At 28.4% G+C, this 60,948-nt stretch overlaps 3 protein-coding genes, 3 long non-coding RNA genes and 1 pseudogene across 6 annotated transcripts; 3 read left to right on the top strand and 4 right to left on the bottom strand.

The window, feature by feature from the left end:
- The first annotated feature begins 3,534 nt into the window (after positions 1–3,534).
- LOC137000876 (uncharacterized) lies at positions 3,535–6,570 on the top strand (annotated as a pseudogene).
- A 9,179-nt stretch (positions 6,571–15,749) lies between these two features.
- LOC137000877 (uncharacterized) lies at positions 15,750–22,575 on the bottom strand. Its single transcript, XR_010891050.1, has 2 exons — positions 21,680–22,575; positions 15,750–15,888 (listed from the first exon to the last, which is right to left on the bottom strand). It is a non-coding gene; the product is annotated as an uncharacterized lncRNA (long non-coding RNA).
- Positions 22,576–25,956: 3,381 nt separating this feature from the next.
- On the bottom strand, positions 25,957–35,568 carry LOC137000878 (uncharacterized). The gene is made up of 2 exons (XR_010891051.1): positions 27,889–35,568; positions 25,957–27,664 (listed from the first exon to the last, which is right to left on the bottom strand). It is a non-coding gene; the product is annotated as an uncharacterized lncRNA (long non-coding RNA).
- Positions 35,569–40,628: 5,060 nt separating this feature from the next.
- Positions 40,629–45,106, bottom strand: LOC137000730 (uncharacterized). Its single transcript, XM_067358080.1, has 4 exons — positions 44,969–45,106; positions 43,897–44,463; positions 41,164–43,726; positions 40,629–41,101 (listed from the first exon to the last, which is right to left on the bottom strand). Exons 1-3 carry the CDS (start codon positions 45,104–45,106, stop codon positions 43,712–43,714), a joined length of 720 nt encoding a protein of 239 aa, XP_067214181.1. The 3' UTR covers positions 40,629–41,101; positions 41,164–43,711.
- Positions 45,107–45,117: 11 nt separating this feature from the next.
- On the bottom strand, positions 45,118–45,726 carry LOC137000731 (uncharacterized). The gene has a single exon (XM_067358081.1). It carries the CDS (start codon positions 45,724–45,726, stop codon positions 45,118–45,120), a length of 609 nt encoding a protein of 202 aa, XP_067214182.1.
- Positions 45,727–49,483: 3,757 nt separating this feature from the next.
- On the top strand, positions 49,484–52,322 carry LOC137000732 (uncharacterized). Its single transcript, XM_067358082.1, has 6 exons — positions 49,484–49,772; positions 49,881–50,050; positions 50,411–50,900; positions 51,336–51,677; positions 51,840–52,165; positions 52,302–52,322. Exons 1-6 carry the CDS (start codon positions 49,484–49,486, stop codon positions 52,320–52,322), a joined length of 1,638 nt encoding a protein of 545 aa, XP_067214183.1.
- A 931-nt stretch (positions 52,323–53,253) lies between these two features.
- On the top strand, positions 53,254–55,239 carry LOC137000879 (uncharacterized). The gene is made up of 2 exons (XR_010891052.1): positions 53,254–54,436; positions 55,192–55,239. It is a non-coding gene; the product is annotated as an uncharacterized lncRNA (long non-coding RNA).
- The last annotated feature ends 5,709 nt before the right edge of the window (positions 55,240–60,948 follow it).

Genomic DNA, 60,948 nt, shown 5'->3' on the forward strand with positions numbered 1-60,948 from the left:
GTTTCCGAAACAATATAATAAAGTTATTTTTCATTAAGTACTTTTCGAGTTATGAGGCTTGAAAGTTACAGCATTTTGACATAAAATATAAAATATCTTGTAAAACATTCAATTTTCGGGAATCTTACCTTAATACTTTTATGCATAAAATAATAAGACAAATCAATTGATATAAAGAAAACACATTGTTGCTTTTAAGAAAAAATATGTAATTTGCAACATGCAGCTGCATATTTTTTTTTTTAAGGCAACTGTGTTTTCTTTATATCAATTGATTTGTTTTATTATTTTATGCATAAAAGTATTAAGGTAAGATTCCCGAAAATTGAATGTTTTACAAGATATTTTGTATTTTATGTCAAAATGCTGTAACTTTCAAGTCTCATAACTCGAAAAGTACTTAATGAAAAATAACTTTATTATATTGTTTCGGAAACGTCCTGACACTAGCTTTAAGAATATGTAATAGAAAATAAAAGTTTCCATTTAAGATTTCAAAGTTGACCTTCGCGGTGTCCTTCAAGGTCACATGAAGGTTATTTCAATATAACCATATAATAGACCACTTGATATACTGAAACTTTTGTATTGAACATTTTCTTCCATAATCATTATTTTCCAAGATATTTGACCGTTACGGAACTTTCTCCCATCACTGTATATACTGGCTTCTCGATCCAAGAACTCGATGACCAAGTTCTAGTATCGTCATATAATAGAAATAAATATTTTCTCTATATATACTTGTACTTGGATCTTAACAAATAGACGGATTAAAATTATATTTGTATGTTATATGTGTGTCTACGCATGCACACAAAATTAAATTTGTTCTCTGTTCAAATTAAGCAAAAAAAATGTCTTACTAAAAAATATTTATGTAAGAAATCTTTTGCTAAATTTGAAAAAAACAGCAATTTTAATGTACGTATATTTTTTGTACTAGAAATATATTCAGGAAAACCTACGAATAACTATTTATTATCGATCTGTATCGTTTGGATCATTTTGATCAAAATGGGATGTCCTGCGGAGATCGTTGATAAGATATCCACAGGACATGCTACACGGGATATCCTCAGGTAATCCTACGGATAACGTTTTACTCTGGATCAAACTGGGATCATTTCGATCAAATTGGGATATCCTGGGGAGATCTTTGCTATGTGGGTATACTTGCGGCTATATACTTATAACGTTGCGTCTTGTTATATGCGATGAAATTCCGTTAGAATAAGTTAAATATTAACATTCTATAAACAATAATTAATTTAAGACACGGAAAACAGAACTTTTCCGAGATCAAACTTATACACCGTTGTAGATCTGAAAACGAGCAATGTTAATATCCGAACAAAACAATGTGAATAATTATTTGTAAGCGAGGAAATACGTTATAAAATAATGAATCGGAACATGAAATAGATTGACGAATGCATCGACAAACACAAATGTGATGACTCACCAACACCTGCAAGATCAAGCATCCGAGATGAGACGAAGGAAATTTCCACTCTGAGCTGAAGGTCTAGCGATGTTCTATGAAATCACGTATATGGCTCAACACAGAAAAGAGCCAACTGATGCAACTCGCCGACAAAGGAAAATCATCGCCGATCACGTATCGAACTGCGAAAAACAAAGAAGAACCTTGACACGCGCCACATCATCTTTAGCCCCGCCTATTTCGCCTATAAAAAGGGCACCGGACAGCTCCAAAGCGCAGTGCGTCAAATTAAATTCAGCAAGAAGCAGTGCGCCAAATCAAATTCAGGAAGAACAACGTCCAGTGTCGGGGTAAGTCAAGAAGCCATATTTGCCAAATAAGAACATAGAAAATTTCGCGAGCAATGCGAAATAAGAACGGTTTGAGAACATAGAAAAATAACGCAGCAATGCGTCAAGGAAAATTCAACAGGAAGTCAGCAGTACGTGAAATAAAAATTCGAGAAGAAATACAACATCAAGCGTCGCAGCGCGAGAAATCAAGAAGCCACATTCAAACTGAATTTTAAATTTGATTTAACCTCATCTTGCCACAACGAACTATACCAACCGATCGCTACCTCAGAAATTAATACGAAATTTACGGAAATCTGAATTCCCTATGCCTACGTTGAGAGATTGGCAGAAAAGAATATCACATTGCATCAGTCAACAATTCACGAGACCGTCACGGAAATTTGAAGACACAACGCAACTTGAAGGAAACACGTCAGAGCGGGAACCTCTCCTTTCAACCAACGGCTCATCATCGGAAGCAATGAGTCAACCGACGACCGATCAACGAGAACATCGCACTCCAGAAAAGCGAGCGAATCCAACGGAAATAAACCGAAAATCTGTAAGTCCGAAATTTATTATTGTAAATCAGAACATTAATGAATAAATGCAAATTAATTGAAACATAACTGAGAAAAATGGTTTTATTATATTAACAAAATTCTTCTGGTTGACCATATTTTAGTCAAACGAAACAGAATTTCTGGTTATCGTCACAAAATTTTACACCTTATATCAACACCGTTTGGTTAACTTTACTATAAGGATTTGAATAAGTGTTTTCTTGTTGGATCTACAAAACTTCTTGTTATATTTACATAAATCGCAGCGCTCTGCAACAGTTTCGTCATCACTCACTAAACGGTTGATCAACTGTTCGCCGCATTCATTTGTTACACTGCTACTGCGCCCTCGCTACTCGCGGCGTGAATCGCGCGCATTAGATCTTTCGCGAAGCAATGGCGCTAAGCAGTCGGAACAGTCTCAACTGAGCTCGCTAAAGTTTTACGTCGCGTCGTGGAATCCATTACGGAATATTAGTTAGGCCGATGGCAGAGAACGAGAAGTAAGCACTTATGTCTGTCGTAGACGTCTGTCATGGACGTATGATAAGGCAGAGAAAACAGGGCTGATCAACTCCCGTGTATTTTGTATTAACCGTGTTTGCAGCGTCGCCTATCTTACCACAGAACCTACAAGGAACTAAAAATTAATATGGCGCCCAACCCGTCCGATTCAAAATTCACATACAGGCATATGTACACCGTCTGTCCGGAAAGTTCCGGGACTATCGTTTAAAAAAATAGAAAAAATAGAGTTTTTATTTTTTATTACTTTAAATGTTCTACATAATTTCCTCCAATATCAATACAACGTTTAGAACGTTCGTACAACCATTGGAAACTGTTCGAAAATGCTTTTTTTGAAATTTTCCTCAATTTACGCGTCGCATTGGCCTGAATATCCTCAATATTATCATAGCATTTTCCTTTCATGTGCAACTTGAGTTGTGGAAAGAGGAAAAAGTCGCACGGAGCTAGATCAGGTGAATATGGAGGATGCTGGAGTACGGGAACTTGTTTTTGTGTCAAAAACTGAGTTACAATTCCAGCCGTGTAGGCGGGCGCGTTGTCGTGCAGCAGGAAAAAATTTTTGTCGGTCTATCGTTCTGATCGAACTCGTCGGATCCTATTGCAAAGCCGTTCCAGTACACCCAAGTAGAAACGGGAAGTCACAGTGATGCCCGGGGAAACAAATTCCTTGTGAATAATGCCTTGAGCGTCGAAAAATATGATGAGCATGATTTTTGTCTTCGATTTTGTCATTCGCACTTTCGTCGATCTCGACTCACCAACGCTCAACCATTCAGCACTTTGCCGTTTCGTAGTAGGCTCATATTGAAAGCACCATGACTAGTCACCTGTGATTATTTTTTGGAGAAAAGAATTGTCTTCATCTGTCATTTCAATCAAGTTGCGATCACACGCTATTCTTTTTGTTCAGGAGTCAAACTGTGCGGAACGAATTTTGCGCACACCTTTCTCTTTATTAAGAGGATACTCTACTCTAAAAATTTCAAAAAATCGAAAAAAAAATTTTTTTTTTCTCAAAGTATATGTTATGAAAAATATGTCTGTAAAGGGATTTGCTTAAATTCATAAAATTGACGAAGTTGTAGCGGTTTAAAGGGAGCGGCTTACAGCGCGCAGTGCCGAGCGCAGCGGGAGACGAGCAATAGCTTTCTCGACAGGTCTCGTAGGATTTTAGTTTGAAAGAGGGGCCTGACGGTTTCTTCCTGATCTTTCTGAGAAAACATCTGCTCTCTCGGATCAATATTCAGAGAGTTTAGTATAGCTTTGATCGTTGAGTAGAGCGGACACAAGGACGCAACAAAAATATTTAGTGTGAGGTTAGAATTATTTGTTACTATTCTCTAACTCTTTACAATATAGTTGTCGTTAAAAATTACAGAATAGGCCTATTAATGCGAAAATGGATAAAAAAGGAAGCAGAATAAAACGTGTTCATGCGGAGCGTCACACAAAACGACAGTTTAAAGGAAATAGATACACCGTTGAGCAGGATACGAGTTTTACTTCTACGTCGGCTGAGAAACTTTAAAATAGAAGAGATATGGACGTTGCTATTTCGAAAGAATTTGGCTACTGCATTTTGAATTTCTTCTCAGTTTTCTCTGCAATTGCTTCCAGTGTAATTTGCAAAATTTGCAAAAAAGATATAAAGTTTTATCAGACCGCTAATCGTGGCTTAGGATTCAAAATTGTAATGCAGTGCAAGTGCGGTGAACAATTAATTAATTCGTGTCCACTTATTGACAAGGCATTCGAAATCAATCGTCGAATTGTATTTATTATGCGACTCTTGGGAATTGGCAGAGAAGGAATAAATTTATTTTGTGGTTTGATGGACTTTAGTCAGGGGCTGGCTCTCAAAACGTACTATGCCTGTCTTGAAAATATACATCTTGCGGTTTCGTCAGTTTACGATTCTATAATAAAAAGTGCAGTTGAAGAGGAAAAAACAAAAAATGCCAAAGCCGGAAATCCTGAAAACAATTTAACCGTTTCAGGAGATGGAACGTGGAAGAAAAGAGGATTTTCTTCTTTGTTCGGTGTCATTACGCTTATAGGAAAATATAGCAAGAAAGTGCTTGATACTGTTGTAAAATCTAGTTTTTGCCAAGCTTGTAATATGTGGAAGAACAAAAAGAATGATGCAATTCATGAATTTGATAAATGGTACAAAAGTCATGAAGAAAACTGCACCATAAATCACATCGGTAGTGCAGGTAAAATGGAGATCGACGCTGTTACGGAAATGTTTTTAAGGTCTACGGAGAAGCACGGTGTTAAATATGCCACGTATATTGGAGAAGGGGATAGTAAAACCTTCAAAGGTATTTTAGATGTTAATCCATATGGTGAAGAACTTATCGTCAGAAAAAAAGAGTGCGTCGGTCATGTTGAAAAAAGGATGGGCACAAGACTTCGGAACATAAAAAAAGCGAACAAAGGTATTGGCGGAAAGGGCGCTGGAAAATTAACTGACAAAGTTATCGGCGAGCTTACGAAATACTATGGTTTAGCCATTCGTAGACACCCTCACTCTGTTGCTGAAATGAAGAAGGCAATATAGGCTACATATTATCATAAAAGCTCGACGGATGAAAAGCCGCAACATATGTACTGTCCTTCTGGTTCAGACAGTTGGTGTAAGTGGCGTAAAGCCGAAGCCAATAACACACTTCAAAACTTCAGTCATGATCAAGCATCTCTTAATGATACAGTTTTAAAAGTAATTAAACCTATTTACGAAACTTTATCATCTGATGATTTATTAGAAAGATGTTTAGGAGCAGCAACACAAAACAGTAATGAATCACTAAATTCATTGATTTGGACTTTTGCTCCAAAACACATCCACTCAGGACCAAAAACCGTCGAAATCGCCACTTTTTTAGCAGTCATCATTTTTAACGAAGGATTTCTTTCTATTTTGAAAACTCTGTCTGTAATGGGAGTGACTGTTGGGCAACAGGCACAGATATACGCAAATTCCCGAGATGAAAGCCGAATTGACCGTTCGGAGAAACGATCGACAGATGCTGCAAAGAAAGCCAGAATTGCTACTAGGGAGGAGAAATCAGCTGAGCAGGACTTCTTTGAGCATGAGGAAGGTCCCCTGTATGGTCCTGGATTGGCAGATTAATCTTCGTAAGTAAAGATCCTTCATAAACGGCGCAAAACTTTAAACGCGTTTTTCTCAAAACCATGTTTTTTGAACTGGTGCCCAAGATATCTCAAGATCTATTTGACCGATTAAGTCCGGCTTTTGTGTACATCCTCAGCAGATGTGCCGCTATAGCCGGAACTAGAATTAAGTAAAAAAAAAATTTTTTACGATTTTGACAACCTTCGAAAGATAAGAAAATTTATACTAAATTTTCAAAGTGCTGCCATTTTTTTAATTTTCTATTTTTTTATTCCATTCTAGTTCCTGCTATAGCCAAATTTATACTAATTAAGAATTTTTTTGAATTTTTTGTTTCAGATAACCAGAATGGACGCAATCATGGGCACCGTTTTTTTTTTACCATGTATTTGATAGGGTTTAATTAATATTTATATTCATTAATTTAGCTTTAAAAAATATTTTTTATGTTCTCTAAACATAATAAAATATATACATAAAAAGCTGATATTAACAATTTTTACTAGTTTCTTGTAAAAAAATCCCGAAAAAAGCGTGTTTTAGAGTGGAGTACCCCCTTAAAACATTCCGGATAATTTCATGAACAATTGTTTTGGCCATGTTGACCTCTTCTGAGATCATTCTGTACGTGAGATGACGGTCAGTGAGCAGGAGATCACGAATCTTTGCAATGTTTGCGTCTGTCGAACTCGTGGTGGGGCGCCCCGTCCTCGCATCATCCTTAAGCGACTCTCGGCCTTCTTTAAATCGTTTGTACCATTCAAATACTTTTGAACGTGATAAACAGTCATCACCGTAAGCGATTTTCATAGACTCGTACGTTTCCATAGCCGTTTTACCGAATTTAAAATTAAATTTGATGACTGCTCTCTGCTCCATCACGATTTTTTTGACAGGCCAAAAAAACGAAATTAATTCATAAGCTTTTAGTATTAAGCAGAGTAATTGAAACCGTTTAACCAAACGTATGTTTATGGTTAATTGTTGCTACTAAAAGGTTCTTTAGTTGTCCAACGAGAGGCGCTACTTATTGGCCGGGAAAAAAATCAGTCCCAGAACTTTCCGGACAGACGGTGTATATATATATATATAAGACAATTATCCTCTCTTAGGTCGTTCACGGATAATAATCGACACAATATGTTTCTCTGTAAACAAAGTTTAAAATTTATTCACTATTCACAACTATTTACAATGTTCACACTCTTACCTGTAAACAAAGAAACGACAATTAAAGCCTATTATTATCCTTTTATTTACACTAACTTGGTCTCTAGTCTTTCACAATATCTTTTAACTACTTTATCTTTCTCTCCTAATTCTTCCTTGCATACGTGTGCTCGTTTCTCTTTGTCTATCTTTTCCTCTCGTCTCTGTCTCCCTGTCTGTCGATAATCAGTCGATGTATTTCTCGTATTGCTCGTTCCATCTAGCGGGGTCAGTTTGCATGGTGCGCCGAGTCCGAGGAGCGCGGCTCGTTTAAATTGAAGAAAATACTTTTTCTTTACATCTCCCCCCCTAGGATGAGAATCGTCGCAGCGCATTCTCACCTTAGGTTTTCCGGTTTAATCCTCTTCATCTGTGTCCTCATCCATTCCCGATATTGGGATCAGTTTTGTTATGTGGAACAAGCTTGTCTCTGATTTTTTTCTATTAGTCTTAATTTTGTATATCGAGTTCGATATTTTTTTTGTTTTTTTAAATGGTCCAATTCTCAAATCGTCTAGCTTTTTCCTGTTTAATCTATTACCATTTTCTATATATACCATGTCACCTGTATTAAACTCGTGATGTTTCCTATTTTTATTAAATAATTTTTTATTATAATCATGTGACTTAATGGTTCTTTCTAGGGCTAATTTCTTATCTTTCATCCAGTCCTCCTGGTGTTGTCCTCTTCTTAATTCTTTAGGTAAAATACTTGTGTCCGTGCCATCCAGCAGATACTTTGGTGCAAAACCAGTGACCGTATGTTCTGTCTCATTGTATCTTTCTACACATTCCCTAGCAACCGTTGTCCAAGCTTTTTCCTTTTTACCTTCTTTTATTTTACATCTTATTTTATTGACTAGCGTCTGGTTTAATCTTTCGTTTAAGCCATTTGAAAATGGTGCATTTACAGCAGTGAAAATCAGTCTAACATCGTTTTCTTCTAGGTATTCTTTAAATTCCCTCGAATTGATGCCTGGGTATTGGTCTGTGAGTATTGTTTCAATCTTGTCTGTTTCTAGTACGTTTTTTACTAGCTTGATAAAATCAGTAGCATTTTGTGTCTTCGAAGTTGTAATAACTGCGTATCTGGTAAAATGATCAACCAATAGGTGAAGGTATTTTTTTGTCGATCTTAGTCCTCCAAAGCCTCCAATAGTGTCTATTGACATTATTTCAAACGGTTTGGTTGCTGGTCCTAACTGTGACATCAGACCATATTTTTCTTGGCCTCTAGACTTATTTTTGGTACATATTTCACATGTCTTGCATATTTTTTTTATATTTTCTGTTAGAATTCTGGCTGTATAATATGGACATATCTTATTTATTGTTTGTCTAATCCCTATGTGGCACCATTCATAATGTATTTCTTTTATTATCTCTATACTTGATTCTTCGGATAAAATTATCTTCTCTTTATTTCTGATTTTTCTATAGAATATTCCATCTTTTTAAATTAATTTTGCTTCCCTTTTCTTTATCCATTTATTTTCATTTTGGTCTATCTTTATTTCCTCTATCTTCATTAAATTTACTAATTTCAGTACTTCTTCCGTATTCTCGCTTGGTTCTAATACTGGATTTCGGCTTAGGCAATCCGCTTCGGCGTTATCTTTTCCTGGGACATATTTTATTTGAAAGTCGTATTGTGATAAATAATGATTTATGTCACCTAGTTCTTCATCCGTTCTAGCTTTGATGTTCATGTTCTCTAGCGGTTTATGGTCTGAATACACTTCAAATCTTCTACCGATCAACCAGTGTTGCCAATATTTTACCGCTTCTTTGACAGCCAGGCTTTCCAAATATATCGCTTTTTTTCTTTTTTGGGATTCGTTTAATTTCTTTGAGAAGTACGCTACTGGCTTCTCTATTTCGTTGTGCTGTACCTGTTTTAATACTGCGCCTATACCTTCAAGTGATGCGTCTGTGTAAATCCGTATAGGCAAATCTTTGTCGAATATCTCTAGCACTGGTTGAGAGCATAGCAATTTTTTTATTTCTGTAAAAGACCTTTCACAATCTTCTGCCCATATAAATTTTTCATTTTTCCTCAATAATCTATGTAGTGGGTCTAACAATATCGAGCTTTTCGGTATGTACTCATGATAAAAATTGACTTTTCCTAAGAATTGTCTGATATTTTTTTGTGTTTTAGGGGTTGGAAAATTTTGAATTAAAATTAAATTATCTTTCACTGGTCTCACTGTATTGTTTTCTATTATGTGTCCGAGATATTTCACTGATTTTGCTGCAAATGTACATTTTTTTAGTTTTACTAGAACATCATAAGCGCGCGCTTCGCGCGCGCCATTGAGCTTTTCATTATAATACCTGGTCTACAATAGAATCGTAATTAAGTTGCAAGTTATAAGAAATTGACCAATAATTTAAATTAATTGTAATATATTAATCAATTAATTAATATGTATTAATAACACGAATAATATGCAAAGAACAATGACGTGGTTCGAGGACTCTCTTAAGGATGATGCAATTGTTGTTATGTTGCTCGGGTAACAAAAACAAGACACATCATCGCAGTCAACTAAAATCCGCTACAGACGACGCATTGAAGATTGAGAATTTAGTCAATCAATAAGAAGCAATATTTGTTTGCTTCTTTCTGATTGGTCAAATACTCAATCTTTAATCTAATAGCTGGTGTCAAGAACTTTCCAAATTACTATAATAAAATATTTTTTCATTGAGTATTTTTCAAGTTATCATGAAGATAATACATGGTTACTTTTTTAACAAAAAGTACATTATAAATTACACATTTTGTGTTAAAGACAACTAAGCATTTGCTTTACATCAATTAATTCGTTTTATTATTCTGTGCATAAAAGTATTAGGGTAAGATTATCGAAAAATAAATATTTTACGAGATATTTTATATTTTATATCAAAATATGTTAAATAAGGGATAATGATAACTTGAAAAATACTCCATGAAAAAATGTTTTATTATAGTGTTTCGGAAAGCTCTTGACACCAGTTATTAGATTCTGGAATCAAAAATAGAGTGTTTCATTTAAAATTTTAGAGTTAACTTAATAGAAGTTTTCAAGATCACTGAAAGATCAAATGAATATCAGCATTATCTGTCTCCCTTCAAACCCTATAACTGTTGTTTAAAACATTTTTTCGTATCTTGCATATTTTTCGAGATATTTTGCCTGCGACAATTAAAATGGGATATTCTGTATAATCTTTTTTTAAAAATTTACAGGAAAAGAGAGATCAAACACATATATTTCTTTATATACATAATTTTTAACTTGTTTATTTTCGCGTTGATTACCAAGATTAACTTTCAATGCTTGCCAAGAACGTACTCGTGAAAAGGCAACATAAAGTTGCCCATGATTAAAAACATCTTTGCGAAGATCTATTCCTACTTTGTCAAATGTCTGTCCCTGTGATTTGTTAATTGTCATAGCAAAAGCTAATTTTATTGGAAACTGTCTTCTTTTAAAAGTAAAAGGATATATATTTTCGCAATATAGCGTTATACGATTCAAAAAAACAATATCTCCTACTTTATCGCCTGTTAAAATTTTACATTTCAATAAATGATCAGCAAGTTCTATAATCATTAATCTAGTGCCATTGCAAAGACCTTCATTAATACTAAGATTTCTAATCAACATAATGATACAATTTGGTTTTAAACGCAATTCATAAGGAGGAAGACATGACGGAGATAAAGTATTTAAATATTCTGGTAATAAAATTTCACTAAAATCGCCATTATCACAATTTTCAGTACTATCTATACTTGTATAAATTCGTTCTTCAAACGTATCTAATAATTCAACAACTCTTTTATTAATTTCATCAACATCGACATTTCTTGCAGAAAGTATTGCACATTTCGTCATTTTATTAAATTCTTTATTGCGTATTAAATCACCATATATATCTTCTACAATATCGGCATTAATGTTTGTAACACAACAATCTGGAAGTTGTATATTATCATTAGAATCATTTAATATACCATCTCCCATATTTAATAAAAATTGTGCAAATTCAGTTTCTTCTGGAAGAACTCGCATATTTTCTATTAAAGAGAAACTTGTAAAATGTTTCCAAGTAGAACTAAACTTGATCGAAAGATTCACGATTTCACTTCGAGTACCATGTATTTTAATAGGGAGAAGTTGTCTAAAATCACCACCTAACACAATAATTTTTCCACCAAAAGGTAAATTATTATTCATGATGTCACGTAATGTTCGATCCATAATCTCTAAAGCATATCGTGGTGCCATTGGCGCTTCATCCCAAATAAAAACATCTGTTTTTTTTAAATATTGAGCTTCCTTTGATTGGATTTTAATGCTAGATGATGAATCAGCGAATAATGGTATTGGCAATCCAAATGTTTTATGAACCGTTTTTTCTAACGGCAATAATGTTGCTGCAATGCCTGTAAATGCCATTGTACATACTCGTTTATTATGAATTTTAGCTAAATAATAAATAGTTGTATATGTGAAAGTTTTACCTGAACCACCTGGACCATCGATATAAAAACAATTATTATCGTTATTATTATCTAATCTATTTAATACAAGATCTACTATTTCTTTCTGCTTGTTATTTAATTGTTGATATTGTTTGGTACCAACTTCCATAGCTTCTTCCAGTGTTACATAATCTTCTAGTTCATAATTTTCTATTAATTGTTCCATTTGTGGAAAATCAGCAAAACTTTTACCTTCACCAGAAAGCATAACGCCAATTTGTGTATAAGCTTTTTTTGTCCTTCTATTATACCAAAATGTTGAACATAATCTTCAGACATTGCTACTTTGAAATTTTCCCAAAGTTCTTCAGGATGCAATGGTTGACAATGTAATAATATACGTACAAATAATTTTCGAAGTTGTCGGGGCATCATCCATTCAACAGCTTCAGTCATAGCTCGTTTCCATTCATCATCATCTTCAATCAAACCTAAAGCTAAACATGCTGTTGAAAATGATTGACATACTTCTCCATTTACAGTTCTTATATCATCAAAACTCGTAGCTCCTTTTACGGTAAGTAATAATAGACGTAAATGAAATAATTCTGTTTGTGTTGGACTAACAGAATACATTCGTCCTATACAATTATAATGACTTTTGCGTTTGACCCAACGCGATATATTTCTTCCATTAATTTTTTCTTTTTTAAAGGTATAGTAACGTGGAATTTCTATATATAAATATTGTCTTGCTTTTTCGTCGTGAGAATTTAAAGAAAAATAATCAATTAACATTGTAACTTGATTTAAAACATTAGTCATTGCTCCTTCAATATCTTCATTTTCAATTATAATATTTTGTTCATTAGGAAGATGGACTGGTAAACGTACTATTGTATGACTTTTATCTTGTAATTTTTTTTCAAGAATACGCCAACTGGCTTCTACAGGTCCAACATATCGAGTTTCTATAAAATTGTGTATCTCATCATGATCAATAATTATATTTTCTGTTATTGGCTCAATTGTTATAGCAGCAACATCATGTCCCTTATAAATATATTTATATAAATATTTAACCGATTTAATACTTGAAACTACTTCTACATTTATGTGACTATTAAAAATAATTGATAAAATAGGACAATATGGAACTACATAACGATTATCAACTATATATCCTCCAGGTCGTTCAAAACTCCTGCCATTATCTCGTCGACGATAATAAGGATAAGCATCGTTATCCATTCTAGTCTCCTCAATATATGGTTTAGGATAATTTTTTGAGCATTTTTTATTTACCAAACACCAATCACCACAAGGTCCATGAATCATATGTCTCATAATTATGTCATGTAAAGTACGATTTTCACATGGATCAGGAATTTCAGCAGAAATATATTTATCAACAATTTGTGGAGTTGTTATTTTGCAATTATATTTTAACGTAACTAATAAGTGGACATGTGGTAAACCGCGTTTTTGAAATTCAATGACATATACAAAAGCTACTACTTCTCCAAAAAATTTTTGTTTTACAATCAAATCAATTAAATAATCCTTTTTAATATTAAAAACACGAGCACAGATATCAGGTCTATCAGAAGCTTGTTGACCAGGTAAAAGATTTTCCTCAATTTCACGCCATTTTGGATTGCAAGTCATTGTTATAAAAAGATCTGGTTTCCCGAATTTGCCAACAATTGCCATTGAATCTTGATAATTTTGTAACATATTACGCGGTGATCCGATAAAAGTAGATGGAAGTATAACCATCTTTCCAATACGCCCATTTAAATTATTTGCCATAGTTTGTAAATAATCTCTTAAACCTTGATATGTTTCAGTGCGTAATTCTTTTTGATGATTTTTGCAATAATTTATTCTGTCTTTTTCAATTTTTACATAATTGTCTACAAGCCACTGTTGAAATAGACGACGACCCAATAAAAAACAGTTACATTCCTCACGAATAGCCATACGATATTTAATATATTGACCTCTTGTTATTCGTTTATTACTATTTAATTTTGTTAAATTACAATGCCATCCTTGAGTTCCATATGGATAGAATAATGGATATATCCATGGTTCAACATTTTGATCCATAGAACTAACCTTTTGCAATGTTTTAGTACTTCTGTTACGTATTATTACGTGTGATTCTGGAATTTCTCCATCAGCTGTTGTACGAAAAACAGCAGCAACTTCATTAGTTCTTTGAGCATTATATCGACGTCGGTCCATTCCTGGTTTTAAAGTGAATAATAATTGTAATTCTGGTAATATTTCTCCAGATTCCATTTCTAAACGTTGTTGATTTTCTAATTCTTCACCCATCATTTGATAAGATTGAGCAAATATATTAGATTCTCGCATTATATGTTCAAGATTGTGTACAATTTCTAAATCTAAATTTGAATTTTCATTTAAACGATAATTTATTGCTTCATTAGGATCTATAATAAAAAGCTGACCATAAGATGGATTTTCATTTTGAGTAGCATATAATGCTGTATTTATTTGGTAATAAATTTGTCCTTGTATCTTGAAACAATATGGACCTGGTCGTCTATTTTGAAAATTAATTAAATTGGCGTTAAATGACGCGAATGAAAATGAACTATTATAACTACGAATATGTTGTAAAAAATTATTAGATTTTATATGACTACCGTCAAATAAATTACAAAGAAATTGTGGAGGTTGAGGTAATGATTCCAAAGATACCGCACCATGATTACAACAATCATGAAATGAGGTTCCTTTATTAGATACTTTTTCTGCTACAAAATGCTTTGCATTACAATGGATACAAACTATATCCATAGAACCAATATAGTATTCAACTATTTCATTAATTGGCGTTGTACTGCTAACATTTAAACAAGAGTGTCGTATTCTTCGAGATCTAAAATGGAGTTGATATTCTATACACCGTTGATTAAGTAATATATTATTTGCAGAATTTTCTCCAACAATGTCATTATTTAATTCTATTGTACTATTATTATATATTGTGCCAGTCATGCAAACAGTAGTTTGATTAGTTGCTGTTTGTGCAATTTCATGACGACAACGTTGATTTTCTCTTTTTCTTTCAAGACGTTGTTGTTGAAATTGTTCTTCTTCTTCTAAAGTGCGATTTATTTTACGTCTTGGCATTTTGTTAATTTAATATAAAAATGTTTTACTTATAAAATAATATATATATGTATTTATTTATTTTATTATACGAATCTTATTTTTATTTCTTAATTAATATTTATTATATTAATTTTTTACGTTTAGGTATTAAAATAATTAATAAATAATCAATTAGTAATCAATAATCACTAATTAGGATAATTTATCAAAAATAATTAATAATCAATAACCAATAATTAATAATAACAGTAATAAATACCCAATCAATAATAAATCAGTAATCAATCACTAATTAACAATCAATCAATAATCAATCAATAGTCTATTATCAATCAATTATTAACCAATAATAATCAAATTAATATCCAATTAATAACCAATAATCAATCAATGACCAGTAATTAATTAATAACCAATAATCAATCAGTAACAAATAATTAATCAATAATAACTAATATTATCATCATTATTATCATTATCATCATTATCATTGTCATCATCATCATTATCATCATCATTATTGCAGTTATCGTTCTCATAATCATCACTTTTATTATTATTATTATTTTGATAAAAATCAATCAATAATCAATCAAGAATCTATTATCAATCAATTATTAATCAATAATAACCAAATTAATATCCAATTAATAACATATAATCAATCAATGACCAGTAATTAATTTATAACCAATAATCAATCAGTAACAAATAATCAATCAATAATAACCAATATTATCATCATTATTATCATTATCATCATTATCATTGTCATCATCATCATTATTGTCATCATCATTATCATCATCATTATTGCAGTTATCGTTCTTATAATCATCACTTTTATTATTCTTAATATTTTGATAATTTTATTGAATAGTAATAATACAGTAATAATATAATATTAATAATAATAACAATACAATAATATTAAATAAAAAGTAATTTTAATTAATTTTTAATTAATTTTTATTTTTCTAAATATCTTGAATCTTGTTTTCTCGATAATGTATTCGATTGTCTTGAACATTTTCCTGAAACAAACAATAATAATATATGTTAATATTATATAATTTGTTTTGATTTTAGCTTTACTATATACAAAGTATCTCATTTAAATTTCATATTAAAATATCGTGACATATATGAAAAGTTTTGAAAAATGTTTCAAACAAAAGTTATAGGGTTCAAAAGGGAACATAAGATGGTATCATTGAATTGACCATGGGTTGTTTTGTTAAAATCATATGAAGATTATTGCTATTTTTTTAAATAGAATTATTTTGGTTGGAAAACTTTTGGTTATATATAACAATGTATAATGCACTTTGGTTTAAAAACACAATAACCTTCATATGACCCCATCGCAATCCAAGATCGAACCAATGGTACCTTAAATTTCAAGATAACCAAGTTTGTCGAAAACAGATTATGCCAAGTGTTTGCTATCAACTATTGTCAGCAAAAAAACTACAAAGAACAATATTAAAATTAGGCTATTTTTTACCTATTAATGCACGTAAAAATCATAGTGAATTTTATAGATTATGACCTGCTGAATACGATAATGCTATTACTTTTTATTAAAAATGTGAGGAACATCGTCATTATTTGGTTGAAGTTTTATTCTTCACCATTTCATCCATATTGCACAATTCTTTTCTAAGAACCTCGTGAACCTGAATATTTGATTGTGATAAAACTTTAGACATATGTACGGGGAGTAAATATATGAAATTAGAAATTACTATATTGACCCAAATATGTTTTTAGGGGATGTGATCACCCCTCATATATAGAACTGCTTTTCTCGAAATATCTCAAAAACGTTTTATAGCAAAATTATTTCTATTTATAACATTAATAAAATTTTTACAAAATAATTGTTTTTAATTTTTTGGAAAAATTTAAAAAAATGTCTTAAAATTTTTTTAAAAAACATTTTTTTTAAATTTTATTATTGCGATTAAATAGAGATAATTTTATTATAAAACTTTTGTATGAAACATTTTTTGATATTTTGAATAATTTTGAAATATATCGAGAAGAGCAAAAAATAATATGCATATGCAGAATTGGTTTTTGCTTTTCTCGAGGTATCTTAAAAATTATTTGAGATATCAAAAAAATGTTTTAGACAAGTTTTATAGTAAAATTATCTATTTTTAATCAGATTAATAAAATTTTTAAAAAATAATAATTAAAAAAAATTTTTTGTTTTTTTCCAAAAGTTAAAAAATATTATTTTTAAAATATTTTATTAATGTTATTAAACAAATTAAACAGATAATTTTACTATAAAATTTGTATAAAACATTTTTTTAGATATGTCGAGTAAAGCAGTTCTATATATGATGGGTGATTTCATCTTTTAGAAACATATTTGGATCGATACTAATAATTTCTAATTTTATCTATTTATTCCTCATACATGTGTGTAAAGTTTCATCATAATCAAAATATTCGGGCTGACGAGGTTTTCTTGTTAGAGAAAAATCGTATAATACGAAGATGATGAAAAATAGAACTTTAACCTAAAAAATGACGTTTCTGACATTTTCAATGAAAACTAATAGCACCATCATATTCAGCAGTTTAAAATCTATTAAATTTACTATGATTTTTACGTCTGCATTAATGGGCAAAAAACGGTCTATTTTTAACATTGTTCTGATACAGAAGCAGTGATTACCGATTTAATCGACAGATTAGTGTTAAAAAACTGAGCAGAATCTGCTCACAAAGCTGACAGTAGATTGACAGCAGAATCTACTAATATGACATAATATCAGATTGGTAGCAGAATCTGTATGCGCGCGTAATATGGTAACAGATTGGAAGCAGAAATCAAAAACAGAATCTACATTTTTATTCATTTAAATAGAATACTATTTATTTCGATAGTTCTTTTGCTCATCGCTATATGACGTATTTCCTATAGTCAATTTCCTGTTAGAAATGAATATAAAATCAATTATATATATATATATATATATATATATATATATATATATATATAAGCACAGTTACTATATAATATAAACCAAAAAACGTAGCAACTTTTTATCGGTTTAATTTCTAATTATACGGGTGATCCACCTAAGACCGGCCACCTAAATAACCCACAGCTTTGGAGATAGGAAGAAATGCTTCATATAAAAATTGGTTTGAAGTGACGAAAAAGATAGGTATATATTAGTTTGATCTTGAATAGACATGCTTCGGAGATTTGAAGGTCATCGCAATTTTTTTTAATGGAACTACTCTCATTGTTTTACACAAATGGATTCCTTGTAACATTTTGCATAAAAAGTTATAAGGGTCACATGGCCAAAAATTGCATCGTTTACGAGATATTTAATATCTAAAAGTGACATATTTTTATATAAAATATAAAGTATCTCGTAAAATATTTATTTCTCAATAATCTTACCCTAATACTTTTACGCACAAAATAATAAGGCGAATCAACTGGTACAAAGAAAACAAATGATTATTTTTAACAAAAATGTGCAATTTGCAATGTACTTTTCGTTATAAACAACCATGGATTTTTTGCACCAATTGATTCGCCTCATTATTCTGTACATAAAAGTATTAGGGTAATATTATCGAAAAATAAATATTTTACGAGACTTTATATTTTATATAAAAATATGTCACTTTTAGATATTAAATATCTCGTAAATGATGCAATTTTTGGCCATGTGACTCATAACTTTTTATGCAGAATGTTTCAAGGAATCCATTTGCATAAAACAATTAGGGTAATTCCGTTTTAAAAAATGGTGATGACCTTCAAATCTCCGAGGCGCCTCTACTCAAGGTCAAACTAATATTCCTATTTTTTTCTTCCCTTCAAAGCAAACAACTTCTATATGAAGCATTTCTTCCTATCTAAAAAATTATGGGTGTTATTTAAGGTGTGCAAGTTGCGTGGACCACCCTGTATATTAGGGTGGTCTTTAAAAGAGATCTGGTGGAATCTTATTGAAGGAGCCTTCTAAATCGGTTCCAAATAAATAAAAAAAATCTCTCCGAAAGAGTAATTTTGTAGCTCAACTCTAACCCCTTCCGCAAAGAGGTCGAATTTCGCCATTTAAAATGCACGTTTTTATCACGTTTTTAACATATATTTTTTGAGTGACTAATTACTCGCGAAAAAATTCATAAGTATGTTACATTTGAGAGCATAAATGCTATGTTTAAAAAAAATTGGAAACCACGTTGAATTGTACGACCTAGATTTTAGACCTTTATTTTTTTTTCTTTGACACAATATTGTATCGAAAAATGAATATATCCGTTACCTCGTACTTTTTTATTCTTCTTTTGTATAATAAAACTATAAAATAAGGCGTCCCAAATAAGAAAATAAGAAAAACAGATTCTTAGTTTCTTACTTTCGTACAATATCACGATATTTTAATAATTATATTATATATAATTACTAAATTTTCCTTTTTTTCCTTATAAGGAAAAAAGGAATTATTTTACAATTTTCAAACTAAAGATCAAAAATAATTTGTTTCGCAATTCGATTTGTGATTTTTCTTTCCTTTTTTTAAAACAATTGATATATAATAATAGGATTCTTATGAGAGATAAAGATGAAAAACAATTTGCTTTACAGATAATTAGTGAACACCAAAAAATATTCCAAGATTCAAGGAAACAAACGAAATAATTTATGAAACAATTGTACATTTTTAATTATTTCAAATATTATGCTTTTTTCGATATATTTTATGCAATTAATATAAGATTAACAGATCTTGAAATTTTAAAATTGGACAATAAATAAATAAAATTTATCTTGAAATCGTAAATCGTACGATAGTTTAAATACTTTTTCATTTTCGATTTGCAATTCTTTTTTCCTTTTTTCCTTATAATTACTAAAATATCGTGATATTGTACGAAAATAAGAAAATGAGAAAAACAGAATAATTGAAGACGCATTTGAAACGCCCTATTTTATAATTCTATTAGACAAAAGTACAATAAAAAAGCATGAGATAACGGATATGTTCATTTTTCGATACAATATTGTGTCAAATTTGGAAAAAAGTGAAATCTAGGTCGCGTAATTCAATGTAGTTTCCTCCTAAAATTAGACTATTATTTTTTTAAACATAACATTCATGCCCTCAAATATGACATACTTATGAATTTTTTCGCGAGTAATTAGTCCCTCGAAAAAATATATATTAAAAACATGGTAAAAACACATGTATTTTAAATGACGAAATTCGACCTCTTTATGGGAGGAATTAGAGTTAAGCTACAGAACTGCATTTTCAGGAGGATTTTTATTTATATGGAATTAATTTAGGTGACTCCTTCAATAAAATTCCATTGACCCCTTTTAAGGACCACCTTAATATATATATATATATATATATATATATATATATATATGTACACAGTCTGGTCCATAAGTTTTGAGACTGATTTTTATACGACCATATTAATGGCGTCATTTAATTATTTGCGTTTGAACTATGTTGACAATACCTTTGTCTAAGTGTACGAATAATTTAAATTGTCAGCGGCAATTTAATCTCGAGCACGTTACTGTTTCGTGAAACGTATTTTTGTTAGTACGTTATCATTGTAAAAAGCGAATATTTAGATTTAAAACATTAAAAAATTAAATTTTACAATAATAATTTTATAATAATGTTTTAAATAATAATTTTATTTAATAATGTTTTAAAATTAAATGTTTTCTTCAATTCAAACAGTTTTCTCAAAACAAACATTTAATAATGAAAGATGTTAAAGATTTAAACATTTATCTTAAACTATCTTTGATGTTTTAAATCTAAACATTCGCTTTTTACAGTGATAACGTACAGTGATAACAGCAAATAATTAAATGACGCCATTAGTATGGCAATACAAAATCAGTCTCAGAACTTATAGACCGGACCGTGTATACATATATACACATATTTTAATATTTAAATAACCAAAAAGTTACATATTCTGCTCAATTTCTGCTGCTAATATGCCGTCAGATTTTGCGCGTGCAGATTTTGCTCGGTTTCCTGCTACCAATAAGTCTGTTCGCGTTGCTGCACTTTTTGTACTCAGCATTTTCGCTTTCTCTCTCTTCAACGCCGAAATATACATTCATCTTATTTTAAGTGCAAATAGTGTACAAAGTGCAAGCAACGCGAATAGACCTAATCTGACATCAAGTCATATCACCCAAGCTTGCTCGGTTTCTGCCGCCAATCTGCTGTCAAATTCTATGAGCAGACTCTCGTAGCAAATCATAAACCTAATGCGAATATAACGGAAGCCAATCTGCTAGCAACATTTGCAGTAATCTGTTGCCAATCTGCTAATATATTACACGCATTTTGCTTATTGGTTTTATTGGAAATTATATAAGTAGGCAGTCAGTTTGGATACACCATTGAAAAACGAATTCTTTCTAAGACATAAAACTAAGGAAATAAGAAAATTTTTTTAAACTATTGATAGCATATTAAAGTTCAAATTTTAAGTTTTAAAATGCTTTTTTAAATTTTTGTCTACCATGATTTTTCATAGAGTATTGACATCATCTTAAAAAATTTTTAAAAATGCAGGTTTAGCTTCAAAGTCGCATAATTCGGTCCAAAAAAATCATAGGTCTTTATTTTTGACACTTTGTAGCTCAATAAAAAATTTTTTCTTGAAATATTCAAATAAAGCTTCATAAACTACAACATTTGCCTACAAAATACTTTTTTTAAATTTCTCTACGATTTTTTTAAACCGAGTTACGCGACTTTGAAGCTAAAACATTTATTTATTTATTTATATACATACTTTTTCTAAACGTCTTTTCCTTTTTCTGCTTATTTCTTCTTTATATTTCTTTTTTTTTGTTGTTCCACTTTTATTTTGTTCCTCACTCTCTCTCTCTCTCTCTTTCTCTCTCTTTCTCTCTCTCTCTCTCTCTCTCTCTCTCTCTCTCTCTCTTGTCGTTTTTTTATCCTTCAATAAAATTTAATGATTTTATGCTTTGACTTATGTATAATATTTTTTTTTACATTGCCTGGATAGCTTAATATTGAGCTAATAATTATAATTTGATACTCTATTTACTATTTTAATGCTGAAACCGTTTTAATATTAAGCTATCCAGCCAATGTAAAAGAAAAATATTATACATAAATCAAAGCACAAAATGGTTAATGCTGAAATTATTTGCTATCTTCTTGTTATTATTTATACGTACATTATTTAAAATGTTTAGAGAAATTAATTTTAACACATATCATCGAGCAATTGCGAATATCTTTCAAAGTCGATCTCTCAAATAAAGATTCTTATTTGTATGAAATTAAAGTACATTGATGATTTAATTTCATACAAACAACAATCTCCATTTTAGAGATCGACTTTGAGTGATATTTGCAATTGCTGGATGATATTTGTTAAAATTCATTTCTTTAAAATTTTTAAATAATGTAATTAAGTACTTGAAATTTTAATCGACTTTGAGAGATATTTACAATTGCTGGATAATATTCGTTAAACTTCATTTCTTTAAAATTTTTAAATAATGTAATTAAGTACTTAAAATTTTAAAAAATTATTTATAATAATTATTTAAAAATTTAATAATTATTTATAAAAATTATTTATAATAATTATTTAAAATTATTTATAATTTTAAATAATTATTTTTTACATTTTTTACATTTATTTATTTATTTATATACATACTTTTTCTAAACGTCTTTTCCTTTTTCTGCTTATTTCTTCTTTATATTTCTTTTTTTTTGTTGTTCCACTTTTATTTTGTTCCTCACTTTCTCTCTCTCTCTCTCTCTCTCTCTCTCTCTCTCTCTCTCTCTCTTGTCGTTTTTTTATCCTTCAATAAAATTTAAAAAATTAATATATATTAATATAGAAGCGCGAAATTTATTTGAAAATATCTTTTGCTTAAAGGTACACTTATATAGAAACATGTTTATGCAATAGAAATGTTTGGATTTTTTAAAAATTTATATGAACATTAAACAAATATTCATTCTGACATTAATTTCTTGCTACATAGTGTAAGAAAACAAATGTTACGTTAAAAAAATTGTTTATCTACATTTATTTCCTTTTACATATAACTTAAAAATTTTTAAATCGTCCTTTGAAAAATTTGCTATTAAGATATCATAATTCATTGAGTTAAAAAGGCTGGCTCTATCTGTTTTACATGCATTTATTTCACAAAAATATATTAAATAATAAATTCTATTATTTCACCATTTTTAATTTTTGTTATTACATAAATTGTAATAATACATGGGGAAATAATAAATATTATTGTTATTGAATAAATTTAGGAATCATGTAAATCCAGTTATGGTATGTAATTACCACAAGTTCTATATGAAATGTCCAATTTATGTAATAACAAAAATTAAAAATGGTGAAATAACAGAATTTATTATTTAATATATTTTTGTGAAATAAATGCATGTAAAACAGATAGAGCCAGCCTTTTTAACTCAATGAATTATGATATCTTAATAGCAAATTTTTCAAAGGACGATTTAAAAATTTTAAAGTTATATGTAAAAGGAAATAAATGTAGATAAACAATTTTTTTAACGTAACATTTGTTTTCTTACACTATGTAGCAAGAAATTAATGTCAGAATGAATATTTGTTTAATGTTCGTATAAATTTTTAAAAAATCCAAACATTTCTATTGCATAAACATGTTTCTATAATAAATTTCGCGCTTCTATATTTCTGCAGGATAATTGTAAGATTTCTGACCCTATGGAGGCAAGTTACGCCGAAAAGTTGTTGAATAAATTTAGGAATCATGTAAATCCAGTTATAGTATGTAATTACCACAAGTTCTATATAAAATGTCCAATTTATGTAATAACAAAAATTAAAAATGGTGAAATAACAGAATTTATTATTTAATATATTTTTGTGAAATAAATACATGTAAAACAGATAGAGCCAGCCTTTTTAACTCAATAAATTATGATATCTTAATAGCAAATTTTTCAAAGGACGATTTAAAAATTTTAAAGTTATATGTAAAAGGAAATAAATGTAGATAAACAATTTTTTTAACGTAACATTTGTTTTCTTACACTATGTAGCAAGAAATTAATGTCAGAATGAATATTTGTTTAATGTTCGTATAAATTTTTAAAAAATCCAAACATTTCTATTGCATAAACATGTTTCTATAATAAATTTCGCGCTTCTATATTTCTGCAGAATAATTGTAAGATTTCTGACCCTATGGAGGCAAGTTACGCCGAAAAGTTGTTGAATAAATTTAGGAATCATGTAAATCCAGTTATGGTATGTAATTACCACAAGTTCTATATGAAATGTCCAATTTATGTAATAACAAAAATTAGAAATGGTGAAATAACAGAATTTATTATTTAATATATTTTTGTGAAATAAATGCATGTAAAACAGATAGAGCCAGCCTTTTTAACTCAATGAATTATGATATCTTAACAGCAAATTTTTCAAAGGACGATTTAAAAATTTTAAAGTTATATGTAAAAGGAAATAAATGTAGATAAACAATTTTTTTAACGTAACATTTGTTTTCTTACACTATGTAGCAAGAAATTAATGTCAGAATGAATATTTGTTTAATGTTCGTATAAATTTTTAAAAAATCCAAACATTTCTATTGCATAAACATGTTTCTATAATAAATTTCGCGCTTCTATATTTCTGCAGGATAATTGTAAGATTTCTGACCCTATGGAGGCAAGTTACGCCGAAAAGTTATTGAATAAATTTAGGAATCATGTAAATCCAGTTATGGTATGTAACTCAATGAATTATGATATCTTAATAGCAAATTTTTCAAAGGACGACAAATATAAAATTTACTATACTAAGCCATACATACGCGCTTTTTTTTCTGTTCTTTTGTATCCATTTAATTGTATCTGTTTAATATCACTTATAATATTATATAATATAATTACTTACCTTTTTCCCTTTTATCCCTTCCTTCTCCTTTTTTCACTTCTTCGCTCTTTTTTTCACTCTTTTTACAAAAATACTTTTTTGAAACACGGAATACGGCTATACTGTTTGACAGCTTGAGGAAATGTAAACAACTGTCATAGAAACATTAATAAACTAATCAATAAATTGCTAATCAATATTGCCTTGACAACTATCAAAATATATTTTTTTAAACTGTCAAAATAAGTGCAATAACAGTTACGCAGATACGTGAAATCAGTATAAAAAGAGAGCCAATCGGCATCGCGGAAAAGAGGCAACAATACTTTCGAGATATGCGAGAATCGATGTCATGCACTTTTAAATAATTATATTATATTATATAATATTATATAATATTATATTATATAAAGAATTTAATAAAATGACGAAATGTGCAATACTTTCTGCAAGAAATGTCGATGTTGATGAAATTAATAAAAGAGTTGTTGAATTATTAGATACGTTTGAAGAACGAATTTATACAAGTATAGATAATACTGAAAATTGTGATAATGGCGATTTTAGTGAAATTTTATTACCAGAATATTTAAATACTTTATCTCTATCGATATATTCGAGTTAGAGAAATCATACTTTTTTAATAAATATAATTTCATTATTTTGTTTATTCACTATTATTTAGTAATATTTTTAAAATTTAAATATAAAATTATAAAAATTAATAAAATATAATTAAATAATTAATAATATTAGATTAAATAAACACTGAATTGGAGTTTATTTATATAAACTTGAAGAAAAAAAAACTTTATTAGAAAGAACAGAAATATATTAATATCAATATTAAATCAATTAATGAGAAAAAATAACTTCAATATTATTAAAAAATATAAAGTTAATTTAAATTTATTATTTGTTTATTAATAATTATCATTTATTTATTATTTATTTTTATTTAATAAAATAAATAAGTTTGACTTTTAAAATTATTTGTAACTGTAAATAGATATAATTTTATTATTTTATTAACTCATAATTTATTAATTTTGTAATATTTCCTAAACACAAATTTAAAATTATAAAAATTAATAACATAACATATTAAATTAATTAATAATATAAGATTGAATAAACACTGAATTAAGCCCGTATTAGACTATACATATATTAAAGATTGAAGATTAAAGATTAAAGATTAAAATTTGACCAATGGAAACAAAGGAAACTAAAAGTTCTTTATTCTGATAGGTAAATTTCAATTTTCAATCTCAATTTTTAATGCGTTGTCTGATACGGATTTTAGAGTCTATTTACACAAATTTGCCTAAACACATAAATAAATACATGCGATATTTGATTAATTCATTTTGTTATGCCTCCATATTTACTATTATAATTTAAAGAACTGCCATTTCAGCTCTACCATCTTACTATCACCTGCTACAAATAAAACTTCTACTAAATAAAAACACACAAGTAAATGAAAAATGCAATGTCCAAACTTATCAACACTTACCTTGAAAATCGTAAAAATTATAGAAAATTTATGAAAATTTTTGAAAATTAGTTTCAAAATTGGTTTCCTAGATCCAGTGACAAATATTTATATAAGTATTTTTTTAAAAGTATTTATAATTATTAATTATTATATACACATATATTATTATATTTATATTTATATTTAATAATAATATTAATAATAATATTATTATCATTGAGAGAACTAATAAGAATTATTAATAAATATAAAGTCAATTTAATTTATTATTAATTTATTAATAATCATTATTTATTTATTATTTCTTTTTTCTTAAATTTTTAAAATATGATTATGATATTATTTGATTTAAAAGTAATAAGTATATTTATCTAACAAATATATGTAGACACACACATTTTATATATATGTATATGATTGAGCAAGAATTAAATTTTTATTGTACAAAAAACATAATTTTGTATTTTATTATTTTTTTTTAATTTTATTTATAAAAGTTTTTTTTATATAATCTCATATCATTATCTCAATAACTATTATATATAATAAATATTAATAATAAGAAAATGTGCAAGTATTTTTATTTTAATTTAATAAACATATTTTACATTAATAATTATAAAATGATAACAATATTATTAACACCAAAACAATTAATATATGAAAATAATGGAACAAAAGTAACTAATATATGATAATAATAATAAAATGATAATATATTTAATGAATAATTTTCTTATTTTGCAACTCTTCTGTTTCTGTAATAAAATATTATATATTATTAATATTATTTATTAGAACAATTATTAATATTGTTTATAAAAACAATTATTAAAAATTTAAGAAAATATAAAAATCTTTAAATTATATTATAATTATAAAGCATTTATAATTATAAATCAATATTATGTTTAAAGTAAAAAAGTTTTATTTTTGTAATATATTTTTACAATTATATAAAGTAAAAAAATTATTGAAAAGAATTAAATATATAAGGATAAAAAATATAAAATATAATTAAATTAAAAAGTAATTTTGTTGCTAAAATATAAAAATATAATATAATTAATTTTTCCTGTAAATTATATTAAAAAAATATTTTGTATAAAAAATTCTAAAATATAATTTTTATATCTTATATTATTATCTTATATAATTTTTATATTATTTTTAATTATATGTTTATTCTTAATTTAAAATTATATAAGTTTATTATATGTATATACCTTCCAATTTTCTTTTTTGTGGTGTATTCACACCTTTTAATAAAAGTGGTATAGACATTCGTCCTTCCATTTTAATAATATCATCAATATTATTGACGAGTAAATATGGTGGATCAGCTACAAAATATTAATGTTATATATAAAAATGAATGTAAACGTACATAAATAAAAATAAATAAATACTTTATAAAAATAACTAATTATTAAAAATATATTATTATTACTATTACTATTATTATTATTATTATTATTATTATTATTATTATTATTATTATTATTATTATGGATATTACAATATTTTTTATTAAAATTGATAATTTAAAAAATATACATATTATTACCGTTAATTTGCATAGTTCCTGTTATACAGATTTTATCGCCTTTGTGTAAATCTAGCTTGTCATAATAACTGTCATCAGAAAAATTTAGAACATGTACTTGCAGTTTGTAAGAACCGTCTGTAATAGATCCGCACCCAATAATTTTATTCAATTTGTTATTGAATACTTCAGAGAAATTTGTTTTTATATATCCATCTAAAACTACATATATAAATTTATTATTATTATTGTTAATGTTGTTGTTGTTGATTTTTTATTTATAATTATTTATTTATTTATATATATATTGTAGTATTATTATTAGATTAATAATAATAAAATATATATATTTTAATATATTAGATATAAATACTTTAGCATTTTTTTAAATTTATATATCTAATACAATTTGAATTTTATATATATTTATATATAATTTAAAAAATATAAAATTTATAAAATATTAAAAATTTGAAAATATTAAATTATAAAAAAATATGTGAAATATTTTATAATATTAAAGTATTTTAAAAGTATTTTAAAATTATAAAATATTAATAAATAAAAATATAACAACATAAAATAAAACGTTTTAAATTTTTCGGACTTTTAAAATACTATACACAACTTAAAACTTTGCTTATAACTTACCGGCACTACGTGGCAAAAATTTCATATAAAAAATTACTATGTACAGTAGTAACTATGGATCATGAAGAAATTATAAAACCATTATGGTCCGCAATTACTGCTGTACAAAGTAATTTTTAATATAAAATTTTCTCCGTGAATATATAACTTACTAATTTGTCCAGAGGTATTTAATATATCGTTTAATGTTGTTTGTTTTGGTTTAATGTTTGAGGTTTTTATCGGTTCAAAATATCCCAAATTTGAAACAATAGTATTGCTTTTTATCAATAGCTCATACTGCAAATTTCCATTATTAAATTGATTATTCTTTGGCTTTCTTGCCTGAGCACCATCTATATGTATTATCTATTATACATAAAAATTATTAATTATGTTATTATATATATTATACATGTTTTATATATATATATGTATAATAGATAATGCATATAGATGGTGCCCAGGCAAGAAAACCAAAGAATAATCAATTCAATAATAGAAATGTGTAGTATAAGCTATTGATAAAAAATAATACGATAGTTTCAAATGTGAAATATTTCGAACCAAAAAAAATTCAAACAATAAATCAAAAAAGTAAAATTGAGCAATATATTAAATACTTTTTGACAAATTAGTAAGTTATATATGCACGGAGAAAATTTTATATTATTTTTTAATTTTCTTATCTGAACACCATCTATATATATTATCTAATATACATAAAAATTATTATTTATTCATTATACAGGATGTTTCAGACCTACCGTCAAACCTTTTCAGGGTAGATTCCTGATGTTATTCTGAGATGAAAGTTTTTTTGGCAAAATGTCATAATTTTGGCGTTATAAAGAGTTAAAGTAAAAATAACGTAAGTAAGTATAGGTCTGGGACACCTTGTATATATTATATATAAAATATTATTAAAAGGTTATTATTATTAATATTATTACTACTACTATTACTACTATTACTATTATTAATACTGTTGTTATTACTATTATTATTTAAATTAATTATTTAATTATTTAAAAATTATTTTTTCGAATGCTTACATGATTCGACATAACATGATGCTCGACATCTTTAATATCGTCGTTCCAAGCTACGACTTGAACACGTCTGCCCTTATTATTATTTAAGTAAAATTTGTAAAATTTATATTGCTGGTTATTACCAACCAGTCGAGGAGATTCTATACCATCCACATATCCTATTATTTCACTATGAAGAATAATAAAATAAACGTAAAAAAATGTAAGACATATATTTAATTAAATTATTAAATTAAATTAAATATTAAAAATAAATAAACTTATAAAAAATAAAAATTGATTTCAATATTTTAATAATAAAAGAGAAAATTTATTTCGGTGGGTTTTACACAAAATCACAAAAATGTAATAAATTAACTGTAATGATTAAAAACGTATTTTTAACCATTTGTAAGCGCCTGTAAAGAAATAACAAAAGTAAAAAAAAAATTTTTTAATGTCGAATAGTATAAATGTATAATATATACTTACACTGTTGAATCATACATTTTTATGTTGTCAAAAACATCGTTTGGCGTTAATAAATCCTCAACATTTAAATTATCCTTTTTTAAATCTGCTTCTATTTGCTGCATTTTATCTATTTCAGTAAAATTAATAAAATAAATTAATAATAATGAATTTTATTTTCTTAGCTTTGCTTTTTATGTTTTGATATTTTTTTGTTCATTTTATAACATAATATAATTATATAACACACATACACACATACACATACAGGATGTCTCACCTAAGATTGATTATCTGAATAACATCCACCATTTTGAAAATAGAAAGAAATGCTTCAAATAAAAGTTGTTTGGTTTAAAGAGAAGAAAAAGGAATATTAGTTTAACTTTAAGTAGAGGCGCTTCAGAGATTTGAAGATCATCAGTAAGAAGGTAATTTTCTTAAATGAAACTACCCTAATTATTTTACATAAATTGATTAATTGCAATATTGGGTATAAAGTTATTTAGGATTGCCAAAAATCGAATACTTTATGAAATATTTTATATTTTAATTTTACATAATTTTATATGAACTGAAATATCTCGTTAAATATTAATTTTTTAATTAATCTTACACTTTTATACACTTTTATACACAAAAATATTACAAAGAATCTTTATTAAACTCTACTTAAAAAAAAATACATGTATTATGTAATAACTTTATCAAAATTTTACAATTTTTATTTAAAACACTTCTTTTTATTATTAAAAATAAGAGTTATTCAGATATCTTGTTTTAGATGTTTAACATTGTTTTGTATATATAAGATACATATATCATCCAATATAGTTCATTATGCACTAATTATAATTTATTTATTTATTTATATACATACTTTTTCTAAACGTCTTTTCTTTTTTCTTCTTATTTTTTCTTTATCACTCTCTCTCTCTCTCTCTCTCTCTCTCTCTCTCTCTCTCTCTCTCTCTCTCTCTCTCTCTCGTCTTTTTTTTATCCTTCAATAAAATTTAAGAAATTAATATATATTTATAGTGTAAGTATAAGCTGTATTATAATGAATATTTAATTATATATATATATAAATATTCCGGTGAAGCATCCGAGAAAAAAAGTCAGTTTATATACAGGGTGTCCGACAATTGCTGAATCACCTCTCGGGTGTAGGTAGAGCGAGTTAAATCGAGTAGAAAAGTCCTCTACCGTTTTGCGATTTTCGCAATAATTAATGGGGAATTAATTAAAGAAGATCGGCCAATTTCCGCGAGTCTAAGCGCGCAGCAAGAAGAGACAGCCCACTGTTACGTAGTCGCTAGGACACAAAAATCTAGCGTTCAGCACCGCTCGTATGTTGCCATTGTCAATTGTAGAGCGCTCCTCCCAGCGCTTCATCGCGTGCCTAGTAACCAAATAACAGTGGACTGTACCGCCACGGGTCTCTTCTCGCTGCGCACTTAAACTCGCGCGAATTGGCCGATTTTCTTTAATTAATTTCTCATTAGTTATTGCGAAAATCGCAAAACAGTAGAGGACTTTTCTACTCGATTTAACCCGCTCTACCTACACCCGAGAGGTGATTCAGCAATTGTCGGACACCCTGTATATATATACATATATATATACAGGGTGTCCCGCGTAAGGTGTACCACCGGGAACTGGGAGGTAGATGGGATTGAAATAAATATAAAAGTCCTTTACCGTTTTACGATATTCGCAATAATAAACGAGATATTAATTTTTACAATTGGACTAATGAGAGCGCGTCGAGAGAAGCGCTCGAGCCGCTCGAGGTCTAGCCCGGCCTAGTCTATCATACATTGGCTGCGGGCGGCGCGTTGGAAAGGCAAGAGGGGAAACGCGCCGTGGCTCGGCGCTCAGCTCACGTCTCGCCGCACCGCGCCTAACGTCACGCGTCTATGCCGCTACGCACAATCGCGATTACAATATGTATGTTGTATAATAATGACAAATAACTTATTTAGGGAAGAAAATAATAAAAGATCGCGAATTTGCGATAAAGTACGATACGATAAAGAAAAAAATTACAATTGTGGATACTGTAATTAAGTTATTTTGTATTTATGCGTTAATTTTTTACATTAACACGATTCTGTTACTTTTACTTTATTATGATATTTATTTGTTGTGTACATTTGGTATGAATTTTTTCACAGTGCAAGGAAACGCTATCGTTTCCACACCACCTTGAGGTAGATAGCTTGGCGCGTTTTTTTTTAAAGTGGTTTCCCCAGTAGGCCTAATCCACTCTTCTCACACTTCTAATTAAGTGTATGTTCAAAGTGCCTTCCTTGCATTTGCAAACATACTTCTACTCTCCGAGAAATTTGCCGTGTTGCACGGTGCGCCATATCTGGAGTGATGGTTTGAAAGGCCGCTATGATTTCATCACGTACCTCATTTTCAGTACCATCACGTTTATGCTCGACTAAAGCTTTGATATAGCCCCAAACGAAATAATCGAGCACGTTTAAATCTGGCGATCGTGCCGGCCAAACGATCGGACCACCCCGACCGATCCATCTATCCGAAAAACGATCATTTAAAATTTCTCGTACTCTACGAGAATAATGTGCGGGAGCTCCATCGTGCTGAAAAATCAGCGTTTCCCGCTCTCGAAGAGGAATGTCCTCCAAAAGAATGGGCAATTCATTTTCCAGAAATTCTGCATATCTTTGTCCATTGAGATGTGCCGGTAAAAAATACGGCCCGATCTGAAAATTTGCCACAGAAACGTTATGGAAACAATGCAATAGAAAAAAATGTCTTTATTTGCAAGAATATTTACCACTCTGTTTGCAAATATTCCTGCCCACACATTTATGGACCACCGATATTGGAAGGTGCACTGACGAACAGCTTGCGGATTCTCCTCTTCCCAAAACAAGAAATTGTGAGAATTGAATACACCATTCGGCGAAAAAGTTGCTTCGTCCGTCCATAAAATGTGATCGGGAAATGAAACATTTCGCCGACATTGTGCAAGGAATCCTGCGCAAGTTTTATTCATGATTATTATACAGTTAAAAGCGCTATAAATATCAAATAAAAATTAGAATAAAATCATAAAAATACCTTCACAGAAATAGATGCGCTGTATTTCATCTCGTGGAAAAAGTTGCTGCACACGTTGAAAATGGAAAGGATGCAATCCATTTTCTTGCAAAACACGATGCACTGTGGTTCGTGGTATACCAAGTGCGCGACTTACACGGCGTATAGTATTTTGGGGATTTTCCTCGAACGCACGCAGAATTTGTTCGTCGTTGTTGACGTGACGACGCAATACCCTGTCACGGTTTTCATGCATAACAACTCCTGTTTTTATTGCGCGTAGGAAACATCTCGTTATTGTGTGCCTGCTTGCATGCCGACGATTCGGAAATCGCTCCGCGTACAGACGCTCCGCGACACGAGCATTTCCTCTGGCCATACCGTAAAAATAAATCATGTAAGTATACTCTTCCGTTGTAAAATTCATTATAAGCGCACTCTAATAATACATTACTAAGAACAGATACGTGCAACAAATGTAAATACGAGAAAAAAACAATTGAAAATATATTTTCAATTATTTTTTTCTTGTGGTCATATATTGTTTTTTTCTCGTATTCACATTTGTTGCACGTATCTGTTCTTAGTAATGTATTATTAGAGTGCGCTTATAATGAATTTTACAACGGAAGAGTATACTTACATGATTTATTTTTACGGTATGGCCAGAGGAAATGCTCGTGTCGCGGAGCGTCTGTACGCGGAGCGATTTCCGAATCGTCGGCATGCAAGCAGGCACACAATAACGAGATGTTTCCTACGCGCAATAAAAACAGGAGTTGTTATGCATGAAAACCGTGACAGGGTATTGCGTCGTCACGTCAACAACGACGAACAAATTCTGCGTGCGTTCGAGGAAAATCCCCAAAATACTATACGCCGTGTAAGTCGCGCACTTGGTATACCACGAACCACAGTGCATCGTGTTTTGCAAGAAAATGGATTGCATCCTTTCCATTTTCAACGTGTGCAGCAACTTTTTCCACGAGATGAAATACAGCGCATCTATTTCTGTGAAGGTATTTTTATGATTTTATTCTAATTTTTATTTGATATTTATAGCGCTTTTAACTGTATAATAATCATGAATAAAACTTGCGCAGGATTCCTTGCACAATGTCGGCGAAATGTTTCATTTCCCGATCACATTTTATGGACGGACGAAGCAACTTTTTCGCCGAATGGTGTATTCAATTCTCACAATTTCTTGTTTTGGGAAGAGGAGAATCCGCAAGCTGTTCGTCAGTGCACCTTCCAATATCGGTGGTCCATAAATGTGTGGGCAGGAATATTTGCAAACAGAGTGGTAAATATTCTTGCAAATAAAGACATTTTTTTCTATTGCATTGTTTCCATAACGTTTCTGTGGCAAATTTTCAGATCGGGCCGTATTTTTTACCGGCACATCTCAATGGACAAAGATATGCAGAATTTCTGGAAAATGAATTGCCCATTCTTTTGGAGGACATTCCTCTTCGAGAGCGGGAAACGCTGATTTTTCAGCACGATGGAGCTCCCGCACATTATTCTCGTAGAGTACGAGAAATTTTAAATGATCGTTTTTCGGATAGATGGATCGGTCGGGGTGGTCCGATCGTTTGGCCGGCACGATCGCCAGATTTAAACGTGCTCGATTATTTCGTTTGGGGCTATATCAAAGCTTTAGTCGAGCATAAACGTGATGGTACTGAAAATGAGGTACGTGATGAAATCATAGCGGCCTTTCAAACCATCACTCCAGATATGGCGCACCGTGCAACACGGCAAATTTCTCGGAGAGTAGAAGTATGTTTGCAAATGCAAGGAAGGCACTTTGAACATACACTTAATTAGAAGTGTGAGAAGAGTGGATTAGGCCTACTGGGGAAACCACTTTAAAAAAAAAACGCGCCAAGCTATCTACCTCAAGGTGGTGTGGAAACGATAGCGTTTCCTTGCACTGTGAAAAAATTCATACCAAATGTACACAACAAATAAATATCATAATAAAGTAAAAGTAACAGAATCGTGTTAATGTAAAAAATTAACGCATAAATACAAAATAACTTAATTACAGTATCCACAATTGTAATTTTTTTCTTTATCGTATCGTACTTTATCGCAAATTCGCGATCTTTTATTATTTTCTTCCCTAAATAAGTTATTTGTCATTATTATACAACATACATATTGTAATCGCGATTGTGCGTAGCGGCATAGACGCGTGACGTTAGGCGCGGTGCGGCGAGACGTGAGCTGAGCGCCGAGCCACGGCGCGTTTCCCCTCTTGCCTTTCCAACGCGCCGCCCGCAGCCAATGTATGATAGACTAGGCCGGGCTAGACCTCGAGCGGCTCGAGCGCTTCTCTCGACGCGCTCTCATTAGTCCAATTGTAAAAATTAATATCTCGTTTATTATTGCGAATATCGTAAAACGGTAAAGGACTTTTATATTTATTTCAATCCCATCTACCTCCCAGTTCCCGGTGGTACACCTTACGCGGGACACCCTGTATATATATATATAAATTAATTTAATTAAATTAATTTCTCAAAAATTTAATAATAATTTTAACAAATATCAGCGAGCAATTGCAAATATCTCTCAAAGTCGATCTCTCAAATGAAGATTGTTAATAATAATTTATGTATTATTACAAATGAAGATTGTTAATAATAATTTATGTATTATTACATAAATTGTAATAATACATGGGGAAATAATAAATATTATTGTTATTGAATAAATTTAGGAATCATGTAAATCCAGTTATGGTATGTAATTACCACAAGTACTATATGAAATGTCCAATTTATGTAATAACAAAAATTAAAAATGGTGAAATAACAGAATTTATTATTTAATATATTTTTGTGAAATAAATGCATGTAAAACAGATAGAGTCAGCCTTTTTAACTCAATGAATTATGATATCTTAATAGCAAATTTTTCAAAGGACGATTTAAAAATTTTAAAGTTATATGTAAAAGGAAATAAATGTAGATAAACAATTTTTTTAACGTAACATTTGTTTTCTTACACTATGTAGCAAGAAATTAATGTGAGAATGAATATTTGTTTAATGTTCGTATAAATTTTTAAAAAATCCAAACATTTCTATTGCATAAACATGTTTCTATAATAAATTTCGCGCTTCTATATTTCTGCAGGATAATTGTAAGATTTCTAACCCTATGGAGGCGAGTTACGCCGAAAAGTTATTGAATAAATTTAGGAATCATGTAAATCCAGTTATGGTATGTAATTACCACAAGTTCTATATGAAATGTCCTATTTATGTAATAACAAAAATTAAAAATGGTGAAATAACAGAATTTATTATTTAATATATTTTTGTGAGATAAATGCATGTAAAACAGATAGAGCCAGCCTTTTTAACTCAATGAATTATGATATCTTAATAGCAAATTTTTCAAAGGACGATTTAAAAATTTTAAAGTTATATGTAAAAGGAAATAAATGTAGATAAACAATTTTTTTAACGTAACATTTGTTTTCTTACACTATGTAGCAAGAAATTAATGTCAGAATGAATATTTGTTTAATGTTCGTATAAATTTTTAAAAAATCCAAACATTTCTATTGCATAAACATGTTTCTATAATAAATTTCGCGCTTCTATATTTCTGCAGGATAATTGTAAGATTTCTGACCCTATGGAGGCAAGTTACGCCGAAAAGTTATTGAATAAATTTAGGAATCATGTAAATCCAGTTATGGTATGTAATTACCACAAGTTCTATATGAAATGTCCTATTTATGTAATAACAAAAATTAAAAATGGTGAAATAACAGAATTTATTATTTAATATATTTTTGTGAAATAAATGCATGTAAAACAGATAGAGCCAGCCTTTTTAACTCAATGAATTATGATATCTTAATAGCAAATTTTTCAAAGGACGATTTAAAAATTTTAAAGTTATATGTAAAAGGAAATAAATGTAGATAAACAATTTTTTTAACGTAACATTTGTTTTCTTACACTATGTAGCAAGAAATTAATGTCAGAATGAATATTTGTTTAATGTTCGTATAAATTTTTAAAAAATCCAAACATTTCTATTGCATAAACATGTTTCTATAATAAATTTCGCGCTTCTATATTTCTGCAGGATAATTGTAAGATTTCTGACCCTATGGAGGCAAGTTACGCCGAAAAGTTGTTGAATAAATTTAGGAATCATGTAAATCCAGTTATAGTATGTAATTACCACAAGTTCTATATAAAATGTCCAATTTATGTAATAACAAAAATTAAAAATGGTGAAATAACAGAATTTATTATTTAATATATTTTTGTGAAATAAATACATGTAAAACAGATAGAGCCAGCCTTTTTAACTCAATAAATTATGATATCTTAATAGCAAATTTTTCAAAGGACGATTTAAAAATTTTAAAGTTATATGTAAAAGGAAATAAATGTAGATAAACAATTTTTTTAACGTAACATTTGTTTTCTTACACTATGTAGCAAGAAATTAATGTCAGAATGAATATTTGTTTAATGTTCGTATAAATTTTTAAAAAATCCAAACATTTCTATTGCATAAACATGTTTCTATAATAAATTTCGCGCTTCTATATTTCTGCAGGATAATTGTAAGATTTCTGACCCTATGGAGGCAAGTTACGCCGAAAAGTTGTTGAATAAATTTAGGAATCATGTAAATCCAGTTATGGTATGTAATTACCACAAGTTCTATATGAAATGTCCAATTTATGTAATAACAAAAATTAGAAATGGTGAAATAACAGAATTTATTATTTAATATATTTTTGTGAAATAAATGCATGTAAAACAGATAGAGCCAGCCTTTTTAACTCAATGAATTATGATATCTTAACAGCAAATTTTTCAAAGGACGATTTAAAAATTTTAAAGTTATATGTAAAAGGAAATAAATGTAGATAAACAATTTTTTTAACGTAACATTTGTTTTCTTACACTATGTAGCAAGAAATTAATGTCAGAATGAATATTTGTTTAATGTTCGTATAAATTTTTAAAAAATCCAAACATTTCTATTGCATAAACATGTTTCTATAATAAATTTCGCGCTTCTATATTTCTGCAGGATAATTGTAAGATTTCTGACCCTATGGAGGCAAGTTACGCCGAAAAGTTATTGAATAAATTTAGGAATCATGTAAATCCAGTTATGGTATGTAACTCAATGAATTATGATATCTTAATAGCAAATTTTTCAAAGGACGACAAATATAAAATTTACTATACTAAGCCATACATGTGCGCTTTTTTTTCTGTTCTTTTGTATCCATTTAATTGTATCTGTTTAATATCACTTATAATATTATATAATATAATTACTTACCTTTTTCCCTTTTATCCCTTCCTTCTCCTTTTTTCACTTCTTCGCTCTTTTTTTCACTCTTTTTACAAAAATACTTTTTTGAAACACGGAATACGTCTATACTGTTTGACAGCTTGAGGAAATGTAAACAACTGTCATAGAAACATTAATAAACTAATCAATAAATTGCTAATCAATATTGCCTTGACAACTATCAAAATATATTTTTTTAAACTGTCAAAATAAGTGCAATAACAGTTACGCAGATACGTGAAATCAGTATAAAAAGAGAGCCAATCGGCATCGCGGAAAAGAGGCAACAATACTTTCGAGATATGCGAGAATCGATGTCATGCACTTTTTCAGATAGGAACCTGAAACCTTCATTTATTATCGCATCCAGTACTCTTTTTATATGTTCTACATGTTCTTGAAATGATTCTGAAAAAATTAATATGTCGTCTATATAGTTTTCTGTGAATTCTTTAAGATTATGTTTTCTTAATATGTTGGATAAAATTCTTTGGAAAATTGCTGGTGACGTCTTTAATCCGAATGGTAGGCATGTCCATTGAAAGTGTCCATCCTGTGTTACGAATCCTGTTTTCTTTCTATCTTCAATGCGTAGTGGGATCGACCAAAAAGCAGAATTTATATCTAGTGTAGTATAGTATTTGCAGTTTCTTGTTTTTATTATCAGGTCGTCTATTAGTGGAAATGGTTGGGCCTGTGGTATAATAATCTTATTTAAGTCTCTGAAGTCTATACATAATCTAGATCTCTTTCCTTCATCTCTTTTATAGGCTAATGTCACTGGCGCAGCGAAAGGGCTGTAGGATTCTTCAATTATTCCTTTCTCTAGTAACTTCCCCACTTGCTCTTCAATTTCTTTTTTATCCTCTATTGTACATCTGTATGGTCTTTTACTACAGTATTTATCCACAATTAGATCTATTCTAGCCTCATAGTCTGTTACCGAACCGATGTCATATTTGTCTTTTGCAAATATGGGGTTATATTCTTCTATTAGTTTTTTTATCCTGGTTTTCTTTATATTATCTAAATGGTCTAGAATAACTTTAAATTCATCTTCTTTGATGTGTTCGTTAAAATTTACGAAGTATTGTTTATTTTTATTGTAATTATCTGTTTTTATTTTTAAATCTGGTTCTTTCTTCTGTGAAATTTGTAAATCTTCGTTCTGTATTAATTTAAAGTTTTTTATCATATCTAGCCCAATGATGAAGTCCTGAAAGTTTTCTTCTTCAACTATGTACACGTCCATTTTTTTTTCAGTATCAAATATTTTTATCTTAATTGTAATTAATCCTTTTGTTGTTCCCACACCATTAACCGTTTTCAAGTATATTTTATTTACATCGTTTTTTTTTTCTTTTATTTTAATCAGTCTTGAATTTATAAGTGATACCTGAGATCCTGGATCATATGTTCCTTGAATTTCTAGCTTATCTTCTATTAATAGCTTGACCCTGATTAATGGTGTGTTTATTCGTTTTTTTTCTCGGTGTTTAACTTTACATCAATAACTGAGTTGTTACCTACTAAATTTGTTGTGTTGCTATATTTTCCTTCGTCTTTTGTTTTGAACCAACATTTTTCTGCAGGGTGATATCTAATGCCTTTATTCAAACTTTCGCATGTTCTGCACGGTTTTTTTTCTTCACCTTTCTTTTTATATCCAAACTCATTTTTGTGTAGATAAGCTTTTTTATATATTAGATTTTCATATTTCCTGACTTCGTTAAATAAAGCGGTTGAATCTTGGCATTGTTCTCTGTCTATTTTGTTTATAATAAATTCTGGCAATCCAATTGCTATTAGGGTTGTCAGTGTTTTTGAATCTATATCTTTATTCATGTCTAACAAAAGTCTTTCTTTCTTTATTGCATAATCCGTAAGTGATCCTTCTTTATATCTAAATGATAAAGCATATTTCACAGTGCTCCATCCTTTATCCGCAAAGGTCTCTAAAAATCTATCTTTCCATTCATCCCATCTGGCCTCAACAGTTAACTTTGTTAATGTTGCACAACCAGTCTGAACAGGATCTGTCTAAAAACAATCTTAGTATTTCTATCTTTGTTTCATCTTCTATAATGTCGAATCTTGTACACTCTTTCTCGAATGTTTCTATCCATTGTTTCGCGTTTGAATGTTTGCTGGTAAATTTTTCAATCATAAACTTTTCCGAAATTTGTTTTAAATTCTTCCCTTCTTCCTTTCTTTTTGATGACTCCACAAGTTTTTCCAATATTTTTGTTAAGTTGTCATTTTGTGTTTTATCTTCTGATTTTTCCTCGTCTATTTCTTTTAGATATTGGTTCTCAAATTGCAAATTCTGGTCTTCATCTATGTAAATATTTTTTAACTTTTTTGTCATTTTTATCCACACTTTTCTTTTTTGGTGTCTTGTTTTCAGAGTGTTTTTTAATTTACTATAATTTTCTGTTTTTGTTAATTCCTTGTGATAACCTATATGTCTAAACTCTGCAGGTAGGACATACCTTTTCCCTTCCTCTGTATTAATTGAGGTTATACTAATTATATTTGTTTTGTCATCCTTGTTTGATGCTACTACTGTAAACTCAAATTGTAGTTTTTCCATATTGACTGAAATTGTCGTTTTATAAGACAATTATCCTCTCTTAGGTCGTTCACGGATAATAATCGACACAATATGTTTCTCTGTAAACAAAGTTTAAAATTTATTCACTATTCACAACTATTTACAATGTTCACACTCTTACCTGTAAACAAAGAAACGACAATTAAAGCCTATTATTATCCTTTTATTTACACTAACTTGGTCTCTAGTCTTTCACAATATCTTTTAACTACTTTATCTTTCTCTCCTAATTCTTCCTTGCATACGTGTGCTCGTTTCTCTTTGTCTATTTTTTCCTCTCGTCTCTGTTTCCCTGTCTGTCGATAATCAGTCGATGCATTTCTCGTATTGCTCGTTCCATCTAGCGGGGTCAGTTTGCATAGTGCGCCGAGTCCGAGGAGCGCGGCTCGTTTAAATTGAAGAAAATACTTTTTCTTTACATATATATATATATATATTAAATTAGTTTTTCACAATTTTTTTACACTTATATTTAAATTTTAGGAAAAATAAATGAATAATAATATTGTTTAAGTTTTATTATTATTTTTATTAGTAATATATATAAGAAAAATTACGTACAATATTAATAAATACAGATATTTCAGATATTACAGATATTTCTGTCAAATCAAATTCTGGATTTTGAATCTTGGAATCCTTGATAATCGCTGTAACATCAATATTGAAAAATTATTACACTCAACAAATTGTTCTGAATTAATTTTGATGACAGACTGTGTAACAAAAATTTATGTCAAATATTGATAAACAGATACTTACAACTTAAACATACTATATTTTGGAGTTTGAAGTACGTTTGTACCAAATTCTTAATACAAGAAAAAACATTCAATGTTTTTTAATAAAGTGAAATCAATTCCATGTTACAGTGCATACCCATTCAATGTTTCTTAATACAAGAAAAGAAAACAAATATCATAAAGGTAAATCAATTTCCGCTACAACTTCTGCAACAAAAATGTAATACATTAATTTTAATAATTTAAAATAAAATGTAAAAAAAATTGCAATGAAAAGTGTACAATTATGCTAATTATTCTTACTTTTTTTCTTCTTCTGATATTGCATGGCACATCTTTCTGCTTGATGAATAATAAAATTTTTTTCCACTTCCTCAATGGTTCCATTTAATATTTTATTTATGAAGTTACACCATTGTATTAAATATGTTTGTGTCGTCATATCTAAAATGGTGTTCAAAACGAGAGTACAATGCGTTGCAACCAAGTCTTTCTTTAAAATATTCATTAATTTTTCTTTGATTTTTATTTCGTAGCACAAGTCTGGCATCCGTTCTTCGATAGAAGTAATATTACTTTGTAATTTTTGTAAAAAATCGTTACTGTTTAATTCTTCTGTACACTTCGCACATTGAATTTTCTTCTGTACTTTATTTATAATTTTTTGTGTGTCAATAAAAATGTTTTGTTTCTTTTCATTAAGTATAATACCTTCTGTACATTCCACTTTTTCAGAATTATTTTTATTTGATATTATTTCGCTTGCGCGAAACATATTTATTAATGACATGGATTTACTGTTGTGAATTTCTTTACAATTTGCTGACGGAGAATGTTTTAATGTGATGTTGGCAATTAAAAGACTCTTAAAAGCAGTAGAAAACTGATATGGCGACGGATTATTGTTGCAATGTCCAATATATCTGACTTGACCAAAAAAATTTTCCAATAAATCTTGATTTAATAATCTTAAATTAAAAGTAGAAAAATTACATTTTTGAAGTTCTTTCCATAAAAGTAATGCACCTTTGATGGTCCAAATCCAATTTTTAATACATTTTGGTGCATTTTTTCTGATAGGTTTATGAGTTTTTTTGTCCACAAATTCCATCTTGCAAAGCATGCGTATAGCCTTTTGCCAAAACACCACGTGGTTACTTTGTTTGCTTATTATACTACTCAGACCTTGCCCTTTCCTTCCATTAAATGAGTCAAATAAATTATCAAAAAAGAAAATAACATCTGCTGTTGCAAGAGTACACTCAGGCAATTTAATAGCGCCTTTAGTTGTCTCAAACACATCTACAATATAATTAATATTTTCATATAAAGTTTTTCATTTCAAAAAAATAGTTATAATCTTTTATCAAATAATGTTATTTATTATCCTGTTTAAAAACATAAAATTTTTTTGAAACTTAATATAAATTATTATTTATTTTTATTTATTATCATTTATAACTTTTATTTATTTATATTATTTTTATTTATTATTATTATATATTATTATTTATTATTTTGCTTACCTTGTTTTAAAAGTCCACAAAATTCAAGAACAGTTGCAATCGTGTGACTTAAAACTTGTACCGCATATTTTACTTTCATTTTAGGAATTAGAGCTGGATAGATGTGTTTATCTACTAATTTTTCCAACAGCCTTTTAGGTTGCCTCCGTGGAGAAAATTTATCTATTTCGTATGCAGCTTGTATTGCCTCCCATGAGGCATACTTTGTCTGTGCACTCAGGCAATTATTGTTATTATTATTGTTTATTTCGTTTTTATCAATAAATGATATATCTTTAAACATAAAATTATATATTACGAATTCCTTTTTGTAAATGCACATAATCAAACAATGGTATAATATTCTGCCCTTTTATCGAAAAAATATTACTTGTTGTTTGTCTGTCATTGTGCGATTTTCTTATTGCCTGATTTTCTAGAAAATAATAATTACAATATTACAATCAATCAATATCAAAAATTATGTATATGAAATGTATATATATATATATATATATATATATATATATATATATATATATAAATGCAAATATAATTGTACACATACTTATTTGTCAAAGATAAGCACGTACGTGAATTACTTACTTTTATGCCACATAGTTGTGTATCTTTAATTAAAGAATTGATTGCTGCAATATTCGTGCCACCTTGATCGCAAACTGTTGCAACTGGCTTGAAACCACACTGAATTAATATTGTCAACCATTCTTTTATATATTTTGATAATTGCATTGAATATGTTGATGCTCTGCAGTATCCATAGCCAATTGGCATGTGGTTGCCTGATGCTAAACATCTCATGTAAAAAACAATACAGTGATCGGCAAATTTTCGAGTTCTTCTATTACCCCAATCTTCGAAGTCTATGATTTTGTCAGTTTTTTTGTCGTAGTGCATAGCAGGTTGAATAGATATTTCATCCCATATAAGTATACATGTTAGATCTTGAGGATCAATTTCAGTTGCAAGTAATTTTAAATATTGTATGATAATTTTATTGCACCCAGTATCAAAAGGAATTTGTTGTAATTGTTTATTTAATATGGAAGAGAACGGGCAAAACAAATATTTGGACAAAAACTTATATGTAGAAGGTGACCTTTTATAAATTGAAATGCAAAACATTTTGTCTTCTAATGTGTATCTTCTAGCCTAAAATATGTTAATATAAATACAAAATATTATTATAATATGAACATAATTTATAAATAAAAAAGTGTAAATATTATATTATAAAAATGAATATAGTATCAAAAATTATAAATTGTAAATCTATTTTATCCGATTTTTACTGAAAGTTTATATAATAAATTTTATTTACTTTATGTAATAAACTTTATATAATCAAAATTTATTCTACATATAAATCGATAGTGTATATAAATCAATTGTATTATATATGTAATTAATATTTCTTATTGTATTTTTACATTTCAATTTACCATTCATTAATTCTTTATATATATACAATTCTTTATATATATATTAATATGTACATTATTCATGAATATTAATGTATTTATTAATTCATTATTGGATTTTAATATGTACAATATCTAGTATAAATATATATATTATATCAATCTCTCAAAACAAATAATTGAGGAATTAGTTTATGAAAGGATTTTTATATGTAAGAAACAGATTGAATTTTTACCTGTGGTGCAACTCTGTCATTTCTTATTATCATGTCCATAAATCTTTGTCGTACAACAGCAGTTTTATCCTTTTTGCCTTTATTATTTGTTGTATTTAATTTAACTGTTTTCAATTTTATATCATTTTTCAAACCCATAACTATTTTCTTCAATCGTCTGGTTCTTTTTGCAATTTTATAGTGCTGTTATAAAATTTTCTAGCAATAGGGGGTGAGTTTTGTTTTCTTGTTATTCTTAAAAGATTAGGTCTTCTTTTTCTTGTATTTTGTTCACGTTCTTTCATTATTTCTTTTAACACTTCTTGGTTTGCAGTCTCTTGTGTTTGTAATTGTTCTTTTATCATTTCTATATCCTGTCTAATAAATTGAATGCTTTGATCATGTTGAATTAATCTTTCATGATCTGTTATATTTTCTACTTGTGTAGTTGCTGGCTCCTGATGATGATTTTCTTCTGGATGTATGTCTATTTCCTGTTGGAATATTTCTGTTTCTTGCTGGGATGTTTCTATTTGATCCTCACATATATTAATTGACGGAATAGCTGTGTCCACTAAACGTCTCCTATTTATGGAATAACTGTAGTCACTATCTTTAAAATGTTCGTGACACACGCGTAATTTATTAATAATGTCTTCATTTTGTTCCGTCAATCTTAAACGTTGTAACCAGTTCATGCGACGACTTGCTTTTTTTGGAAACTGATGCGATAGCACTTTTCCAGTGGACTTGCATCCAGAGACGCAACAAGCTCGCATTTTTGTTCACTGCTGTTCACTGTACCCAAAAACTGCACGAAAACTTTTGCACAAACGCAAAACCACGTGCACTTGCAATGTATTGCAATGTATATGAATAAATTGCAAATGGCGGACATTTTAGTTCACCGATCTCCCCTGTGGTAAGATAGACGGCGCTGCAAACACAGTCAACGTAGAGTACCTCAAAGTAAGGCCGGTATTCATTGGCCGGTATTCATAGTCCGTTCTTATATTTAAGATTGTCTTAAGCACGGACTTATATTCGCTCTCTTCGTCACACATAGATTGTGTCTGACGAAGAGAGCGAATATAAGTTCGTGCTTAAGACGATCTTGAATATAAGAACGGACTATGAATACCGCCCATAGTCCGTTCTTATATTCAAGATCGTCTTAAGCACGAACTTATATTCGCTCTCTTCGTCAGACACAATCTATGTGTGACGAAGAGAGCGAATCATCATTGCAGCAAATCGAAGGTTATTTTTACGTGACGTCGCATGTGCGGTCGGCGGGAAGACGTAGAGACGCTTGGTACCGAAACGAACGATCGTAGCAGGAAATTTGTTGGAGCGTTCGTTCAACGGGCGCGAAGGAGTGGACGAATGCGAGGGGTTGGAGAGAATTGTGAGCCGGTTCGCCGATTCTCCACAAAACTCGAAGCAATGCCTTCGTGACCAGAACGCGAGAACGCAGATGGTGAGGTGAATCATACATAAAGATGGAAAGTTGCTGGCGATAATAACTAAAAACGGCGTCGATCAGAGAACGGCGATGGCGCTGAAAAATTCTGTTACGATTTACGTACGCGTAGAAAACGGAACGCTTAGAGAAATCAATGGCTATGCAAGAATACGTAAGTGACAAACGCTCGTTTGTTGCCCAACCGACACTACAGATCTTGGGAATCTTGTTATTTTCGAATCCGCACGTGGAAACGTGGCTCAGGGCGCGTTGTGGCGTTTCCGGCGTGACACAAAAGCGTTTGCGAGCGCAATACTGCGTCCGTGACGGCAGCAACGACAAGCACCACAATGTCGCATCATCTGAAACTTCCTTCCGGCCGTAACTTATTACTAATCCTGGTCGGCCCGCTAGAACGTGTTTCCAATGGTGTATTGCGGCGCAAAATAATAGTGCGAGCTTAAAGTATGATAAGGTACAGCTTAATACTAATCTCTGGAAGGCGCCGTAGCACCGGCGGCGTCTGTGCAACTGGTTCCGCATACGGTAAACACAACACGAGCTTCATTCGACACTGCTATGCAAACAACTCGGGGGGGTCAGTTTATCCGAGGAAACTATTAAATGATCGTTTGGAGAATCCGTTTATCACTAGATACACAAGAGTGTCTTTGGATCTCTTTAAATCTTTTTTATTTTATTTTCCACTAGTAATAATAATAATCTCAGTTGTTATATATTTCCATAAAATTCGAAACGATATCTTCGTGACCAGAACGTGAAAATGCAAATCGATATCAAGCAAAAATAATTTTTATTTATTGCTATATCTACAGTGAGAAAGAGACTGTTTTCAACGTCGATTGACTTTAACTGACGGTTAAAACTTGTCGACAAAATTGTTAACGTGAAAAATGAAATATTATCACCGAAAGAGAAAAAATTTCAAACTTTTTTCTTCTTTAATAACAACATTTTATTCATGTTGGCAATTTTGTTGACAATTTTGTTTTAACCGTCGATTAAAGTTTAATCGATGCTGGAAATAGTCAATCCTAGAAAAGATATTTGCTGTGTTATATGTTGCCATATGAATTTACCAGTTGTAATGCACTAAATACGAAAATATTTTTTTTTATTCATTGTCTCTTGTTTAAATTAAGAATGTTTAAGTATTACAAATGTATTCAGTATTATGAGGGTAGAAAGGGTTAACGAAAGGGTTAACAGAATTTAAAAATTTTGAAGAAATAAATTTTAACAAATATCATCCAGCAATTGCAAATATCTTTCAAAGTCATATAGTACTTATATTAGTCTTATATTACTTTTTTTAAGTAGTGTATAATAATTTTTTATATTTTTAAAATAAATATAAATATATTAATATTTATTATTTCTTTTGTTTCAGGTACTTTGAGTAAAGTTCTAGAAAAAATTAATAAATATAAACAATAGAAAGACAGAAAAAGAAAAAGGGAAAACAAGAAAAAAGGAGAAGAGAAGAATATCTATTCATATTATAATATTATTAATTAGTTGAATATAATTATTATTATCATATTAAAATGTTTAATTATATTGTGTTGTAATATATAATTACGTTGTATATAAATAGTAATTTTAAACACTTAGTTAATATTTTATTATAGTTATATTTATATTATTAATTATTGTGTTGTAATTTATTTTATGTGTAATTGATAATAAATATAATGTTAATCTTAATAAATAATAATTGATTATAAAGATGATTATCATAATGATTATGATGATAATTATGATGATGATGATGATGATGATGATGATGATGATGATGACAATAATAATGATAATGATAATAATGATGATAATAATGATGATGATAACAATGATGATAACTATAATGATAATAATGTTGATATTTATCATTTTCCTACATATTTGCATGCATTAAAAAAATTCTTTATATATAATTTTTATTGTATACTAACAATTAAAAGAATAAAACAAACTAAATTTTGATAACATATTTGTTTAAATTTAATAAATAGAATTTTATAATTAATGTAATTATATAAATATATATAATATAATATAAATAATATAAATATAATATAAAATTAATATAGTGTATACTTATATTTTTGTCAAATGCCGAAGCGTAAGAAAGAGCGTACTTTAAACGAAGAACTTGAATTTCAACGACAATGTCGTGAAAGAATTGCAGAAAATCAACATCGTCGTTATTCTGTTGCTAAAGAAATAAAAAATAAATTAAAAACAGTTGATTATAGAAAATATGCTATAAATGTTACTGGTACAATACATGATAATCATATAACAGAACTGAACAAAGAACATTCTTTAGATATTACACTAATAAACAAACAAATTAGTTGCACTGGTAACATACATACTAATCGCATAATAGAAATAAATGAAGAAATAATTGAAGGAAATCCTGGAAATACTATATCATTAAATCAGCAAAGTTATGCAGAATATCTATCTCATTATCGATCACAGAAAAAACAACAACCTTGTTTAAATATTAATAGTACAATATTAATTGACGACATAAATGAATACTATATTGGTTCTATGGATGTGTCTTGTGTTCATTGCAATGCAAAATATTTTGCAGCCGAAAAAATATCTAATAAAGGCAATTCATTTCACGATTGTTGCAATCATGGCGCAGTATATTTGCAACCATTGCCTGAATTCCTCAATTTTTTCATAATTTATTTGATGGTAGTCATGTAAAATCTAATGATTTTTTTCAACATATTCGCAGTTATAATAGTTCATTTTCATTTGCATCATTTAATGCCAATTTAATTAATTTTCAAAATAGACGACCTGGTCCGTACTGTTTTAAAATACAAGGACAGATTTATTATCAAATTAATACAGCGTTATATGCTGCGCAAAATGAAAGTCCTTCTTACGGTCAACTTTTTATTGTGGATTTAAATGAAGCGATCGATCATCGTCTTAATCAAAATTCGTGTTTAGATTTTGAAATTGTTCAAAACCTTGAACATATAATGCGGAGATCTAATGTATTTGCTCAATCTTATCAAATGATGGGTGAAGAATTAGAAAATCAACGACGTTTGGAAATGGAATCTGGTGATTTGTTACCAGGATTACAATTATCATTTACTTTAAGATCAGGTATGGATCGACGTCGATATAATGCTCAAAGAACTAATGAAGTTGCAGCTGTTTTTCGTACTACTGCTGATGGAGAAATTCCAGAATCATATGTTACAATACGTAATAAAAATACTAAAATTTTGCAAAAAGTAAGTACTATGGATCCAAATGTTGAACCATGGATATATCCATTATTTTATCCATATGGCACTCAAGGTTGGCATCGTGATTTAACAAAATTAAATAGCAATAAACGAATAACAAGAGGACAATATATTAAATATCGTATGGCTATTCGTGATGAATTTAATGTTTTTATATTAGGTCGTCGCTTATTTCAACAATGGCTTGTGGATAATTATGTAAAAATGGAAAAGGATAGAATTGATTATTGCAAAACTCATCAAAAAGAACTACGTTCTGAAACATATCAAGGTTTAAGAGATTATATACAAACTATGGCAAATAATTTAAATGGACGTATTGGCAAAATGGTAATACTTCCTTCCACATTTATTGGATCACCACGTAATATGATGCAAAATTATCAAGATGCAATGGCAATTGTTAGTAAATTTGGAAAACCAGATCTTTTCATTACAATGACTTGTAATCCAAAATGGCGTGAAATTGAAGAAAATCTTTTGCCTGGTCAGCAAGCTTCTGATAGACCTGACATTTGTGCTCGCGTTTTTAACATTAAAAAAAATTATTTAATTGACTTGATTGTTAAGCAAAAATTTTTTGGTGAAGTAGCAGCGTTTGTGTATGTTATTGAATTTCAAAAACGTGGTTTGCCTCATGTTCATATGTTGATTACTTTAAAATATAATTTTAAAATAACAACTCCACAGATTGTTGACAAATATATTTCTGCTGAAATTCCTGATCCATCTGACAATCGTATTTTACATGATATAGTTATGAAGCATATGATTCATGGACCTTGTGGTGATTGGTGTTTGGTAGATGGTAAATGTTCGAAACATTATCCGAAATCTTATTTTGAAGAGACTAAAATGGATGAAGATGCTTATCCCTATTATTGTCGACAAAATAATGGTAAAAATTTTAAACGTCCTGGTGGTTATATAGTTGATAATCGTTATGTTGTTCCATATTGTCCTACTTTATCGATTATATTTAATTGTCATATTAATGTCGAAGTAGTTTCAAGTATCAAATCAGTTAAATATCTATATAAATATATTTATAAAAGGCACGATGTTGCTGCTATAACCATTGAACCAATAACAGAAAATGTAATTATTGATCATGATGAGATACACAATTATATCAAAACTCGTTATGTTGGACCTGTAGAAACCTGTTGGCGTATCCTTGGTAAGAAGTTACAAGATAAAAGCCATACTATAATGCGTTTACCAGTCCATCTTCCTAACGAACAAAATATTATAATTGAAAATGAATCTAATGAAGACACAATAACTTCTGCATTAAGCCAGGTTACTATGTTAATCGATTATTTTTCATTAAATTTGCGTGATGAAGAAGCAAGACAATATTTATATATTGAAATTCCACGCTATTATACATTTAAAAAAGAGAAAATTAATGATAGAAATGTGTCACACTGGGTTAAACGCAAAAGTTACTATAATTGCATAGGACGAATGTATTCTGTTAGTCCATCTCAAACAGAATTATTTCATTTACGATTATTATTACTTACAATAAAGGGGGCTACAAGTTTTAATAATTTAAGAACTGTAAATGGAGAATTATGTCAATCATTTACGGCAGCATGTTTGGCTTTAGGTTTAATCGAAGATGATGATGAATGGAATCGAGCTATGAATGAAGCTGTTGGATGGATGATGCCACGACAACTTCGTAAATTATTTGTACGAATATTATTACATTGTCAGCCATTACATCCTGAAGAATTATGGGATAACTTTAAAACAGCTTTGTCGGAGGATTATGTTCGACATTTTGGTATGTTACAAGGACAGAAGAAAGCATATATACAAATCAATAATATGCTTTGTACTGAAGGCAAAAGTCTTGCTGATTTTCCACAAATGGAGCAATTATTAGAAACTGAGTTGTTAAACGAAGAGAATGATTATGTGATATTTGAACAAGCTATGGAAATAGGTACCAAACAATATAAACAATTAAATGATAAAAAAAAAGAAATAGTTGATCTTGTAGTGAATAAATTAGATAACAATATTTATAATAATAATTATTGTTTTTATATTGATGGTCCAGGTGGATCAGGTAAAACATTTATATATACAACTATTTATCATTTAGCAAAAATTAGAAAGAAACACGTGTGTGCAATGGCTTTTACGGGTATTGCAGCGACATTATTACCTGCTGGAAAAACAGTTCATAAGACATTTGGATTGCCGGTTCCATTATTTGCTGATTTAACATCTGCTATTAAAATCCAATCAAAGGAAGCTCAATATTTGAAAAATACAGATATTTTTATCTGGGATGAAGCACCAATGTCACCACGATATGCTTTAGAAATTATGGATCGAACATTGCGTGATATTATGAACAATAATTTACCTTTCGGTGGAAAAATTGTTTTATTAGGTGGTGATTTTAGACAACTTCTGCCTATAAAAGTACATGGTACTCGAAATGAAATTGTGAATCTTTCTATTAAATTTAGTGCTATTTGGAAACATTTTGTAAATTATTCTTTAACACAAAATATGAGAGTTCTTCCAGAAGAAATTGAATTTGCAAAATTTCTTTTAGATATGGGAGATGGCATATTGAATGATTCTAATGATAACATACAAATTCCTAAATGTTGTATAGCACCTATTAATGCTGATATTGTAGAAGATATATATGGCGATTTAATACGGAAAAAGGAATTTACCAAAATGGCTAAATGTGCTATACTTTCTGCAAGAAATACTGACGTAGATGAAATTAATAAAAAAGTTGTTGAATTATTAGATATAACTAATGAACAAATTTATACAAGTGTTGATAGTACTATGAATTGTGATGATAATGGCGATATTGGTGAAGCTTTGTTACCAGAATATTTAAACAGTTTATCTCCATCATGTCTTCCTTCTTATGAATTACGTTTAAAGCCAAATTGCATTATTATGTTGATTAGAAATCTTAGTATCAATGAAGGTCTTTGTAATGGTACTAGATTAATGATTATAGAACTTACAGATCATTTATTGAAATGTAAAATCTTAACGGGTGATAAGACAGGAGATATCGTTTTTTTAAATCGTATAACATTATATTGCGAAAATGTATATCCTTTTACCTTTTCAAGAAGACAGTTTCCAGTAAAATTAGCATTTGCTATGACAATTAATAAATCACAAGGGCAAACGTTTGATAGAGTAGGAATAGATTTTCGCAAAGATGTTTTTAATCATGGGCAATTATATGTTGCTTTCTCAAGAGTTCGTTCTTGACAAGAATTAAAAGTTTTTCTTGGTAATCAACGATGTAATAGACACGTTAAAAATTATGTATATAAAAAAATATATATGTGAAATAAAAATATATATTAAACTGAAAGCTGTATTTAAAGATGTATGTTATAGTTAATTATGTAATTAACAAATATCATCGAGCAATTGCAAATATTATACGTCGATTTTGATGACATTGGAACCATCGGTTATTTAGTTCCTCGAAGCAAACTAAAGTTTTACTTTTTTTTATATGTATAAATGGACATATATGACGCTAAATGTATTAATTATTGCTCTGGAGTTCGCTGGATATATTTATTAATTTCTTTATTTATTAATTTTTAAATAATGTAATTAAGTACTTGAAATTTTAAAGAAATGAATTTTAAGAAATATCGTCGAGCAATTGCAAATATCTCTCAAAGTTGATCTCTCAAATAATACATTGATGATTTAATTTCATACAAACAATAATCTCCATTTGAAAGATCGACTTTGAGAGATATTTGCAATTGCTAGATGATATTTGTTAAAATTCATTTCTTTAAAATTTTTAAATAATGTAAAAAAGTATTCATAAAAGTACTCATAAAAAAACACTCGGATTAATAAGAAGCATAAAGAACAGCGTGCACGGAGAGGAAAGCATGTACTGGAAGTGGTGCGCGCTATAGATATGAGAATTTTTAAAATTATTACTTACCTTTTTTTTACTTTTTTCTTTTATCCTTTTCTTCTCCTTTTTTCACTTTTTTTCTCTTTTTTCACTCTTTTTAAAAAAATGCGTTTTTTGAACAGGGAATACGTCTGTACAATTTGACAGCTTGAAATAATGTAAACAAGAGTGGATATGCGAAGCTAAATAGCGCGCGCGAAGCGCGCGCCTGTGTTGTTCTAGTATTATATAAATAATTATTTAATAAAAATTTTTGATTATTTAATTATTCATATAATATATTATTAAATTTATATTAAAATATTTAAATCTATAAAAAAATAAAAAAAAAAAATCAATAAAAGCAAAAAAATAAATAATATATATAATATTAAATAAAACTCAGCTTCCAATTATTCTGAAATAATACCCCAATAAATAATTTTTAAAAATGTCAGAATCAGTTTTAGCTCAAAAAAAAAAAGTAAAATACAATTAATTTTAATGAACAAAAAAATCCAATAAAAACTTTCATTAAAATTATAAATAAAAATATCTTTGATAATTCCTTTTTATTCAAACACATAAATATTTTTAGAATATGAATTTTAGGGTTAATATTTATGTATTTAAATAAAAAAAAACTATCAAAAATTTTTTTTATTTATAATTTTAATGAAAGTTTTTATTGGATTTTTTTGTTCATGAAAATTAATTTTTTTTTTTTTATAAAAAAATTTTTTTTTTTTTTTTTTTTTTTTTTTTTTTTTTTTTTTTTTTTTGAGGTAAAACTGATTTTGACATTTTAAAAAATTATTTATTGGGGTATTATATTCTAGAATAATTAGAAGCAGAGTTTTATTTAATATTATATATATTATTTATTTTTTTGCTTTTATTGATTTTTTTTTTTGATTATTTTATACATTTAAATCTTTTAATATAAATTCAATTATATATTATATAAATAATTATTTAATAAAAATTTTTGATTATTTAATTATTCATATAATATATTATAATATATTATAATATATTATAATATATTATTGTATATTATTAAATTTATATTAAAATATTTAAATCTATAAAAAAATTTAAAAAAAAATAAAAAAAAAAATCAATAAAAGCAAAAAAATTAATAATATATTTAATATTAAATAAAACTCTGCTTCCAATTATTCTGAAATAATACCCCAATAAATAATTTTAAAAAATGTCAGAATCAGTTTTACCTCAAAAAAAAAAGTAAAATACAATTAATTTTAATGAACAAAAAAATCCAATAAAAACTTTCATTAAAATTATAAATAAAAATATCTTTGATAATTCCTTTTTATTCAAACACATAAATATTTTTGGAATATGAATTTTAGGGTTAATATTTATGTATTTAAATAAAAAAAAATTATCAAAAATTTTTTTATTTATAATTTTAATGAAAGTTTTTATTGGATTTTTTTGTTCATGAAAATTAATTGTATTTTTTTTATAAAAAAATTCTTTTTTTTTGTATTTTTTTTTTTTTTTTTTTTTTGAGGTAAAACTGATTCTGACATTTTAAAAAATTATTTATTGGGGTATTATTCCAGAATAATTGGAAGCAGAGTTTTATTTAATATTATATATATTATTTATTTTTTTGCTTTTATTGATTTATTTTTTTTGATTATTTTATAGATTTAAATCTTTTAATATAAATTCAATAATATATTATATAAATAATTATTTAATAAGAATTTTTGATTATTTAATTATTCATATAATATATTATTAAATTTATATTAAAATATTTGAATCTATAAAAAAATAAAAAAAAAAATCAATAAAAGCAAAAAAATAAATAATATATATAATATTAAATAAAACTCAGCTTCCAATTATTCTGAAATAATACCCCAATAAATAATTTTTAAAATTAAATTTTACCATTAACGTATAAAAAAATAAATATCGATACCATAAAAAAATATTTGGAACCGGGATCCGTTTTACTAACAAGCAATCATTACAGCAAAACTTTTATTATTACTTCTTCTCCGATAAAACACGGAGCAATATATTTCGGACACGATATACATAAAGAAATTAATACATTATACAATAATATAAAATTATATTTAGAATATAAAGAAATTAACCATCTAAAGCCAAAAGACGAAATATATGTACCTGAACACATCAAATATTTAGATAACATATATAATATTATAGATATAAAAAAATTAATGGATAAATTAGAAACTTTGAAAGATAAATATAATAGTGACAACGACTATATAGTAGAAATTTCAGATAAAGGTCCTAGAATTTTAACATTTGACAAGTTTATAAAAAATAAAAATGAAATATTCATTTACCATTATTACAATAAAAAAATGATGAAATTAGAATCTATAAATTCTTTATATTTTTTAGGAACAAAATATTCGTTTAATAAAGATAAAGAAGGAAAATATTGTTTTGAAATGATAATTCAATCATACGAAATTATAGATAAGTACTTTAAATCTCTAAAAGTTTCAATAATTTTTGATTCATATTATACATCATCTTGTTTTACAAAAAGCAGATATTTCAATCTCGTGTACAGAATTATTAGAAATTATTATTAGAAATTAAATTTAATGAAAATTTATAATAATTTTAATAAAACATGAATAGAATATACCAACAATTTCTAGAACACGGAACTCTTCTTGGAATTAATAGCAATAATTCTGTAATTTATGAAATAAACGATTACGAATCTTATACAACATTATCTAGTGACAATATTGTACTTGAAAAAGTTACAAGAAAATTTAGAACCAATATTTTTAAACTATTTGTAGAATATTGTAAAGAACACAGTTTAATAATATCAACTTTTATAGATATTACAATGTATTCAAAAGATAATGAAGTATTACATTACAACACTATTTGCAATAACGTAAAAAATACAAAAAAATATAAATTTAAAATATCAGATTATATAAAATATAAGCATAAAATGTGTAAACTGTGTTACGATAGTGGTTACGTAATTATGGTATAATAGAATAACATTTAGAAAATTATTTAATATTTATCTTTAGTTCGTTTGTGTTCATATTTGACTTTTGCTTGAAAGTATAATTAAGTACTTTTTTTTTATTATATGAAAATTTTAAATCTTTAAATCCCTCATTTATTTTTCTTAAAATCTTTACCTTATCGTCAATAATTAAAATATCTGCAATAAAATAATTATCAATATCTTTTATAATTTCAATAGTCTTGGAACACATATTATCTTCAAACTCAATTGGAATATCAAAATCTGATTTTTCTTTGCTATTACCTTCATTATTGCTGCTATCTATCAATTGATCTATTAAAGCCAATAAAGTCTCCTTTTTTATATTTGGATATAATCCAGTATTTAAACAAATTTTATCATCATCGAGTATTATATTTTTAGCTCTTATGCTTCCATCTACAGTAAGATTAGATCTTACGTTTAAATTATCTCCCGCCGTCTTAATTATATTTAAAGTAGTTTGAAGTCTGGTTTTATCTTCTTCTAACATTTATTAAAAAGAAAAAAACAAATTTTATTAAAATAAAAAAATTTAATTAATGAAAAAACTGAATTAATATCACTTCAAAATTAACAACATATCTTGATACTAATATAATTATATTAGTATTAATATAATTTATATTAATATTAATAAAAAACATATCTTCATTATAAAATAAATAATATGTACTAATATTAATACAATTGTATTAGTATTATAACAATTATTATCAAATATAACACATTTTAATGTAACTAACATTATTACTATCAAACAAATAATATATCTTAAAACAATATAACATTGCTACATGTTATTATCAAATAGACAATACACTTGTACATTAACATTATTAATAAATAATTTGATTAATAATTGATGACATACATCTTTACACTAACCAATTAAAAATATGGAACGTAATTTAGAATATATGCGTTCATGTGGAAATCCTTATATTAGAGAAAATAAGTACAATGAAAAAAATAAATCATTGGATATAATAAAGTTTCTATATACATTATTATATAGAAAAGACTACTCGATTTTAAATATTATTAAAAACAAACAAATTATAAAATATTGCAACAAATACTATAGATGCGAAAAATGTCAGGATATAAAATATGTTAAAAGATGTATATATTATCATCTTAATAATAATATTCATAAACATTATCAGCATTTTGAAAATTATTTAGACAATTATTTTAAAGGATTTTTAAAAGAGATATATCTATATTACAAAGAAGAAATTATATATACAAGTATCGATCATGTAGAATACAATTTAAGAGATAAATATGAAAAAATATTTAATGTCTACGGTGATTATGGTCACAAACAATTTAAAAAATTTATTATTGAATAATATAATTAAAAAATGTCATATAAAAAAAAATAGCAAATTGTATAAATCAAAATTTTTTAACATTTTAATGTACTGTATATTAATAGATAAATCTGATTTTAACATCATTGATTATGAAATAATTGTAAATAAATATTCTTTATTTAAAGATATCTATAAGATATCACATATACTAAATATAAAAAGAAATAGTTATAAAAACGAAAATATTAAAAAAATAACTTTTTCAAGCAATAGAATGTTAAATTATACATATAATTTTCATGGTAACGATTTAGATTATTACCATAAAAATATGATAAAATTAAACATAATGTATAGAACAAATATAGAAGATTACGCTTGTGAATATGATAATCACATAAGTGATTATTTAAATATAATAAATTCAAAATACGAGTTTAATTATTCCAATAAATTTATTAGTAACAGCCTACAAGATATAAACTTGTAATAACTTTTTATATTAACTTTTTCTAACTTATATTTTCTCTTCATACTGTTAATTATGAGAGGGGTTCAACTGCCTACATTCCCATTTGCCAACAGCTTCGTTTGCCCACAACATTTTGCCGACAGCTTCAATTGCCGACATTCCCGATTGCCTACAGAGCGATTGCCTACAAGCATTATTGCGCACATTTAAAAATTAAAAATACAAACGTACGTTTGCACACAAGATATTATTGCACACATACACATTGCACACATGACATTATTGCGCACATACACATTGCACACATGACATTATTGCGCACATACACATTGCACACATAATATTATTGCGCACATACACATTGCACACATTTAAAAATTAAAAATACAAACGTACGTTTGCACACAAGACATTATTGCACACATACAGATTGCACACATGACATTATTGCGCACATACACATTGCACACATAATATTATTGCGCACATTTGAAAATTAAAAATACAAACGTACGTTTGCACACAAGACATTATTGCACACATACAGATTGCATACATGACATTATTGCGCACATACACATTGCACACATAATATTATTGCACACATTTAAAAATAAAAAATACAAACGTACGTTTGCACACAAGACATTATTGCACACATATAGATTGCACACATGACATTATTGCGCACATACACATTGCACACATAATATTATTGCGCACATTTAATAATTAAAAATACAAACGTACGTTTGCACACAAAACATTATTGCACACATACAGATTGCACACATGACATTATTGCGCACATACACATTGCACACATAATATTATTGCGCACATACACATTGCACACATAATATTATTGCGCACATTTAATAATTAAAAATACAAACGTACGTTTGCACACAAGACATTATATTGCACACATGACTTTATTGCGCACATATACATAGCACACATGATCGTAAGGGACACACAAAATAAAGGAATCATATTAACACTTTGTACACAGGATATTATTGAGCACATACACATTGCGCACATATACATTGCACACATAACCATATAGCACATATACACATTGCACACATGACTTTATTGCGCACATACACATTGCACACACGACCGTAAAGCATACACAAAATAAGAAAATCATATTAACACTTTACACACAGGATATTATTGCGCACATACACATTGCACACATGACCGTAAAAAATACGCAAAATAAGAAAATTATATTAATACTTTGTACACAGGATATTATTGCGCATATGCACATTGCACACATGACCGTATTGCGCACATACACATTGCACACATGACTTTATTGCACACATACACATTGCACACACGACTGTATTGCACGCATACACATCCCAAGGAGAACAGAAAGTCAATATGATGTCGAACTGATATTATTTTGACTTTCTGTTTTCCTTGGGATTGCACGCATGACTTTATTGCACACATACACATTGCACACAAGTATTACTCACATAAAATAGAAAAAATCACAACTTTGACATCAGGAGCGATTTAAATCTACAGAAAGAGAGAGAGAAAGAGAGAGAGGGAGGGAGGGAGGGAGGGAAAGATAGAGAGATCTATGCAACTGTTAATTCGATATCTTCTTTATTTGATTATACACATACACATTGCACAGAAAAAAAAGTAGTGTCAAATCAAATCATATTTTACATCTTAAAATGCTTGAATTTTACATGTAAATGCTTGAATTTTACATGTAAAATTATACAGTATTTATATCGTTATGGCGCGAATACGTTATATACGTTATATACGGCGCGAAAATGCTTGAATTTTACATGTAAATGCTTGAATTTTACATGTAAAATTATACAGTGTTTATATCGTTATGGCGCGAATACGTTATATACGTTATATACGGCGCGAAAATGCTTGAATTTTACATGTAAATGCTTGAATTTTACATGTAAAATTATACAGTGTTTATATCGTTATGGCGCGAATACGTTATATACGTTATATACGGCGCGAAAATGCTTAAATTTTACATTTAAATGCTTGAATTTTACATGTAAAATTATACAGTGTTTATATCGTTATGGCGCGAATACGTTATATACGTTATATACGGCGCGAAAATGCTTGAATTTTACATGTAAATGCTTGAATTTTACATGTAAAATTATACAGTATTTATATCGTTATGGCGCGAATACGTTATATACGTTATATACGGCGCGGAAATGTTTGAATTTTACATGTAAATGCTTGAATTTTACATGTAAAATTATACAGTATTTATATCGTTATGGCGCGAATACAGTAGGAATATTTTTTACGACATAGTGGACATTTATGATCTTGCAATCGTTTTTGGCACTCACTACAAATACACAAATGTCCACATGGAACAAATATGTACGCGGCAGTAGCATTCAAGCATGTGCA

The sequence above is a fragment of the Linepithema humile genome, chromosome 6, assembly GCF_040581485.1.
Source record: "Linepithema humile isolate Giens D197 chromosome 6, Lhum_UNIL_v1.0, whole genome shotgun sequence".
Classification (NCBI taxonomy): Eukaryota; Metazoa; Arthropoda; class Insecta; order Hymenoptera; family Formicidae; genus Linepithema; species Linepithema humile.

Excerpts from the sequence above, each read along its gene's own strand:
- LOC137000731 (XM_067358081.1), bottom strand. The coding sequence starts at position 45,726 with ATGCGAGCTTGTTGCGTCTCTGGATGCAAGTCCACTGGAAAAGTGCTA.
- LOC137000730 (XM_067358080.1), bottom strand. The coding sequence starts at position 45,106 with ATGGGTTTGAAAAATGATATAAAATTGAAAACAGTTAAATTAAATACA. Across the intron at positions 44,464-44,968 it reads ATGACAGAGTTGCACCACAG|GCTAGAAGATACACATTAGA; the intron begins GTAAAAATTCAA and ends AACATATTTTAG.
- LOC137000732 (XM_067358082.1), top strand. The coding sequence starts at position 49,484 with ATGGGTGAAGAATTAGAAAATCAACGACGTTTGGAAATGGAATCTGGT. Across the intron at positions 50,051-50,410 it reads ATGGACGTATTGGCAAAATG|ATTGTTGACAAATATATTTC; the intron begins GTAATACTTCCT and ends ACAACTCCACAG. Across the intron at positions 52,166-52,301 it reads GACAACTTCTGCCTATAAAA|ATATGGGAGATGGCATATTG; the intron begins GTACATGGTACT and ends AATTTCTTTTAG.